This window comes from Siphateles boraxobius, unplaced genomic scaffold (genome assembly GCF_051911475.1).
Source record: "Siphateles boraxobius isolate OS27281-9 unplaced genomic scaffold, OSU_SipBor_1 13, whole genome shotgun sequence".
NCBI classification, from domain to species: Eukaryota; Metazoa; Chordata; class Actinopteri; order Cypriniformes; family Leuciscidae; genus Siphateles; species Siphateles boraxobius.
Window position 1 is genome coordinate 23267535 of NW_027508733.1, and position 71065 is coordinate 23338599.

The window sequence follows — 71065 nt, forward strand, 5'->3', positions numbered from 1 at the left end:
CAGACTCATTAATAATTCACGCAAAAAACACGATTCACACATGCGTAGACAATTTCACATGCGTGAAACCTAATTCCCGTACACACAAAAAAGATTCACGTACGTGAAAAAAAAAAATTCACAAAAAGCAATTCACATGCGCAAAATAAAATTATATATTCATAAAATACATTTCACAAATGCAAAACACAATTCGTAGATATACAACTGTGCACAAAAACCTTTGAATGTTTAAAATGTACGAGTGTGTCCTTGAATTTGAATGTGCAAATCGTCATTCACGTACGAATCGCCTTGCATTTGTGTGTATGTGTGTTTTTGAGACTTTTCCGCGAATTAAGCGGCTGGCGCGTTAAGCGCGTTACGCGCAAATGATTTAGTTAATGCTATTTGTGCATTCACGCGTTTGACGCGAATTCGCTTCTGCCGCCCGAGTTGAAAAATCTGAACTTCTGCGTCAATTCGCGCCGCGTTAACCAATCCGGAGCCTAGCTGCATGCTGCTGTCATGTGGTGAAGTATCTGAGGCTTCAATAAATTATTTCGTAATATGACTGGTTCTAATGCACAACAAAGCAAATAATTTATCACATAAAACTTGATTTCAATATATGAGACATATTCATTTTGTATTGAATGCTATTTTTTCCATATCTAGATATATTAAATATTATTAATGTAAAGACAACCAACATACTGCATAAGTTCGTGTCTGGACAGTGTTGTTCGAGAGAGAGAGAAAAATCACAGGACAGATTAATCACTTTTGGAGGCTGGCTCCATTTATCATCAAAACAAAAATAAATGACAGATTAGGTGGATGAGGGCGAGGGTGCTCCTCGCTCCGATGCGGGACAACAAGTCATCAAGCTGGGCGCGGGACAGGCGGAAGTACCGCTGAAAGCCGCCGCATCCAGGCGCAGCTCCTGGAGCGAGCCAATGGTGAAACTCGCCACACTGGGTTCGCCTTCGAAGGGTCTGATGGACACAAATACGGCGACGATTACCCCTACGCCGCCGTTCTGCTCTCCAGAGCAAATACAGAGGGGTGACTCTCCGATGAATGCTTGATCAACATAAAAAAGATGGCCGCCAAGTTGCGCCAACGGGTTTGGATTCTGACGCGCGTGACGCGCGTAAATTTCACTTCAAACTTTTGTTTTTACGCGCGTCAGTTTCACTCTTGACACGCGAATTAACACAAAGTGGTCAAGCGTCAAACTAGACGCGGTAGACACGAATTTGACGCGCTATTCGCGTCCGGTGTGAACCCACAGTAACACAGTCAGAGCAGTCGTACTCTTTAGCCAATCAGATTTAAGCTCATCAATCGACCAATCAGTATCACGTGAGGGCGGGCCTACCTGCATGTTACGTCATCAGCTTTCGACCAGTTCGTGGCTGAGCAGAGGTAAGTGCAGTAAATCGTTCATTTCGGTGTTAACTGAAGTTAGAGATCAGTTGAAGCAATAGTTTATGAACTATTAACTGACGTAAGCAAGTGTTGTTGTAATCAGATGTCCCATATTGTGTCAAAAATGAAGAAGGATGATGCTTGTTTTGTTGTATTTTAGACAGCTCTCTCAGCTACAATCATCAAGCTAATGATTGCAAAACAATCATCTGTGGTCAATACCCACCCTAGCTCTCTCAGCACTGGCCTCATCGAGATTGTTCTTATAATGGTGAATAGACCTATTTAATGAGCACCCAGTGTTTATTTGCTATTTGTGTATGTTGTTAAATTATTATTAACACGTGTTTCCCTGCATTTTTCAGGATTACTCACCTTTGGTGTGACATCTGGATAGCAGTCACAAACATCTAAATTCATGTTGTTTCTTTATTCTCTTTTATACTTTTTTTTGTTTTTATGTCTTAATTGGTAACACTATACTATAACGTTTCATTAGTTAACATGAACTAATAATGAACTGCACATAAACAGCCTTTATTATTTTTTGTTAATGTTAATTTCAGCATTTACTAATACTTAATTAAAATCTTGTTAACATTAGTTAATGCACTGTAAACTAACAATAAACAGCTGTATTTTTAACTAACGTTAACAAAGATTAACAAACACCGCAACAAATAATACATTAACTAATGTTAACTTAGTTATTGTACCATATTGTAGAGTGTTACCAATATATTCAACATGCATTTCCTTATGTTTTGTGCTGTATTGTCATCTCAAGGTTTTTAAATAAGGTTTTTTATTGTCATCTTAAGGTCTCACAGGACAATATTGTGAAGCATTAATTTTACTTTGCTTAGTAAAATAGGCAAATCTGATTTTGTGCTGATAAGACAAAGGTACTTATCATAGAGAGGCAATTAAGATTATGCGACTAAGATTACTCAGTAAACTCAATTCAAATACCATCACTTAATCTCCGACGTCCTCTGTCTGCACCTCTCGTACTATAGGTTTTTACTATTTTAAATATCAGGAAAAAATCTGAAATGTTCTAACAGAGAGGTCTACTGATGACTGGATTGAACACAATTCATTTGTTCACTTTTCACTTGATGTATTGCACTTATATTTATATACTTTAAAGCAAAGTAGACTCTGACTGGATCTCACAACTCTGGAAGAGACGTATATTTCTCTGTACTGAATGTTCATGATCTTCATATGTAACAGGAACATTAATCATGATCAAGTCATTTTATATATATATTTTATTCCCAAAGGATTTCAGAAACTTTCCAATTAATAAAACGTGTACATCAAATTGAACTATGTCTTTGAATCTTTTCATTCTGAAAAGAACATTTAATAATGCATGCATAGCAGGGCTTTATTCCTAGAGCGTGTACATATAGTCCGCAGGAGACAAATGGATACAGTAACAATGCATCACTTTCAACCTCTTGTTGAAACAACTGTCAAAATGGATGGCTTGCAACAGGACTGTTTTCAAAGATTTATAGTAGGAATGGTAAGATCACAGTACTGGTTGTCTGCAACTTCATACATCATCTGTCTCAGAAATCCGAAACAATAAAACTACATAATATATGCAGTTTAAAACAAAACATGTCTCCTATATATGCATGTCATTACATACATTATCATCAGTTGAATGTGTGGTGGACAGGACATGAATATCCATCAATACTAAAAATAAATGTTTATGTTCACGTCATCACGTGGACTAAACAGCAGATAATAAACTATTGCTTCAACTGATCTCTAACTTTAGTTAACACAGAGGGTGCTTCTCAATATCCCTCCTCGTCTCCTCGCTCCTCTGTCCTCCATCCTATGACCCGGAAACACAGGTGTATCCTATGCGGAAGTGTTTTATTGACTAAACGTGACGCACGTATACAATCTCCCCCCCCTTCACATCGGTGACAATAATTTGAATTTGTACTTTACCCTTGCTGTTTTTATACACCACACATCTCACATATTTCGACAGGGTATCTTGCTTTATTATTATTCATTATGAATTTCTTAAATAAACACACTTCAACAACATAAGGGCAGATCCTTTGAGCGCTGCTGATGACGCTATGAAGTGACGCTCAAGTGATCAAGTATTCCAATGTATAAAAAAGCTTTCATTCGATTCCTCCGTCCTCATTTTCTTTCCTTGCGTCCTTCCCTCACATCCTACAGGGGGAGGAGCTGAGGCGCTAGGAAAGGAAGCGAGGAAAGGAAACGAGGATGCACAAATAAGAAATGAGAAGCACCCAGAAATGAACGATTTACTGCACTTACCTCTGCTCAGCCACGAACTGGTCGAAAGCTGATGACGTAACATGCAGGTAGGCCCGCCCTCACGTGATACTGATTGGTCGATTGATGAGCTTAAATCTGATTGGCTAAAGAGTACGACTGCTCTGTGTTACGAGTAAAGGCTGATTTATACTTCTGCGTCGGACATACGCCGGAGCCTCTACGCACTCAAAAAAATAAATTTTGCCTCTTGTTAAATTTAATTAATTTAAATAAGCAAAAGTAACATGATTTTTTTTATATTTTGTCATAACTTAATTTAATTGTGTTCAATCAACCTAATATATTTAAAACTACTCGGTTACTCACGTAACCTCAGTTCCCTGAGTTAGGGAACGAGTATTGCGTAGCTATACGCAGTGGGGTAACTCCTTTTCCTCGATTTACTGAAGCCTTTATGTAAAGCGCATTTGCAGCTGCACAGCTAGAACATGAGCGTCTGGTTCGCTCATAGGCTGCGCTGCGGCAACTGCACATCCAATGGCGCGGGCGCCTCTGACGTACGACCAATGAGAACACTCTGCGTCATACACGTCAGAGCCCGCCAAGGGGGCGTGACCTCAGTCTATAATAGCCCCCGAATTCGCCATTATAGCAGGTTTAACGACTGAAGCGACAACTTGCCATGTTACCATAGTGCGGCTGGCTACGCAATACTCGTTCCCTAACTCAGGGAACTGAGGTTACGTGAGTAACCGAGTAGTTCCCTTTCGAACGGTCACTTCGTATTGCGTAGCTATACGCAGTGGGGACGCCATGCAAAACGCCGCACTGAGTAACTGGCTGTCACTGCAACTCAGGACCCCTGAGCGTACAGAACAAGCCATAACCGCATAATTTATGTAAAAATAGACCAGACACCGTCAGGTCTCAGTAGTATACATCAGTAGAAATACCCAATATACTACACCAATGAACCCAGACTCTGTCGGGGTTATTAGTATACGAACATATACCCAGTCAAGTGGGTTTATATATGAAATCTTAACCAGCTAAAGCGGGTTGATATCTGTTATGGAATATAACCGGCCGAAGCGGGTTTTATATATGTATGGAATTTATATATGTCATATAACCGGCCAAAGAGGGTTTTATATATGTCATATAACCGGCCAAAAGCGGGTTTATATATATATAAATATAACCAGCCACAGCGGGTTTATGTATGAACTACAACCGGCCAGCAGCGGGTTTCATGTATATATGTGAATGTGATTGTGCACAGTAATATATGACAAGACCGGCCACCAACGGGTCTTAATCATACCGAAAGCACCTTCGCCTGCAGGGAAGGCACTTCCATATTATAAAAACTCATAAATGTGGAAGGCTGTTACGATGTGGTAGAAATGAAGCGGAGAGACAATCCAAATGCAAGCACTTTAATAAAACAAACAGGTAATCCAATGGACTCAGGACAGGAACACGGAACAGCTACCAGCAACATCAAAACAACGACCGACAAAACACAACTGAAGCACAGGGGTTTAAATACACAGGCAAACAAGATAACAAGGGGGCGGGGCTAATTAGAAACACCTGGAGAGACTAATAAACAAGAAAAACTACAAAGGACTACAAAACATGGCACAGGACAGGAAATAACAAAAGTCAACACAAGACAAGGAAAACATAAGACAGGAATCGTGACATAGCCCCCCACTTAAGGAGCGGATTCCAGACGCTCCTCATGAACAGTCCAGGAGGGAGGTGGAGCAGAGGCGGACCCGGGGGCGGAATGGAGGGCCAGGCCCATGGAGCGGAAGAGGACCTTGAGACTGCGGCCAGGGCGGAAGGCCAGGGTGGAGCAGGCAGTTCAGGCGGCCAGGGCGAAGCAGACGACCCATCGGGCGGCCAGGGCGAAGCAGACGACCCATCGGGCGGCCAGGGCGAAGCAGACGACCCATCGGGCGGCCAGGGCGAAGCAGACGACCCATCGGGCGGCCAGGGCGAAGCAGACGACCCATCGGGCGGCCAGGGCGAAGCAGACGACCCATCGGGCGGCCAGGGCGAAGCAGACGACCCATCGGGCGGCCAGGGCGAAGCAGACGACCCATCGGGCGGCCAGGGCGAAGCAGACGACCCATCGGGCGGCCAGGGCGAAGCAGACGACCCATCGGGCGGCCAGGGCGAAGCAGACGACCCATCGGGCGGCCAGGGCGAAGCAGACGACCCATCGGGCGGCCAGGGCGAAGCAGACGACCCATCGGGCGGCCAGGGCGAAGCAGACGACCCATCGGGCGGCCAGGGCGAAGCAGACGACCCATCGGGCGGCCAGGGCGGTGAAGACGACCCATTGGGCGGCCAGGGTGGTGAAGACAACCCCTCGGGCGGCCAGGGCGGTGAAGACGACCCCTCGGGCGGCCAGGGCGGTGAAGACGACCCCTCGGGCGGCCAGGGCGGTGAAGACCCCTCGGGCGGCCAGGGCGGTGACACCGGCTCAGGAACAGCAGACACCGGCTCGGGAACAGCAGACACCGGCTCAGGAACAGCAGACACCGGCTGAGGAACAGCAGACACCGGCTCAGGAACAGCAGACACCGGCTCAGGAACAGCAGACACCGGCTCAGGAACAGCAGACACACACACTGGCTCGGGCTCAGGAACAGACAACACACACACTGGCTCGGGAACAGACAACACACACACTGGCTCGGGAACAGACAACACACACACTGGCTCTGGTTCGGGAACAGACAACACACACACTGGCTCGGGAACAGACCACACACACACTGGCTCGGGAACAGACAACACACACACTGGCTCGGGCTCAGGAACAGACAACACACACACACTGGCTCGGGCAAAAACAACACAAACACTGGCTCGGGAACAGACAACACACACACTGGCTTGGGCTCGGGAACAGACAACACACACTCGGGCTCGGGAACAGACCACACACACACTGGCTCGGGAACAGACAACACACACACTGGCTCGGGCTCAGGAACAGACAACACACACACTGGCTCGGGCACAAACAACACAAACACTGGCTCTGGCTCGGGAACAGACAACACACACACTGGCTTGGGCTCGGGAACAGACAACACACACTCGGGCTCGGGAACAGACCACACACACACTGGCTCGGGAACAGACAACACACACACTGGCTCGGGCTCAGGAACAGACAACACACACACTGGCTCGGGCTCAGGAACAGACAACACACACACTGGCTCGGGCACAAACAACACAAACACTGGCTCTGGCTCGGGAACAGACAACACACACACTGGCTTGGGCTCGGGAACAGACAACACACACTCGGGCTCGGGAACAGACCACACACACACTGGCTCGGGAACAGACAACACACACACTGGCTCGGACTCAGACAACACACGCACTGGCTCGGGAACAGACAACACACAGAATGGCTCGGGAACAGACACTGGCTCCGGTTCTGGAACAGACACCAGAACAGAAACAGCCACAAAGACAGACGTAAACACAGAAACAAACATAGAGCGATCAGGTTCAGGTGTGACTTGAACAGTCTCTGAATCGGCAGACGTGACTTGAACAGCCTCTGGATCGGCAGACGTGACTTGAACAGCCTCTGGATCGGCAGACGTGACTTGAACAGCCTCTGGATCGGCAGACGTGACTTGAACAGCCTCTGGATCGGCAGACGTGACTTGAACAGCCTCTGGATCGGCAGACGTGACTTGAACAGCCTCTGGATCGGCAGACGTGACTTGAACAGCCTCTGGATCGGCAGACGTGACTTGAACAGCCTCTGGATCGGCAGACGTGACTTGAACAGCCTCTGGATCGGCAGACGTGACTTGAACAGCCTCTGGATCGGCAGACGTGACTTGAACAGCCTCTGGATCGGCAGACGTGACTTGAACAGCCTCTGGATCGGCAGACGTGACTTGAACAGCCTCTGGATCGGCAGACGTGACTTGAACAGTCTCTGGATCGGACGGGACCAGCGGCGAGGACTCTGGGCTGACAGGAAGTACAGGGAGGACTTCCAGGCATTGCGGGACGCGGGAAGTCCTCTTCCTCTTCCGTCTCCGAGAGCGAGAGGGCGCTGGGCTGGACGGAACCAGCAATGAGGGCGCTGTGCTGGACGGGACCAGCGGTGAGGGCGCCGTGCTGGACGGGACCAGCGGTGAGGGCGCTGTGCTGGACGGGACCAGCGGTGAGGGCGCTGTGCTGGACGGGACCAGCGGTGAGGGCGCTGTGCTGGACGGGACCAGCGGTGAGGGCGCTGTCCAGGACGGGACCAGCGGTGAGGGCGCTGTGCTGGACGGGACCAGCGGTGAGGGCGCTGTGCTGGACGGGACCAGCGGTGAGGGCGCTGTGCTGGACGGGACCAGCGGTGAAGGATCTGTGCTGGACGGGACCAGCGGTGAAGGCTCTGGCTGGAAGTGGCTGATGTGAAGCTCTGGCTGGACGTGGCTGACGTGAAGCTCTGGCTGGACGTGGCTGACGTGAAGCTCTGGCCGGACGTGGCTGACGTGAAGCTCTGGCCGGACGTGGCTGACGTGAAGCTCTGGCCGGACGTGGCTGACGTGAAGCTCTGGCCGGACGTGGCTGACGTGAAGCTCTGGCCGGACGTGGCTGACGTGAAGCTCTGGCCGGACGTGGCTGACGTGAAGCTCTGGCCGGACGTGGCTGACGTGAAGCTCAGGCATGTCGTGGTGAAGCTCAGGCATGTCGTGGTGAAGCTCAGGCATGTCGTGGTGAAGCTCAGGCATGTCGTGGTGAACGTGAAGAACAGGTGATGACGTGGCGTGCCACGGGAGGAAGCTCTCCAGACATCTGGAGAGTGCCTCTCTCCAGTCCAGACCGGAGAGATCGGGGAGCTCCCTCGGGTCGACCTCCTTAGCCCCCAGCCGGTAACACATCTTAATCGCCTCATCACCCAGAGAGCAGGAGGCAGCGAGGGGAACAAACCCCCAGGTGTACTGGAACAGATCAAGGCTTTCCAGGGCCAAGGCCGCAATCTGTCCAGCGAACTCCCGGTCTAGCCTGTGTAGATCAGGCGAGATCCGTGCTGCTGGATTCATATTTAGGGTCGGTCATTCTGTTACGATGTGGTAGAAATGAAGCGGAGAGAAAATCCAAATGCAAGCACTTTAATAAAACAAACAGGTAATCCAATGGACTCAGGACAGGAACACAGAACAGCTACCAGCAACATCAAAACAACGACCGACAAAACACAACTGAAGCACAGGGGTTTAAATACACAGGCAAACAAGATAACAAGGGGGCGGGGCTAATTAGAAACACCTGGAGAGACTAATAAACAAGAAAAACTACAAAGGACTACAAAACATGGCACAGGACAGGAAATAACAAAAGTCAACACAAGACAAGGAAAACATAAGACAGGAATCGTGACAAAGGCGAGGACCAGCCGGCCGCATCACAAATATCACTAATGGGAATGCCAGATGACCAAGCCCATGACGAGGCCATACCTCTGGTTGAATGGGCCTTGACGCCTATAGGGCAAACTTGACCCGCTGCGGTATAAGCCATAGAAATAGCATCCACTATCCATCTAGACAGTCTTTGCTTAGTGACTGGATCCCCCTTGGATCTACCACCAAAGCAGACAAAAAGCTGTTCTGATTGTCTAAAAGACGCAGAACGCTCCAGATAGATTCTCAGCGCTCTGACAGGGCAGAGAAGATTAACCTCTCCATCCTCTGCAGAAGGAGGGAGGGCTGATAACGTCACCACCTGTGCTCTGAACGGTGTTGAGAGCACTTTAGGAACGTAACCATGTCTGGGCTTGAGGACGACTCTGGAGTCATCTGGACCCCACTCCAAACATGCAGGGCTCACAGAGAGTGCCTGCAGATCTCCCACTCGCTTGATAGATGCCAAAGCCATAAGGAGAGCGGTCTTCAGCGAGAGGGGTTTTAGATCAACCGATTGGAGCGGTTCGAAAGTTGGACCTTTCAGAGCCCCCAGGACCGTGGAGAGGTCCCAAGATGGCACAGATGGAGGTCTGGAGGGGTTCATTCTCCTAGCACCTTTAAGGAATCTGACGACCAGGTCGTTTCTTCCTAGTGACTGGCCAGCCACCAGAACATGATGTGCTGCTATGGCTGCCACATACACTTTGAGCGTGGATGGGGAGCGACCCGCATCCAGCAGCTCCTGTAAGAATGAGAGAACTACAGATATCTCACATGACTCTGGGTCAGCCTGATTTTTCGAGCACCAGCTGGAAAAACCTGACCATTTCGAAGCGTAAAGGCGCTGAGTCGACGGGGCCCTGGCTTCAGATATAGTGCTTAAGACCTTCTCAGGAAGGTCTTTGGGTACCCGTTGAGGGGCCACACATGGAGGGCCCATAAATCGGGTCTCGGATGCCACAATGTCCCGTTCGCCTGTGTGAGGAGGTCTTTCCTCAGTGGGACAGGCCATGGGATTGTGTCCAATAACTGAACCAGTTCCGGGAACCACGGTCTGGTTTTCCAGAGAGGGGCCACCAGAAGGACTGGGCACCCGCTCTCTCTGACCCGTTTGATGACTTGTGGAATCATCGAGACGGGGGGAAAGGCATAAAGGGGACGGTTGGGCCAGACATGGGCCAGCGCGTCCCTGTCCTTCGAGAAGAACAATTTGCAGTGGGTGTTGATTCTCGAGGCGAACAGGTCGACTTCGGCCTCGCCAAACACCTTCCATATCAGACTGACCGTCTGTGGGTTCAGGGACCACTCGCCGAGGGGAGTGTTGCCCTGTGAAAGCATATCCGCGACCACATTCTGGATGCCCGGTATATGCGCTGCTCTCAGAGAGCTCAGGTTGGTTTGTGCCCATAAGAGGAGGTCTCTCGCCATCGGATGCAGGTTTCCTGACCTGATGCCCCCCTGGCGATTTATGTAGGCCACCACTGATATATTGTCTGTGCGGACTAAAACGTGGTGACCCCTGAGGTTCGACAGAAATGCTTTCAGGGCCAATCCAACTGCTTTCATCTCCAGACAGTTGATATGTAAGCTCTGCTCCGTGGTCGACCAGAGGCCGGATGCAGGCATGCCCTCGTGCAGCGCTCCCCAACCCAGGTTGGACGCATCTGTAAGAACCATTTTCCTTCTGGAAATTGTTCCCATTGTCACCCCCTCGTGGTACCAGTTCTGCGCTCGCCAGGGAATCAGGGTTCTTAAACAACCGTGATTTACCATAACGCGCAAGTTGCCTGACTGCCATGCGTGAGTTGGCACACGTCGTTTCAGCCAATGCTGCAGCGGGCGCATGCGCAGTAATCCCAAGCGGAGTACTGGCGATGCTGCTGCCATGAGACCAAGCAGTTTCTGAAATTTCTTCAGTGGCGCGTGCTCGCGCGCTCTGAAAGTGCCTGTAAGCGCTCGCACTGAGAGCGCGCGCTCTGGTGTGAGTCGCGCTGTCATCGCTCTCGAGTCTAAAACTGTACCCAGAAAGATCACACTCTGGCTGGGGGTTAGTTTGCTTTTTGAAACATTGATTGTGAAACCCAGGCATTTTAGATGGCTGAGAATCAAATCCCTGTGAGCTAATAGCTCGGTTCTCGACTGTGCCAGCACCAGCCAGTCGTCGAGATAATTTAACACACGCACTCCCTGATGTCTCAGAGGAGAAAGCGCTGCATCCACACACTTCGTGAATGTACGGGGTGCTAACGATAGACCGAACGGCAGAACGGTGTATTGATAAGCTTGGCCCTCGAAGGCGAATCTCAAGAATGGCCTGTGACGAGGGTTTATCTGAATGTGAAAGTAAGCGTCTTTCAGATCCATTGTGACAAACCAATCCCCCGTGCGCACTTGCGCGAGGATATGTTTGATAGTTAACATTTTGAACGGCCGTCTCATGAGAGCTTTGTTCAAATGTCTCAAATCTAGAATGGGTCTGAGACCGCCGTCTTTTTTCGGAATCAGAAAATAGCGGCTGTAAAAACCCATGTGTTTTAGCGCGGGGGGGACTAATTCTATCGCCCCTTTTGCTAATAGATTCTGTACTTCGGTGCGAAGCACGTGACCCACGTTGCTTCTCACCGAAGTCTCGAGAACCGCCTGAAATTTCGGGGGTCTGCGAGCGAATTGGAGCGAGTAACCTCGCTTTATAGTGTTTATGACCCAACTCGACACACCGGGGATAGCTTGCCAGGCTAGAACACGTGTGGCTAGGGCTTGACACACTGACTGGGGCTGGTCGCCTAATGTAGGGGGACCGGATACCCTTATCATGTGATTTGTGCATACATTGAGTATTGGACTGACTGTACAAGCATTCGCGTGTGGGGAAGTCAGTGTTACAACAGGGGAGGGGCCGCCTAGTGAAGGGGGACCGTGAACCCACGTGTTGTGTTTGTGAAACATACTCTTTTTGTGCTTTATATGGGTCGCCGTGAAAACGGCGTTTGTTTGCAAGAACGCGCTTACTGTTGCGGGCCTGTTTGCAGTAATAAAATCCCCAGCCACCTGAACTGAACAAGGGGCAGTGGGAAGTTTTGTTGACTTCTTCGAGGGTGGTCCGGCGAGTGCGGGACCCGTGCCCTCTCTCTTTCCCCTGCATGCTAGGATGACTTTGGCGGCGCTGTGTGAGGCGCGGCGCTTGGTCTGGGGCCTTGGCGTCGGGGAAGCGGGAAGCGCTTGGTTGCTCTCGGCTGGCGCTGGGCATCAGCCGCAGGGCGGGGCTGAGAGGCCTGCTTCGTGGGCTAGGTTGGCCGAGGCGTCGGCGGGGCTAGCTTGTGAGCACTTGACGCCGAGCTAGAGCGCTTAGGCAGGAAGTGACGCATGGCCTGGGACGCTTTCTGTGCCTCGGTGTATCTTTCTGAGAACCCCTTCACTGCCGGGCCGAAGAGGCCGGTGCTGGATACTGGGGCGTCGAGGAACTTTGTTCTCTCCGCGTCCTTAATGTCAGTGAGGGTAAGCCAGAGGTGGCGCTCGAGCACGACCAAACTCGCCATATTCCTCCCGATAGCCTGCGCTGTGGCCTTAGTAGCTCTCAGGGCTGCTCCTGGCGCTCCGAAGGTCCCGAAAAGCCTCAGGGTCCGGGCCAGCCTCGTCCATAGACCGGAGGAGTTTGGCCTGGTAAACCTGCAGCACGGCCATCGTGTGCAGGGCCGATGCAGCCTGACCGGAGGCGGAATACGCGCGTCCGCGAGGGCTGAAGTGCTACGGCACGGCTTGTTGGGATGCACAGCTCTAGTTCGCCAGCTAGCAGCTGTGTTCGGGCAGAGATGAGCGGCCAACGCCTCTTCGAGGGGCGGCAACGACTCATAGCCTTTTTCCGCTGCTCCGTCCACGGAGGAGAGCGTCGCGAAAACTGCGGGGCCTCGTGTAGAATAAGGAGTGCGCCAGGCCTTGGTAAGCTCCTCGTGTACCTCAGGAAAAAATGGCGCTGGCTTGTGACGAGGGGCCTGTTGGTGCCCTGGCAGAAACCAGCCATCCAGCCGACTTCGAGGGGGTTCAGCGGGCGCGGCCCACTCGAGCTCGAGGTCCGCTACGGCCTGCGTCAGGATCCGAAGCATTTCCGCGTCGGAGTTAGTCCTGGTAGCTGAGGCGTTGGGCGTCGGCTGGGAAGCCATGACGGGGTCGAAAGAGCCCGGCCATTCTTCCTCAGACGCAGCGATAGACAGACTGTCGTCGTGCTCGCTAGGCCCGCCGAAGGAGACAAGGCCCGCCACGTGGGGGGGGGGGCGCTGATCTCCCTCGAACAGGACCGGAGATGAACGGGTTGGAGAGAGTGAGGCACGCGGGGACGAGGCCGGCGTGCGTTCACTAACATCCATGTTCTCCGGATACCGTTGGCTGCGGCGCTTCTTCTTCCTTGGCTGAAGTAGGGCCGGAAAAGGAAGCGCGGGAGAGGCGGCGTCGCCGTCACGGGAGAGGGCTAGCCGAGTTCGCAGCACGGAGATAGGCATGCTCTCGCAGGCCGCACATCCGCCGGCAGACAGTGCATTCTCCGCGTGGTGAAGTCCCAGGCATGGAATGCAGCTAGCGTGTTCGTCCGCCTCGTGCAGCTTGCATCCGCACGTGGCGCAGGTCTTAACACGAGGCATTTGAACAACGCTCGTACAAATAATACAACAATATACAATGAGCAATGAAAAGGATATCGCCGGATAGCCACAGGAGAGACGGCGTCAGGAGAAACACGGTGAAATGTGTCGTCTGCTGAACTGTAGCTGGCTCAGGCTGAAGGCTTGTTCGACGGCGAAGGCTCAATAAATGGTCAGAGACGTGAAGTTTGCCGCTGAAGGAGTAAAATCTGCTATAATGGCGAATTCGGGGGCTATTATAGACTGAGGTCACGCCCCCTTGGCGGGCTCTGACGTGTATGACGCAGAGTGTTCTCATTGGTCGTACGTCAGAGGCGCCCGCGCCATTGGATGTGCAGTTGCCGCAGCGCAGCCTATGAGCGAGCCAGACGCTCATGTTCTAGCTCTGCAGCTGCAAATGCGCTTTACATAAAGGCTTCAGTAAATCGAGGAAAAGGAGTTTCCCCACTGCGTATAGCTACGCAATACGAAGTGACCGTTCGAAAGGGAACTGAAGTTTACTTAATTCATTTGTGTGAAAACTACATGATTTATTTTTGTTGACAACTAACTTGGCAGTGGATCTGTAACTCCCAGCATGCTTTGCAAGGGACTGCATTAGGAGGGTCAATTTAGGGATTAAAATGTTATTTTATGTGTTTTTCAGTAAACGGAAAGATGGTGTTAGTTGATGTTAGTATTTACTGTTCAGTTATGTTAGAAACTTAGAGGACTTTATGTAATGTTTTTGAATTTTGTGGTTACCATTATGCAGAAGAGTGACGACTGTGTTTAGTCTGTGGGAACTCAGTATACACTCTATATGCATTAAACCTCACTTGCAGACCTGCATAAGTCATAACTAATATTATTATGCAAAAAGTTGTTCTAATTCAATCGAATGTTAGTAGCTACTATTATTTGAAGTAACTGTTGAGTCAAACTAGCTAAATTTATAATATTGGTGATTTTAGGCAGGACTTAACTTAACAAAACTTAACAAAACTTTATCTAATAGGAATGACATTATTATTTTAGTAGTCCTGACCAAATTAATTTAAGTTCATACAGCAAGATTACGACAAATCATTTCAAACTAATTCGATTTTGTTGGATAAATATCAGAGGTGGAAAGAGTAATAAAATATTCTACTCAAGTAAAAGTACTACTACTTCAATGAAATTTTACTTAAGTACAAGTAAAAGTACCGGTCTAAAAATCTACTCAAGTAAAAGTAAAAAGTAGCTCATTTAAAATTGACTCAGAGTAAAAGTTACTGAGTTACTTTTTTAACAGCGGGGGTGGGGTGGGGGACCCTCCCGTGTAGGGTTGTAATGGTATAAGATTTTCACAGTATGGTAACGTCTCAGAAAATATCACGGTTTACAGTATTAATCAATTGTTAAATAAATAAACTGTAATATTAAATTATGGGTATTATTATTATTATCATCAGTTAAAATGACAGTTAAATTAATGAAAACAGGATTTTTTTTGGTTGAACAAAAGCTTTTATTATAACAAACTTGAAATAATTTGTTTGTTTATTAAAATTTCAATAAAACATGTCTAATCAATTAAATTCGATAATTAATAATGAATTAGATTAACAACTTATTTTTAACATTAATAATTTATTAAAATGTTTAAGAATAATATTGTCCTATGAAATGTATTTTATTCAGAAAATTAATGTTTCTTTTTATTAGGGGTGTAACGATATTCGAACCAAACCGAAGAACCGCGATACAGAACCCACGATTCGAATGGCGATACTCTCATGGCGTACCGAACACGCCCCGACCTGCAAGCTACCCCGGCCCCGCCCAGCCCGGCTCATTGATTGGACCTGGAATCAGTGTTGCCAAGTCCGCTTATTATAAGCGACTTTGGGCTTGTTTTTCTGTAAAGTCGCTTACAAATATTGGTAGTCGTGGGTTGCGGTTTTTTTGGGCTTGTTTCTAAAGTGTAGTTGCTTATTTGGGCTTGTTCTCAGCTCGTTGTCAAGCAGATATTTTCTATATGTTATTTAAACGTAGGAGTTTGTCTTGCCTGTTCCCTCTGTCTCTCCCCTTTCCCTATACACAGAGTTTTTTCCCACCCACATCCTGCTTCTAATTGGCTCTGACCCAGATGGCAATGAGTACTGGCCAATCAGAGGCAGAGCAGGGCAATCGTTTTTTTTTTTCTGGTTAGGAAAACGTCAGTGAGTGACGTTTAAATGAAAATACGTGCGAGTCGCGACCGTCGCGACTGATGGTGACTGGACTGTAGGAGAGTTTTTATATATAAATTATATTTTAGATTTTATAGATATAGATATTATAGTGTAATATTGTTTAACCCTTTAACTGTCACTCCCCCTTTTTTCACATAGACATGAAAATCACTATTCAAACTTAAATGGTTGTAATTCAAGAATGCTTTGGAATATAGACCTATGGTTGGTGTTGTTTTAAAGAAGAAATTTGCCAGATTATTGTTGAAGTGAAGTTTTATGAAATGATGAAAGTGAAACAGAAAAAAAGTTATACAAGTTTGAGTTTATGAAAATGAACAGTGTAAAAATATAATTATTTATATTTTATGTAAAATATATATATTACAAAATATATTTTACTCTAAAACTGCCAGAAAATGTAAGCCAAAAATCTGAAGAAGTTGTGTTCCAAATTGTAGGTTGATATCTCAAAAAATTAGCTTTCAGTAAGATTTTATTTGGCCGCAGTACCAACATTTTTCACTAGATGGACAGCCAAGCTTCATTACAGAAGAAAAATAAACTACCGTGTGCACAGTTTTACAAAACTAGGCACAGTTTACCAATCTGTCCACATGGATGTAAATTGACAATCTGTACCCACAGTTTAAAACTATCTGTCACCACCGATTGTAAAACCGTGCACAGACACAGTTTATTTATTTTTCTCTTCCTGGAACCTAGGGGGGCTCCATAGAAAAAGCTCTTTTACTGTCTATGAGAAAAAGTCGCTTGTTTTGGGCTTGTTTTCATGGGCCTGGTTGCTTTTTTGTCCCGCGAGATCTGGCAACACTGCCTGGAATGTGTACATAACGAATTCAGTTTTGTAGCCTAACCACCATTAACACCAAATAGCAAGCTCCGTGTTTTGTTACTTTCGATAATAAGCAAGGTGTAATCTTCAAATTCTGACTATTTGATCACAAAAATCAAACAGTAAATGCCGTTTTGGCGCTCTTTAATGTGGCGTGACAGATCGCTGTACTTGCTCCTTATTTCACGCGGAGTAAACGCGGTCATCTCTTCCTCAGTTACAGAATAAACATGAATGGACACCTGAAGGTATGTTGAAAAATACAGTATACTTACTGAAAGGCATCATAACTCGTGTAATCGCTCAATCAGTGTTTCAGCAGCGCAAAGACGTCAATAAAACTGCATAGCTTGTCACTAGCATTATATTTACCTCAGCAGGCAAGTGATTCAGTGTCCACAACTTGTTGGTTCCTAGAGAAATTAACTCTTGCACTAAATAAATGCACAATATTATCCTATATATTATATTTTACTTAACCTGTTAATTATATCTTGATTATTTAATGTACGTTTAAAATATCTTTCATGAAAATGACAGCAACTGTGTAAATTATTATATTTCAATAACAAATTAGAGTAAAGTTAATGCAAAAACTGCCTTTTGTTCAGTTTACATGTTTTCATACAATGTGTTGGGTGTTGATTATTATATCTAAAAAATAAATAGCATCTAAATTTAGGCTCTGTTGTTAACCTTTAATGTTATAGTAATGTGCGGCTCCCTAGTTTACAGCATTAGCAGATTTTTAATCCTTGCAAAACGTCTAATTGTAATTGAATTAATTTAAAGACAAAGACACCATTTTTTCATTAAACCACTGTTTAATTTTTTTTTTTTAGCTTTCTAAACCGAACCGAACCGAGACGTCAAAACCGTGGGAAAACCAAACTGTCAGTTTTGTGTATCGTTACACCCCTACTTTTTATGGTTTAATCCAAATATATTATCAAAAACGGTGGTAATCAAATGTAAATTTAAACTTGTGTCTTTTTATTTTTTGGGGAAGCGCTGCAAAAACAGATTTACTAAATTAAACCATGGACAAAAAAAAATATTCCTTTAAATAATGTTCAAATAAAATGTATTATTATTGCTGTTATTATTATTATTTTGAGAAGTAGGCTACGTTCTATTGTATGCCTACAATAGTAATATATTTCTGTCATGATTTCTCCTAGTAAAACCGAACTTTTATTTTGACGGGTTGTAGTGAAGACCTGTTTCAAAGTGTATTTGACAATGGTTTTTCTCAAATAAAATTATGAAAATGCTCATTAGGCGTTCTCTCAGAGCAGCTCTGGAAATGTTCATGTATTCATATCCTCAAATTGTTTGTGAGACGCTGAAAACACCATGAACGTCACGAGTACTTCAGTATGTAGTAGACTAACGCAGCTCAGCAGAACAAATAGGGTTATATATTTACATGCAGTATTTTTGTGCTTAGCTTAAATATTCACAGACCATGTCGCGATTGGATGTATTCTACTTTCCATGTATTCATCCATCCATTATTTTGCATGTTTTACGTGACATCTGCATTAAGTGAATTCCATTTTCATGACTGGATTCCGGGATTCCCTTTGCATCACGTAAATCGGGACATACCTTTATCTGCAGGAGGGATAGTGTCCTATATCCTCTTTTTGCAGCCACTTTGCGTCCACATTTTTTGCAAATTGGATATCTATCCTCGAGGACAACCACGCTTTTTTTCTACTTTTCATACTGGCCATAATTCGCTTGGCGCTTAGCTTTCAGCTTCAGCTGGGTCTGCATTACCTTTTTTGCGCGTTTGTTCTCCCGCCCTTCAATCAATTAAGTAGTTTCCGGAGTGTGTGATTTTTTCCCCCTTGTATTGTTATTTTTTACTCAGTAACGGATATGATTTCAAATGTAGCGAAGTACAATACTTCAAAGAAAACGTACTTAAGTAAAAGTAAAAGTACAGATTTTAAAAACTACTTTAAAAAGTAGAAGTACACAAAAAAACTACTCAATTACGTAACGCGAGTAAATGTAATTCGTTACTTTCCACCTCTGATAAATATAATTCAATTTCGTGGAAAAGCTTTCCTTAATTTAATTAAGTTGGTTCAACAGATTATCAACAGAGTGCGCCGTAGACTACGCATTGGTTTTAATTTATACTTCTGCGTCGTTGTCCGCGTTGACGCACGCAGAGGGAGCATGTGAAACCCGAGGAAGCGGTTTGAGCAGACCAATCACAGCGCTTGCGTCCGCGTAGAATTGACGCGTTGTTACATTTTTGGAGAGGTGCACGTCAGGGTACGCCGAAGGGTACGCGCGCTACGCACAGCCTACGGCGTAGCTACGGCGTAAGTTCGACGCAGAAGTATAAATTGGGCTTAAAGCGCTGCCAGGAAAGTCTCAAAAACACACACACACACACATGCAAGGCGATTCGTACGTGAATGACGATTTGCACATTCAAATTCAAGGACACACTCTTACATTTTAAACATTCAAAGGTTTTTGTGCACAGTTGTATATCTACGAATTGTGTTTTGCATTTGTGAAATGTATTTTATGAATATATAATTTTATTTTGCGCATGTGAATTGCTTTTTGTGAATACGTGAATTAGGTTTCACGTATGTGAAATTGTCTATGCATGTGTGAATCATGTTTTTCGCTTGAATTATTAATGAGTCTGATCTGGCTCCATAGCAAAACTCCACTGGTGAACATAGTGATTGGATTTTAGATTTGCAGTTGAGTTTTTCCTCTCTCAATATTACACACACACACACACACACACACACACACACACACACACACACACACACACACACACACACACACACACACACTTTTATATACGTATATATATAACACACATACCAACCACACTCTGACATCCATACCAACACACCCACACAAATATCGTGGCATAATTTATTCAATTGGCTCAAAACTAAATTATACAGTGGGGTTCAACAGGATTGTGTGAAAGAACCTCAAGCAGAGTTTCTATGAAAGCATTGATCAACACAGTCTTTGTCTAATTGAGATCTTTCGATCTAAGAGTGCATGTTGGACACAGCTTTGTAGCGACAATGAGTCTTGCATTAATTTAGCTCAAATTATTGTCATCATGTAACAAAAGACGAGAAGCAAATGCAAGTAAACAGTAGATTTATTGAAGATGATGATGATGATGCAGTACAGGCAGATGTAGAACGGGTGACACAGGGACTTCGGTGGTCAGGATCCGGTGGTGAAGAGACGATGGTGCGGTGACGGTGAAACAGCAGACGAAACCCAGAGACGAAGACGGAGAACAGGAACTGGAACACAAGGCAGGAACTGGACACTGGAACACCAACACGAACGACATCAAACAACGATCTGACAAGGATGATAGAACAGCGGTAAGTATAAGTAGAGTGGTGAGATTGACTGCAGCTGGTGAAGTGAATGAGGATCAGCTGAAGTGGATCAGGTGATGTCATACATTCACGCCCACTACACACGTGCATTCAAACCACAACATAAACACGAGACGAGAAAGAACAGAGAATGTGTCTACCGTGACAGTACCCCTCCTCCTAAGAACGCCTCCTGGCGTTCCCAGACTCCTTACCCTGTCGATTGTAATCATCGATGAGGGAGTGATCCAGTATGTCTCTAGCAGGCACCCAACTTCTCTCCTCCGGACCGTAACCCTCCCAGTCCACCAAGTACTGGAATCCGCGTCCTCTCCGCCTGGAGTTCAGTATACGATTAACCGAATACGTGGTCTCCCCATCTACGAGTCGCGGTGGGGGGGGGGAACCGGGACAGGCGGATTAATATGAGAATGAAACACGGGTTTAATTTTAGATACATGGAAGGCGGGATGGATCCTCCTGTACGCGGGAGGCAATTTGAGGCGTACTGCCACCGGGCTAATGATCTTGGTGACAGCAAACGGGCCAATAAATTTGGGAGCAAGTTTGTTAGATACGGAGCGAAGAGGAATGTTCTTGGTTGAAAGCCACACCTTTTGACCAACGACGTATACGGGAGGCTTCGACCTGTGGCGATCGGCCTTAGCCTTAGTGCGCGCCCCCACCTGGAGTAGAGTCTCACGGGCTCTAGTCCAGGTACGGTGACACCTCTGAACAAAGGCGTGAGCGGAGGGGACCGCGACCTCGGATTCCAGACTGGGAAAAATTGGTGGCTGGTAACCTACACTACACTCAAACGGAGATAGGCCCGTAGCCGACACTGGGCGTACTCCACCATGGAGAGTTGTTGACTCCAAGAGGAAGGATTCTTGGAAACCAAACATCGCAACACTCTCTCCAAATCCTGGTTGGCTCTCTCGGTTTGACCATTGCTCTGGGGATGAAACCCTGAGGACAAACTAACCGTCGCCCCCAGTAATCTGCAAAACTCTCGCCAAAATTTGGACACGAACTGGGGTCCCCTGTCGGACACCACGTCAATCGGAAGGCCATGTAAACGAAAAACGTGATCTACGACTGTAACCGCTGTCTCCTTAGCTGAGGGTAATTTGGGTAAGGGGACAAAATGGGCTGCCTTCGAGAATCGGTCCACTACAGTCAAAACGACTGTGTTCCCCTGAGAGGGCGGGAGGGCGGTAATAAAATCTAGTGCGATGTGGGACCAGGGTCTCGAAGGAATCGACAGCGGTTGGAGTAACCCATCTGGAGGTCGATTGGAAGTCTTACCAGTGGCACAAACCGAGCAAGCCAAAACAAAATCGTGAATGTCGCGAGCCATAAGTGGCCACCAGAACCGTTGCTTGACCAAAAAGCTAGTACGATTAACTCCTGGATGGCAAGCCACGTTGGAGTTATGACCCCACTGAATAACGTCGGACCGTAATCCCTCCGGCACAAACAATCGGTTCGGTGGGCAACCGGGCGGAGGCGTTACCCCTTCTAAGGTCTTCTTGACCTTCGATTCGACCTCCCATGTGAGTGTGGAAACGAATAGAGTTTCGGGCAAAATACACTCGGGAGTAGACGGGCGTTCGGAAAAATCAAATATACGGAATAGTGAATCGGGTTTGACGTTCTTGGAACCCGGGCGGTATGAAAGAGTAAAATCGAAGCGACCGAAAAATAATGCCCATCGAGCCTGCCTGGAGTTCAATCTTTTGGCGGTTCTGATGTACTCTAGGTTCTTGTGATCAGTCCAGACAATAAAAGGTACCCCCGACCCTTCTAACCAGTGGCGCCATTCCTCCAACGCTAACTTAACTGCCAACAACTCTCTGTTACCAATGTCGTAATTGCGTTCGGCTGGAGATAAACGATGAGAAAAAACGCGCAGGGATGCATCCTGTCGTCTGTGGAAGAGCGTTGAGACAACACTGCGCCTACTCCCACCTCTGATGCGTCGACCTCCACCACGAACTGACGTGAAGAATCAGGGGCGACAAGGATGGGGGCTGAAACAAAGCGGCCCTTCAGTTTGGAGAACACAGCTTCGGCTGTGTCTGACCACCTGAACGTAGTTCTGGGGGAGGTCAAGGCAGTCAGAGGTGCGACTAGTTGGCTGAAATTGCGAATAAAACGCCGGTAGAAATTGGCGAATCCCAGAAACCTCTGCAGGGCCTTGCGGGAATCTGGGCTTGGCCAATCTACCACAGCCTTGATCTTCTCAGGGTCCATCCGCACTCCCTCAGACGAGACGATGTACCCTAGAAACGGGACCGACTGTGCATGGAAATCGCATTTCTCCGCCTTGACAAAAAGCCCATTCTCTAGCAACCTCTGAAGCACTCGTCTGACGTGTTGCACGTGTTCCTGGAGAGAAGAAGAGAAAATCAATATGTCATCCAGGTAGACATATATGAACTGATCGATCATATCTCGCAACACGTCGTTGACCAGTGCCTGGAAAACTGCTGGGGAGTTGGCCAGCCCGAAAGGCATGACCAAATATTCAAAGTGCCCCCTGGGGGTGTTAAACGCAGTTTTCCATTCATCCCCCTCCCTGATGCGAACCAAATGATAAGCGTTACGTAAATCCAGTTTTGTGAAGATGGACGCTCCCTGCAACCTCTCGAAGGCTGAAGACATCAACGGCAAAGGATAAGTATACTTTACCGTGATGTTATTCAGCCCTCGGTAATCAATACAAGGTCGCAGAGAACCGTCCTTCTTCCCCACAAAAAAGAACCCCGCCCCCGCTGGAGAAGTGGAAGGGCGAATGAACTTGGTTGCTAGAGAATCAGAAATATATTTCTCCATAGCCTCCCTTTCTGGAATAGAAAGTGAATATAACTTGCCTTTAGGCGGAGACTTACCTGGCAGTAAATCTATAGCACAGTCATAGGGACGATGCGGAGGGAGAGAAGCAGCACGAGACTTACTGAACACCTCCTTCAGGTCCAGGTACTCCGCGGGCACGTTAGACAGATCCCCTGCTTCCTCCTGAAACACAGAAACAGGCACAGACGAACAGGCAGACACGAGACAAGACTTATGACATTCCTTGCTCCACTCCAGTACTGATCTATGGTGCCAGTCCACTCGGGGGTTGTGACGGATGAGCCAGGGGTGTCCGAGGACGACGGGTGCAAGGGGTGAGTCCATGATGAAGAATGAAATAGTCTCAGAATGGTTGCCGGAAGTGGTGAGGGTGATGTCTTCAGTGCAAAGGGAAATAGTGGGGAGTTCTTGTCCATTGAGTGCGTGAACGGCAATTCTGTGAGTGAGGGGTCTGAGGGGAATTTGAATTTTCTGTGCAAAAGTGTGGTCCATAAAATTACCTTCAGCCCCAGAGTCCAGAAGTGCATGGCAGTCGTGCTGTTGGACTGACCACCTTAGTCTTACCGGAAGGAGTGTGGAGGTAGATGTAATCGATGATGAGGTCTTCCTAGCGGAGATCCCACCCGATAGTAGCCTCAGTTTTACTATCGGGCTTGGCCTTTTACCGGACAGTTGTATGCGTAATGTCCCGCTCCTCCACAATACAGGCAAAGGCCCTGGGATCTCCGCCTCTCCCTCTCCTCCCGGGAAAGCCGAGCTCGACCCACCTGCATGGGCTCGGGATCGTAGACGGGGCTGACCACGTCCCTGCCGCTGGATCGTGGAGGGTCGGTCCCTGCGAAGGTACGGGTGGACGGGACTCGGCGCTCGACCCTAGACAGCCGAGCGTCCACCCGCAGAGCCTAGTCGACCAACCCGTTGAGAGTGGTGGGTAGATCCAGGGCGTAGATCTCCCTCTGGACGTGGTCAGCCAACCCATGCAGGAACATATCCCACTGCGCCTCCTCGTTCCAGCCGCACTCCGCCGCCAGGGTCCGAAATTCAATAGAATAGTCAGAAACCGACCTTTCTCCCTGCTGTAGTTCCGCCAGTCTTCGGGCTGCCTCTCTCCCAGAGACAGCCCTGTCGAAAACTTTCCTCATTTCGGCGGCGAGGGTCTGGAACGAGGCGCAGCATGGGTGTTGGTTCTCCCACACCGCCGTTCCCCAAAGCGCAGCCTTCCCCGTCAGCAGGGTGAGGACGAACGCCACCTTCGCTTGTTCCGTGTTGAACGTGCGGGGCTGTAAAGCGAAATGCATAGTACAGCGGGTCAAAAATGCTCTGCAAAAAGTAGTCTCACCGGCATAATGCTCTGGCACTGGAAGACGGGGCTCTGGCTGGGAGGGTCCTTCTGGTGGTATGGGAGGAACGGTCGGTGTGGGCGGCGCAGTGGGACCCTGTAGGCGTTGGATCTGCTGGGTGAGCTCGGACACCTGTGTCACCAAGGCCTGTACTGCGCGTCCCGTGTCGCCGATCTCTCGCTGCTGCGAATCCATCCTCCTGATGCTATGGTGAATGAATTCCTCCATCGATCTCTGCGACGCACTCGCTGCTTCTCTTTCCTGGTCAGATCGTTCTGTCATCATGTAACAAAAGACGAGAAGCAAATGCAAGTAAACAGTAGATTTATTGAAGATGATGATGATGATGCAGTACAGGCAGATGTAGAACGGGTGACACAGGGACTTCGGTGGTCAGGATCCGGTGGTGAAGAGACGATGGTGCGGTGACGGTGAAACAGCAGACGAAACCCAGAGACGAAGACGGAGAACAGGAACTGGAACACAAGGCAGGAACTGGACACTGGAACACCAACACGAACGACATCAAACAACGATCTGACAAGGATGATAGAACAGCGGTAAGTATAAGTAGAGTGGTGAGATTGACTGCAGCTGGTGAAGTGAATGAGGATCAGCTGAAGTGGATCAGGTGATGTCATACATTCACGCCCACTACACACGTGCATTCAAACCACAACATAAACACGAGACGAGAAGGAACAGAGAATGTGTCTACCGTGACAATTATATATAGGGAATTTAATAATCAATCATGAATGATTAATATATTGCATATTACAGTTAAATTATCGAAGCTGAAAATAGATCGATTGTATATATGAATGATCACCATAATGGGTTATGGTTCGTCATTAATATATCAATAGTCTTATTACAGATCGATTATATGAGATAACCTTAAATGGAATTAATTTAGTTATCGAACAATCTGTTCGTCCAGCAAACGGCCGTAAGATTAACTTATCAATTTTCAACAAAAATTATCTCTTTCTTATAATTCCAAAAAAAGCTATTTTCTGGCCATGAAAAATCACCTTCTTGTAATTATAAAATTTAGGTTACTGAAATAGTAACGAATTGTAAAGCTTTGTAGCAAAAGGGTCGAACACTTCATTGACTTTGTAAAAATGAGAACTTTAGACAATTAGCAATCAAGAATATAATGGTTTTAATAAAATGAAACTACGGATACAGAATTCTACATTTAAACCCGGGATACATGTATGTACAATAAACAGTAAAACTAACGAGACAAACGAATAAACACGGGAGTGAGAGAGAGATTGAGTGAGAGAGAGAGAGAGTGAAATATATATATATATATATATATATATATATATATAGAGAGAGAGAGAGAGAGAGAGAGAGAGAGAGAGAGAGGATGAGAAAGTGAAACTAACGGTCAGGATGAGAGAGATCACCGGGGTGATCGCAGCATGGCAAAAATCACAGACAATAACCCTTAGAGAGGCAACAAGAAATCACATCAATCAAATCAAATCAAATCAATAACCTATACTTGCGTATATGGTTCTCTTTGTGTGAGCTGAAGAACGCAGAGTCGTGTGCGTGTTTGTCCTTCGGCGCTATAGGCTTGTTCTCTCGTGTCTTCCGGGGCGAGCAGACTCGCGGGAAGTTTTAAAGGTTCACCGAACGTGAAGTTACCAAGGAAATAGTTCAGAGTTCATCTCCCTCGGGAGGGAGAGGCGAAGAATGAAAATAAAACTTAGTAAAGAAAGGAAAAGAAAAGAAACGCTGTGTAATGCTCCCTAAGGAGCCATGGGACCGGACACCTCTCACAGGGAAAGTGCTCTGTTTTTTTGAGAAACTCCTGTGTCAGTTTCTTATAGAGAGGAGGGGTTCACGCCTGCTTCGCGTATGTGAACCAATCATCTTAGAGCATCTCGAGCGGGAAAAGTTCTTCTTTGTCTTTTCAGGATAATTGATGATGCTATAAAATTTTGTCATTTCTAGCCAGAAAGATTGTACACACAGAACAATACATTTTACTGTAATATCCTATGTATGACTGGTTTAGTCAAAACAAGACGGTCAAACAGGTACCAAGAATGGCCGGAAAGAGTAGAAGAAACAAAGTTACATTCATATGCAGAATTACACACATTTAATGTTCACTCACACGACTATAAAGCCATAATACCGGCTACCATGACCTAGGAAAGATCAAATTCATGTTTATACATTTCTTAAGTGGTTATACTTATAGAAAATATATAATTGCAGAGTCTATTCCTCTTTCTTTATCAGAATTCAAGTGGGAGCTGTGATTCCCTTGGAATTCCTTTTGGGGGTCATAAAGTTTTATGACCTAGCAAGAGGGAGAGTTTACAGAAGATGATACTGTTAGGTAATCTTTCTTTAGAAATACACTTAAGATTTGAAGTTACAGACCAGTCTCCAATTACATCTATAGAATAAGACAAAACTAATTAGATATGCATGTATACAGGAAGGTTAGATACAATTCTGTGTTATATACATTAAGGACATTCCTATCCTAAGTTGCACACAAAGGACGTTTGTGTGCGGGTATGTGTGGTGTGTGTGTGTGTATCCTTAGGGCATATTGTCCATCCGTGGTGTGCACCACGTGAGGGTTTCGAGAACAACGGGGACCTGTTTATTGATTGCGCAATGCGTCATAAATGGAGTTAATCAATGACCTGCTGGCAGACATTGGGGCACCATTTCACATGATTCAAGGTTTTGTGAATTAAACATATATGTGTTCATATTTGTTCAGTAGTGAAAGGAAAACAGGATTCGGTCAGTCGCTACATATTCCCCCTTTTCGTCGGATGAAGTCCCTGTGTGAACATCATCGGACGACAATCATCACAATGGCCGACTGGCAGGTGAATCCTGATGGTCATGTAGCAGGTGGACCATGGTAGTAGGGTAGCAGGTGGAACCTGATGGTAGGATTGCAGGTGGATCTTAAAGCTGAGGATTCAGCTCGATGAGGTTTGGCGTGGTCTCTGACTTGGCACCCCCTTTCCGGGGATTCCGTCTGAGACCTTCAGGCACGGCTTTCGTGAGATCGGCTGTGTCGCATCTGGTGGAGTCTTCTGTACAGAATGAATGCCACGCATAGTGTCAGAGTGTGGCTGATTACCTGTAGAGATGCACAGCACAATGTCGGCTGAGGTCCAGCCTAGGACCGCAGATGAAGTGTTCAGAACGGGCAGTCGAGACAGTGCTTGGATGGCTGTGTTGACCGGAGAAATGTCAATGAATTGGGACCCCCTTTCCTCGATACAGAGTTCGTGTTCTGGATCTAAGGTGAAGTTGTAGTTCTTGAAGGATGGGAGTTCCAGTGCTGTCTGGTACTCTTTGCTCGGAAGATGGTACAATGCCAGATCATTCAGGTGGAATATGGCACCTTTCGGGGCTTGAATCCACGTACTGTGGTTGAGCATGTTGACACGGCTGGTTGTGTCATGCTGGTCGTAAGTGAGAGTAGCTGTACGCACAGGTGTGTTAACGAGCCACCTGTCACCTACAATCTCTGCTTGCGTCTCTGTGACTTTTGCTCGAGGCTTAGCTTTGGCTGGGCAGCGTGTGTCGCTGACCAGGGGTTGCAACCCGCAGGTTCCTTAAGTGTTGTCTCTGAGGAAGGGTTTGCTAGGGCAGAGATAGTGAATGAATTTGGTGAGGTACACATGTGCAGGTTTGGGGCCAGGTGCAGCTGTCGTGGTAGGCCACCACATCTGGAATGTGTGCCTTTTTGTGGGTGTTGCTTTTCAAAAACCTGACATTGGCAATGTCTTTAAGTCTGTAGACTTGGTTTGACTCGCTGATGGATTGGTTCAAGAGCACATCCACTTCCCTCTGCTCGTGATCGACGTAGAGTAGGATGGCGCTACCCAGAGAGTAGGCCAGGTGTATTTGTAGAGGATCAGTTGGCTTGGTGATGGCGGAAACCAGCATAGTTAACACAAGGCTTAAGGGTTTCAAGTACGGTGGGATTCTACCCGTGGTTGGGCTGTCATTTGAGGAGTTAACCTCCCAAGCATGTCTGTTATCAGGGCTGTAACCAGCTGAGTTTGGGCAAAGTCATTCTGGAAGACAGTAAACAGCGGTTTCATGCAGTTCATGGTCTGATTCAGCAGGACGCTGTGAATGTTGAGAATGACCATGTTCTTCTCAATGTCTTGCCGATGGTTTGGAAAGATGCACTCTGCGTGGTGAGTTGCTCTTTTAGCTGTGAAAGTTCAGTCTGGATTTCAACCACATGCTGTTTCACAGTGGCTATGTTTGCTGTCTGGACACTTGGCATACCAGTGTCGAACAGAGTTCTGGCGGCAGCTACGGCTCCGAGCAACGCTCCCAGGAACCGTTTTGAGTGTTAGTTGGTGCTTTAGAGTCCTGATTGTGTAACAGTCACTTTCCCAAGTTGGTTGGACATGTGTTCGACCTTGGCCTTGGCGTGAGAGAGGGAGTCCTCTGTCCATCGGGCACTTGCCCAGCTGTATTTGGCTACAGTGCTGGGGTAGTGTGCTCTGTAGGCCTTGTGGGGCTGGATGAGTCGAACATGCGCTTGATGGGTGTAGGTCCTGCAGTCGGTGATCAGGAGTCTCAGTCGTTATCTCGGTGGCAGCTGTCCTCTGGATGGCTGACAGCACGGCATGGCGAACCACAGCAGCAACCTGGTACAGACAACAGGGAGAGAGAGAAAGAAAGGGGAGGAAAAAGAAACCAGCGAGGGTTGTCTTTGGTTGGACTGGGCAGTCTTTTTATTTCATGGGTGGCAACTAGGTTTAGCTTGCCTTGGCCCATGTTTTGCCACATCTTGCTGCTGGCATGTCGCTTGCTTCAGTGTATTGTCAGTGGCTCTGGTGCTGTGGTTTGCAGCGCATGATGCGTCATGGACGTACATTGGCCTTATCCCCCCTTTGCGCCGTTGCATTACACGTCTTTGCGTTGTGGTGTCAGACGGTGCACACATAGAATGTAGCTCTGTGCACGCAGCATGTGCTTGGTGTCATGTCGTGTTCTGAGTAACTGGTTGTCAGTGAGTGTAGACGGCAGTCAAGGGTTGGTTGGAGGGGTCTGAGAGGTGGTGAAGCAAAGTCTTTATTGTGTCGGAAGCCCGCATGTTCGTTATGTTTGTGTTTGTAAACAGCGGAGCTAGCGCAAACTGCTGTGAGGTAGACAGTTTAGGTTGTAAAGTTCTTATGCTGTGTGTAATCACTTCAAACTTCAGGGTGGGTGGGCGGGTTTGAAGTGACCACAGCTAGTCGTTAAGTGCGCCAGGCTTGGTGAGGGTATGGGTTTGGTCATTCAAGTCTTTGTCAAGGCCCGGTTGCCTTGAGTGTCCTTTCACCTTTTTCCAGTAGACAATCATGTTGTTTGTTCTTGTGATGTCATCGCATGCCTGGAACCGGTGTTGGTGTGTGACAGGCATGTGGTTTGAAGTCTTACAGCCATTTTGTTTCCAGCCTGGAAGTTGGTATGGGAAACTGAGTCTGGCATAGTTAAAGTCTGTGCCCATAAGGAGTTCTTTGATGTTATGCGTCAACGCGATGTGCAGCGTTATGAGGATGGCTGCTACCTCAGCATATTGTGATGACTGCGGGCCCAACTTGAAGTATTGTGGTGGGCACGGTATGTCATTTACCAACAGCATGCCCGCACCTGATTGACGGGTGCCCTCATGGTGGTAGGAATATCCATCGATGTAGGGTGTGGGCATACCTTGACACGCATTCTCTTTAAAGTACCTGTGACAGGTCAGTTGTTGTTGTTGGGGTTCTTCTACATTCACCGTCGCAGCTGGTGTGTTATCAGAGCAGTTTTGGCAGGCTGCCAGGCCGTGGCCTAGCGCACACTTGTGATTTTGAGCATAAGTGCCTCAACATTGCGCCCCTGGAGGGCCATTAACCATGTGGCTATGCGTGAATTGGTGACCACGCCATCTCGGATGCACTGGCTCCAATGTAGTTGGAGAATCTCTGGATGGCCCATACAGTGCAGAGCAGGGCTTTTTCACAGTCTGAGAATTTAGTCTCTGGTGGGAGAAGTGTCCTGCTGACATATGTAACGACTCCTTTGTCTTGATCATGCCTTTGGTACAGGCCAGCACTGAGACAGTGGTTGGAGAACCCAGCTTCTAGATAGAACTCTTTTTGTTGGTCAGAGTAAGCCAGACATGGAGCTGTGCATAAGTGTTGTTTTAGCTCATTCAAGGCATTGTCTTTAACTTCTGTCCATACAAATGGGCAGTCTGTTTTCAGAAGGGCAGTTAGAGGTTTCGCAATGTCTGAGTAGCTTTCGCTGAACTGCCGTGAGTAATTGCGCACCCATAGAAAGCTTGTAGCTTGAGATGTTGGTGGGTGGCTTGATGTTTTGAACAGCTTGAATACGGCTGGACTGCGGTTCGATGCCTTGTGATCCGATGAGTGGGGCCACATAGTTGACTTTGGTTCGACACCACTGTCCTTTGTGGAGGGCGTTCTTGGCACCGGCAGTGGATAATTGGTTGAAAACATAGTCTAGCTCTTTCAGGTGGTCAGCCACTGTTGTGCTTTTTATGAGAACATCATCAACGCACATAAGGTTACCTCTCATTCTGGCATCTGGGCATGCCTTGTTCAGGAAGATGTTGAACTCAGCAGGTGAGTTGGCATAGCCCAATGGGTACCTGGTGAAAGTGAATTGTCTGTTGCCGAACGTGAATGCTAGCTTGTGCTGGTCTTCTGGATGCACAGGTATGGTCCAGAATCCAGAGGCCACATCAAGTGTTGAGAAGATTGTGGCTTTTCTGATTCTGGGTATTTCTTGCCCCAGCTGGGTCATGGGCCATCGGGACAGTGGCACCTGTTGATTCAGTTTCCTGCAGTCAATGGTGGGTCGCCACTTGCCGTTTGGTTTGAGGACGGGCCAGATGGGGGCAGAATGGGTGCTGTTGCATGGACGGATGACACCTTTTTCAAGCCTGGATTCGATGATCTCTCGCACCGGTTCGTGTGAAGCGATGGGGATCTTGCCTGACTGCCTGACAAAAGTGGGAGGAGCATTAGGGTGCGTTGGGATGCGCACAGTGTGGGGTTCAGTGAGACCACAATCTAAAGAGTCTTTGGCAAAGGATGCTTTGAACTTGTAAAGGACTTGTCTGAGTAGATCTGCATCATTTTTAATTGCGTCAGCGTCTTTTAGAATCTGCTGAATCTGAGACTCAAATCCTGGGTACGGCTCCTCTGTTGGTGTGTCGTCTGTCGTGTTGGCAGGCAGAGGTGCAGCAGTGTCGTCAGTCTCGCAAGCAAGCTGTCTGGAGACTTTGTATACTGCAAGGTATTGGTCCTCTGTCAGTGCTGTTCTGCATACCTGGTCTTTGTCCATTGGCATGACCGAAGTGATGGAGATGAGTTTGAAGGGTGCTGTGAACACTGTGTGGTTTGTGCTCCCTTCGGGTATCATTGAAGATGGGATGGGCCCAATGATTGGTAGTGTGAGTTCAAAGTCATGGAAGTCGTGGCTCACTAGCCATCCCACCCGATAGACTTTTGGAATGGTGGTGTCCATCGCCACACAGTTGTTGAAAAGGATGTAGACTACACGCGATGACACTTCAGTAAGGGGTGTGGCTTCCAGCGTGAGTCCAAGTTCAACACATTCGGGTGAAGGTTGAAAGAAGCCCAGCGTGTGGTTTTAGGGTTTGACCACAACGCATGTTGAGCCGGACGGCGACCCCTTTGGTGTAAGCTGGTATTCAGTGTCCTATTCGTTGATTAGGGTGCCAACCTCAGGAATGGTTTGACCTGACAGGAGGTTCTCAGTGTTGGTTGGAACAACAGGGGGCTGTAAAGTCAATGGGGCCCACACTACCTCATTAATGATGTCCACATGAGCCTTGAGGTGAGTCAGGATGTCTACCTCAATGTAGAAATCATGGGGCGGGTCCGGAAGGACCAGGAAGTAATGGGTCAGACACCGGTGGTTCCAGTTCAGGTTCAAAGCGAAGACACCTTTGGCCGTCATCATGGTTGATGGGTACGTGTTTAAAGGAAAACGGGTGCGCTTGCTGGCAGAAGGAAGGTCTGGTGTGTCTTAATGAGAGCATTGAATAGTGAGACACTGATGGCTGAGTTGTCTGCCCATAGTGCAAGTACAAAGTCAGTAGTGGTTACATCATTCAACTGCAGGTCAGTTGTGACCTTGGGGCAGAAGGAATCAGAGTCTTTGGTGAGCTGTAAGGTGCATGGTAGCGGATTCGAACCTACAGTTGGTGTTGAGTCTGTGTCTTCATGGCTGGCTGTGGGAGTTTCCGTGTACTCTGTGACTTGAAAGTCTGGTTTTGCTGGAGTTCCCGTGACCTTTGTGATCGACCGTCTGGCTGTGTCTGGAGGGGGTCAAGTTCTCGTACTTGAGCCCAGACTTTGAGCTGTTTCAAGTCCAGTAACGGTTCAAAGCGATCTAGCACGTCTTTGCCAATTAGAAGTGGGTAAGTGTTCATTTTTTAGGTGTGCACTGGGTGGATCAGACTCATAGAATCAATTGTCAGGTGGATGGGAGCTACCTGTTTGAGCCCGATGTCGTTCTGGCTGTGGGATTGCACGTTCAGTTCACAAGTTTGAGGTGTAAGAGTTCGATCTTGTCTCTTAGCTTGAAATTTGAGTCTTTTTGAAAAGGTGAGATGAGATCACCGTAAGATGTGATGCTGTGTGTTCCCTGCTCACTTCCTTTTCCAACGTGATGTTCAGGAGGAGTTACCGGCCCACCCCCTTTTCGACCAGGTTGCCCAGGAATGTTGTCATTGGGGCAGGTCTGACGATCAATGGGTGGTTAGGACCGGTTTTGTGTGGCTGTCTGCGGTGCAGATAGCCAAAACAGCCTTTTCTGGTACCTTGGGATAGTGGTACCTGATATGAGGAAGTGTGCTGTCTCATTCAGGGTGTGCAGCTGTCAGCTGTGGAGCTTGGGTGATGCTGTCACCTTGTGATGTGACAGTTAGCTCTGTGGTCTTTGGCTGACGAGCAGTGTTCGGGGTACTTGGCTCAGTCAGTTGGTAGTCAGACCGGGCGTTGGTTTCGGTTCTTATGCTTAGACATAGATGTGTGGTTTTTTTACAGTCTGGTTGGACACAGTCTTTTGCTTGACATAAGCTTTGTGGGCCAAGTCTCGTAGCTGTTGGGCAGACATGGTCCGTGAACAGGCCAGGTGATTACTCACTGTGGGATGCAGATTTCGGAGAAACAGAGTTCTGAAGTTGAAATCCTCTTCCATACCTGGCTTGTTCCGTGCTCCGAAGTAGGCTTGTCGGAATCGGCCGTAGTAGGTCTGTGATGTTTCAAGTCTTGTCTGCTTGAGGTCCATGGCGATGGCTTGGTCTGATTCTGGATCAGAGAATGCTCGGATCAAAGCTTGTCGCAGCTGCTGGTAGTCAGTTTTGACAGTCTTTGTTTGACGGTCTAGGAAGCTGCGCACATCACCGCTGGATGTGATTCTTAACAGATACAAATTGTCCCAAGCTGTCAAGTTGGCGACAGTTTGCAAGTGAAAGTCAATGTCCTGTAGATAAGAGTGAATGCCATCACCTCCTGCAGGGTCTGGATTGAACGTAGGGATGTTTCTGGCCAGCTTGTCGAGTTCTTTGGGGGCCATGCCGTGGTTAGCGGCAGGGGTTGTCTGGAAGCTGGCTGGTGACATCTTGAGCAATGGGCTTTTAACCCCCCCTTTCAGCTTTGAGTTTGTGGCTGAAAGGTACGGACCGGCTGGTTAGGGGAAACTTTGTGGTGTGCGTTTCCCCTTCCCGGTCATTCTGCAGTCTATAAGAGTGTTTAAGCTCTCTGTGAACAATGTCAAGTTCGTTTTTTTTAGATCGTGTCTCTGCTGAGTAAGCTCGTGGATTTCAGCTCGGGCTGCGTGCAAGTGGTTTTTGCAGGCCTTGGCTTTAGCGTCTCTTTCTTTTAGTTCAGTCTCTGCTCTTACAAGGAGAACTTCACCTTGTCGGAGTTTCTCGTTGAGTTCCTCTCTGGCGTTTCTCTCCGCTTGCTTTCTTTGGTCTGTGTCGAGACGAAGATCACACAGGGCCTTTTGAAGTCTTTCCGCTTCTTTCTGTAGTGCTGGATCTGTGTCGTCCTCTTTCTCGCCCTGGTTCTGGGTCTCGAGGAGGAGCTGATCAAGGCGACTCTGGGTTCGGGCCTGGTGCTTCCGGGCCTCCTCCGCTTGAAGCAGAAGCGCTGCTGCTTGTTGCTCCAGGTCGATGTTACTCCGTTCACTGAGCCTTGCCTGGGGGACGAGGTTGTGTGCGATGCCTCCGACGATTCTGGCCCAGTCTTTGTAGTTGTAGCTCAGGGTTGGATCCAGGGCTATCAGCTTGTCCAGCTCGGTGTCCAGCTGCGTTTGGCTCAGATGCTGCAGGTCACTGGCGTCCTTGGGCAGGAAGGGGGTCGTCATGGCTCTCGACCATGACTGTAGGACAGGAACGTACTGGCTCACTGTGGGCGAGAGGAACACAACATACACAAACAAAGAGACCAATGCAAGTCCGTTCTAAGCTTAACAAGCTATACTCATACGGGCTATGCCGTTCATGAGAATTTTGGGGCTAACTGATGTAAACAGTTAGCGAAGCCAATTGATTTGGGTCGACGAAGGACCCGAACTAGGGATTTGACAGGCAGTAGCCTAGCGGGTCACGTGATGACACCGGCTGCGTAATTGTCACTCTATTCTATTATTTAGCTTCCTTGGTGGCTCTCACAGGTTACTGTCTCTAAGTGAAATGAAAGAAACAAATCACAACAGAACACAGAGATAGAAGAGATCAGAGTGAAAGGAAACAATGACAATGAATAGGTCTGAAATGAACTGGAATAAATACTAACACCGGAAGTGTTAGGGAGAATAAGGAGGCCTAAGCCGACTACCGCTGATAGGGTTTAAGATATGGCCTACGGGTGAGTGGGGTTGTCGAGATAGCAACCTAAGAAAGTGTGGCTTGGAGAAGAGATGGGCCAAACACTTAAAATATCCGGGAGATATCTAGTATTTTGTGGCTCATAGTAGGTGGAATGGGTTTTTATTAAATTTAGTTTACCTGCGGTGAATTGAATCCACTCCGGTGAGAACCAGTGGCATGGTCAACCTCCCTGGCGCTTCCCAAACACTCAACCGCGGTGTCCTCGGCCCTCCGTTACTCTGTGTCGCGTTGCGCCCTCCCAAACAGCCTTTGTGACTTTAAAAACAACTCGGCAAAGCCAAGATGTCAACCGCCAGACAACACTACAAAATTGGGCTGTTCCCCAGAACCCTCCCGGAGGAGTGGCCTCTTTTTAGGCCCCGGTTTAGGTACTGGTCCCAGAAATTGCCTTTTTGTGTCGGCTGGACTGGTTGACTACCTTTGGAGTGCCAAATTGCTGATGTCAGCACTGCGGGCCGCAACGACGGACAGAGATAAAAGAAACCGAGATTCACGCACAGTAGGGTGTTGGTAACGCTGGTCGGACAACCCTGCTGGCCGGCACACCACCAGAGATGACTTCAAATCACCAAGGGAGTACTACAATAGATACACAAAAGGATGAACAAGGGAAGCTTAAAGTGAATTAAGGCTTGTTTGTTTAAACCAAATTGAGTAATTATTTATGTAGCAATAAGAGTCAAAGGTTTTACTAAATAATAATAAAAAGAGGGAATTATGATAATGTTGGTAATTATCAAAATAACCTAACCCAAAAGAGAGGAAAAATAATTAAAATCAAAATATAAAGAGACAGGATTGAAACACTGTAGATAGAAGAAGCAGGCCGCAGTAGTGGGTTTTCACCACGAGGGGGCGTATTCCTTCTCTGTGCTTTGCCTGGGTAAACAGAACACTTGATTCAAATTCAAAATTCAAAACTTGTTTAAATTTAAAACTTAAAACAAGCAGGAAAGAATTAAAAGGGAAATCAGAATGATATCCTATAATAGCTAATAACACCGTAAAGTATCATTAATAACTATAAAATAATCAAAAAGGGGAAGATGAGATAGATGCACAATTCAAAACAGAGTGAAAGGAGGAAAAACGTGATACCGACTTAGGGGGAAAGGCCACAGGGTGGCGCTGTTCCCTCCACATGGATATCAGTGACTGACAGGCAAACACGAATGTAAATTTAAACTGGTTTAAAACCAAATTAAAATAAGCGTGAAAGGAGATTGAGAAATCAGGATAAAATTTTATAATAATTAACAACAACAGTAAAGTATCGTCAATAACTAAAAAAAGAGAAAAGTAGAAATAGGCAATTCAAACAGAATTGGACAGAGAGACAAGGAGAGTTGAGTGAGCCGACTTGGGCTCTCTCTGGCTGTGCTGGGATTTAGTTTAAGTTTTAATTCAAATCTTGTCTTGAACCAAACTCAAAGTAAATGTACCAGTCAAAAGCAGAAAAATTTGTCTAACACAAAATAATATTCGCACGAGCAAAGGTCTAAATGCAAATAATTCTTGAGAATTTAGACAGGGGAATGAATTCCCTTAATTCACAGGGAAATGAATTCAGCAGTAAAGAGAGCATTATCTGAAACGGCCACAAGATGGCGTAATTGCGCTCATGCAGGCTGAAGTCAGAAGGCGGGGCGTAATTCGAGACTCCTAAACACTTAAAGGCCGCCCTCTGGTGTTTAGCAAGCGGAATTACAACCGACTTTAATGTGATTCAAACTAAGAGCTTTCAGCGCGCGTCGTGCGCTGAATTCCTGCAATAAATCACAAATAAACAAGCAGATCTCTGTGGATCTTTCGGTGCTGTACTGCACAAGAGCGTGAAACAGGATTTTTTCGCTGTGAAAACACGCAGATGTGAAACAACAGGAATTTCCGTCTGTTGTTACTCACATAAACATTTTTATGTATTAGATTTATATTTAAATGTATCAGATCTTTAATTGGGTAGCTAAACCAATTTTGACCAGGAGTTTACCGTTTTTGTTGAATATCACTGGGTTAACCACGAATTCAATAACGACATTATGGAAGGCCTTTTACCACTGAAGAGAGGAAACTCGCTCTCGATCAGATTTACGTCTTGCTCTGAGAAAGAGATTCTCGTCTTAATCAGGCGTTTAAATAATATTAACATGTACCAGCTGCAAAGAGTTTGCTTCGTCTTTACAGGGACAGGTATAATATGAACTGCGTTGCGCGACTTTCACTGGAGCGCGCATAAAAAAAAAATATATATAGGCTATTAATACACAATATACTCCTAGATTGAAACTGAATTTGCTCATAAAACAAAGTTTGAAATCCCTGCATTCTCCACCAAACTGTAGCGACAATGAGTCTTACATTAAATTAGCTCAAATTATATATAGGGAATTTAATAATTAATCATGAATGATTAATATATTGCATATTACAGTTAAATTATCGAAGCTGAAAATAGATCGATTGTATATATGAATGATCACCATAATGGGTTATGGTTCGTCATTAATATATCAATAGTCTTATTACAGATCGATTATATGAGATAACCTTAAATGGAATTAATTTAGTTATCGAACAATCTGTTCGTCCAGCAAACGGCCGTAAGATTAACTTATCAATTTTCAACAAAAATGATCTCTTTCTTATAATTCCAAAAAAAAGCTATTTTCTGGCCATGAAAAATCACCTTCTTGTTATTATAAAATGTAGGTTACTGAAATAGTAACGAATTGTAAAGCTTTGTAGCAAAAGGGTCGAACACTTCATTGACTTTGTAAAAATAAGAACTTTAGACAATTAGCAATCAAGAATATAATGGTTTTAATAAAATGAAACTACGGATACAGAATTCTACATTTAAACCCGGGATACATGTATGTACAATAAACAGTAAAACTAACGAGACAAACGAATAAACACGGGAGAGAGAGAGAGATTGAGTGAGAGAGAGAGAGAGTGAAATATATATATATATATATATATATATATATATATATATATATAGAGAGAGAGAGAGATAGAGAGAGAGAGATAGAGGATGAGAAAGTGAAACTAACGGTCAGGATGAGAGAGATCACCGGGGTGATCGCAGCATGGCAAAAATCACAGACAATAACCCTTAGAGAGGCAACAAGAAATCACATCAATCAAATCAAATCAAATCAATAACCTATACTTGCGTATATGGTTCTCTTTGTGTGAGCTGAAGAACGCAGAGTCGTGTGCGTGTTTGTCCTTCGGCGCTATAGGCTTGTTCTCTCGTGTCTTCCGGGGCGAGCAGACTCGCGGGAAGTTTTAAAGGTTCACCGAACGTGAAGTTACCAAGGAAATAGTTCAGAGTTCATCTCCCTCGGGAGGGAGAGGCGAAGAATGAAAATAAAACTTGGTAAAGAAAGGAAAAGAAAAGAAACGCGGTGTAATGCTCCCTAAGGAGCCATGGGACCGGAAACCTCTCACAGGGAAAGTGCTCTCTTTTTTTGAGAAACTCCTGTGTCAGTTTCTTATAGAGAGGAGGGGTTCACGCCTGCTTCGCGTATGTGAACCAATCATCTTAGAGCATCTCGAGCGGGAAAAGTTCTTCTTTGTCTTGTCAGGATAATTGATGATGCTATAAAATTTTGTCATTTCTAGCCAGAAAGATTGTACACACAGAACAATACATTTTACTGTAATATCCTATGTATAACTGGTTTAGTCAAAACAAGACGGTCAAACAGGTACCAAGAATGGCCGGAGAGAGTAGAAGAAACAAAGTTACATTCATATGCAGAATTACACACATTTAATGTTTACTCACACGACTATAAAGCCATAATACCGGCTACCATGACCTAGGAAAGATCAAATTCATGTTTATACATTTCTTAAGTGGTTATACTTATAGAAAATATATAATTGCAGAGTCTATTCCTCTTTCTTTATCAGAATTCAAGTGGGAGCTGTGATTCCCTTGGAATTCCTTTTGGGGGTCATACAGTTTTATGACCTAGCAAGAGGGAGAGTTTACAGAAGATGATACTGTTAGGTAATCTTTCTTTAGAAATACACTTAAGATTTGAAGTTACAGACCAGTCTCCAATTACATCTATAGAATAAGACAAAACTAATTAGATATGCATGCATACAGGAAGGTTAGATACAATTCTGTGTTATATACATTAAGGACATTCCTATCCTAAGTTGCACACAAAGGACGTTTGTGTGCGGGTATGTGTGGTATGTGTGTGTGTATCCTTAGGGCATATTGTCCATCCGTGGTGTGCACCACGTGAGGGTTTCGAGAACAACGGGGACCTGTTTCTTGATTGCGCAATGCGTCATAAATGGAGTTAATCAATGACCTGCTGGCAGACATTGGGGCACCATTTCACATGATTCAAGGTTTTGTGAATTAAACATATATGTGTTCATATTTGTTCAGTAGTGAAAGGAAAACAGGATTCGGTCAGTCGCTACAGCTTTCACAACAAACCACGGTTGGTCCATATCCATTATACACTTGCATTGTTAAGTAATAAAAGCACGTCACAAATCTATATTACTATTAATACTATATTGGTTGTCCAATACAATCAAAATTGTGCTTTGTTGGTTCTGAATTCTTGTAGATGGTTGTTAGTATAGCTGTCACAGTCATTGTCTGCACCAGTCTGTTTTCGTCTGCACTACATTTCCCAGAATCCTCCTTGTCTCCACACCTGAACTCACTCCCTCAATTACTCACCTGTTCCCCGTCTTCATCATCCGTGTCACCTGTGATCACCTTGTTATGTTTGATTTGTATCTGTATTTAGTTTGCTTCTGTTCAGTCTGTCCTTGTTGGTTCTTGTTAATGTTACTGTGTTTATTGTGCGAGTTAAACTTCTGAGTCTGCACCTGTTTGGCAGTGCATATATATATATATATATATATATATATATATATATATATATATATATATATATATATTAGTAAACGTTTGAATTGGTAGTGGTGGGCAGGTCGAGGTAGTGATGGCAAAATGAGGCATCCTGAACCACTGAGACCTCGCAGCCCATTGCTTCACTCAAAGGTTCATTACTCGAAGCTTCATTCAGCATTGCTTACTAGTGACCTAGCTACTGTGCAAAGATGAAGCAGACAAATTAATTAATTCTGGACCAATGACCAAAGCAGACTTATGATGTCCATATAAAGCCACTACCCACCCCGTTCTGTTTCATTTATTTATTTATTTTCTTCTCACTGTTAATGTCTGTAACCTTTCATTTGCAATAATAAAAAGACCTGAGCAGACATTTGTCCATTGCCTGGGTATAAAATAAAATATGTAGCCTATCTTTCTCTGTCTGAATTTACTTGTGCAGAGACAACTGTCACACACACAGTTAATGAATTATTCATAAGTTGTTTGGATAGTGAACAACATAAGTGACACTGTTGAGTGCAGGGCTTATGGTGGAGGGAGTGTAATAAAACAAACTGAAACAGAATAGTCTGGGGTGGAAAAAAGTTAAGAATTGTTTCTGGGGTGTTTTGTGCAGTTGTAACGGATATATATTATCTAATAATTATTTTTGGCGGACTTTTATTTTGATGGGTGGACTGGTTTTCGGTGTTCAGTGTGTGCTGAGAGAGGAGGAGAAGAAGAGCGCGGGGGTATGAGAGTGTCGCACAGACAAAAAGTGAGTGTTGTGTCGTGTTCGAGAAGCTCGTTCGATAAAGTGATTTGAACAGAAGTTGATCGGGGCTTTGGTCGAATAAAGGACGACATCAGGTGATTTTTGCGAGCTGTGTCCCGCGTTTCGTAGTTTTTTTTGTTGTAAATTTGTATCCGTGAATCATATCGCCTTGCATTGGACTGCTGGAGTGACGCAGTAATGTTTTGTGAAGGCAAGAGAACTGTGAGTGCATTAAAAGTACAAGTGTAGCTTGATTGGCGACGATTGAAGAGATTTTTCACATTTTTGTTAAGTTTTTGACTTTCATTTTGATTGAGAAGCACTCTTACAAACGAACGTTCAACCGCACTGGTCACGCGCATTTGAGTGTTCTGCACGTGTCATCGCACGTGAGATGGGAATTGCGGTCTGCAGTTTGTGCTGAACATAGTTATTTTCGGAGGAGATTTGAGTTTAAGACTATTTGTGTTACCCTGCCATCCAACGAAATCTCAGGTTGACACATCCCTGTGGGGTATCTCAGTTTGTTACATTCCTGTGATACATTTCATCTTTGATTCATTCGCTTTCCGACTCATTTTTGATTCATTAATTTTTTTGTGGGACATTTCATTGAGCTTGAGTGATATTGCTATGAAATCTCAAGATAATTTCAACGCACGCTATGTCGAGACAACTCCTCTCAATTTTTCAATATATTATTTTTTATTATATTTTTGATCCGAGGAACTGTGAGAGTTCTGTTGAATCACAGAACCTAAGGTGAACTAAGTGAGCGCATAAAAGGACATTTCACGTAAGTGCTCTTCCAGATGTGAAATTACATTGTGTATATTGGTGTTTTTTTCCCCAATGTGATTGGTTGATCATTTGAAAACTGGGGACTCATCCTAAGTGGTGTTTACAAAAGGTTTTTTTTGTATTTTGTTTTGGAGTGAGGTTTATCTTGGTACAAGTGAAAAGTTTAGAGCTTTTAGATTGAAAGTGATTGAGAGTGAGGGTAAAGGAAAACACAAAAACCATACATTTTTTTAAATTTTTATTTTTATTTTGTGATCATTAACCCTGAATTTAACATTTGATTACAAGGAAGAAGAAAAGACACAAAGAATCAATATTGTTTGATTTCGTACTTACTTCATTGTATCTTTTTGTTTTAGAGCTGTCAAGGAGTAGGGGCGTCTCAGCTACTTTATTAGACCAGAGGAGGGAGGGGTATATAAGACTGTCTAACCCATTTCACTTTTACTCCAGGAAGCCAGTGACATTACTTAAGCTGAAGCCTACTCTCGTCGGTCTGTCCATCCCAATAAAGTAGAACATAACATACACACATTTAGTCTGTAGCGAGATTAAAAGCACTGAAAGCGGGGACTAAGATCTTTTCGTTATTCAGTCTTCCGTGGCAGCACTAATACATTTTCCCCTACAAGACGGGTTAAATTCCCGTTACATAAGTGGCGTCACGAACAGGATCATACTTAGCCCAATTTTTGTTGTTTCAGTATTCTGTCCCAGGCCTGTGAGCAAGAAGAAAAATGGCAGAACTGGAAGAACTGAAGAAGGAGTTCGCTGAGATGCAGAAGAGGTTAGCAGAGCAAGCTGAGGCATTGGATCATGCCAGAACAGAACAGCGAGAAGCCCTGTCACTGGCCAGAGTAGTAATGGAGCAGCAAGCATCCACTCGTGCAACCCCAGCAACAATCTATATCCCAAGAGATCATAAACTTACCGATTTCACTGGAATCGCAAAACCTGGAGAAGGAAGTGTGGAAGAGTGGATTGCATCTATGAAGTCAGCCTTTCGAGTCATGAAGGTGCCAGAGGAAGATCAGGTGGAGCTGATAAAGCAGCACTTAAAAGGAGAGGCTAAAGATACTGTGAGGTTCATGATGGAAGAAGTGGATAACAGGGTGGAGTCCATTTTTCAGCTGCTCCAGGAAACCTATGGGGACAAGGTACCTATTGGCACAAGGTTGAAAGACTTTTATGATCGAAAACAAGCACCTGGTGAGACCATACGCGCCTATGCTTACGATTTACGAGAAAAGCTCCACAAGGTGAAACACAGAGAGCCTAAGCGAGTTCCAGATGAAGAGAGTGTTTTGAAAGAGCAGTTAGTCCTTGGACTGAGGGATGATTTCTTAAGAAGAGAGATGAAACGGAGGGTCAAGGAAGAGCAACGCTTGACTTTTGCACAGCTGATGCAGGACGCCATCTCATGGTCTGAGGAAGAGGAAGCACAACCTGAAGGTAACTTGAAGTCCCCTATGCGTGCGAGAGTAGCAGTTCACACTACAGTTGCGACTGGTGACAATACATCCTCACTGACATTAGAAAAGTTGCACGAGGCAATAGAGAAGATAGCTGCACGGCAGGAAGAATTGTACAGAATTGTCCATAGTCAAGGGAGAGTTGATCCCCAGCCTGATGTTACGAGAAGACAGCCTCTGAGAAACAGTGAAGGGCAATATATCTGTTACACATGTGGTCAACCAGGTCACACCAGTCGACGTTGTAGACAGTATAAGGAGCTGGGTAACCGGGGCACAGCGTCATCACCAATGGCCGAAGTTTCTGAGGTGTTAAAAGGAGCTTCGTCGGGTGACAATGCAAGCACCAGTGGGCCGTCCGTAATCCGGAGCCATGCAGCTGACTGGAATGCAGATATAGCACCAGAAACACTAAGGGATAGTGCTTTTGGAGACTGTTTGACAGTGGATGTGAAAATAGCAGGGGTGCCTACCAAATGCTTGTTGGACACAGGTTCAGGGGTTACCACCATCTCAGAGTCTCACTTTAAACATCATTTCGGAGGACAAGAAATACATCTGTCATCTGCTAACTGGGTGCGCCTCACTGCTGCAAACGGACTACACATTCCTGTCCTTGGATGTCTACAGGCAGACATAGAGTGCATGGGAAAGCTGCTTCCAGGGAAGTGTGTTTTCGTGCTAACAGACTCGAACCCCGATGTGAAGGAGATGAAGGGATTGGCTGGAATTGTGGGGATTGTAGCGACTGACCGAATCCTGTTTTCCTTTCAATACTGAACAAATATGAACACATATATGTTTAATTCACAAAACCTTGAATCATGTGAAATGGTGCCCCAATGTCTGCCAGCAGGTCATTGATTAACTCCATTTATGACGCATTGCGCAATCAAGAAACAGGTCCCCGTTGTTCTCGAAACCCTCACGTGGTGCACACCACGGATGGACAGTATGCCCTAAGGATACACACACACACCACACATACCCGCACACAAACGTCCTTTGTGTGCAACTTAGGATAGGAATGTCCTTAATGTATATAACACAGAATTGTATCTAACCTTCCTGTATGCATGCATATGTAATTTGTTTTGTCTTATTCTATAGATGTAACTGGAGACTGGTCTGTAACTTCAAATCTTAAGTGTATTTCTAAAGAAAGATTACCTAACAGTATCATCTTCTGTAACTCTCCCTCTTGCTAGGTCATAAAACTTTATGACCCCCAAAAGGAATTCCAAGGGAATCACAGCTCCCACTTGAATTCTGATAAAGAAAGAGGAATAGACTCTGCAATCTTATATTTTCTATAAGTATAACCACTTAAGAAATGTATAAACATGAATTTGATCTTTCCTAGGTCATGGTAGCCGTTATTATGGCTTTATAGTCATGCGAGTGAACATTAAATGTGTGTAATTCTGCATATGAATGTAACTTTATGTTTCTTCTACTCTTTCCGGCCATTCTTGGTACCTGTTTGACAGTCTTGTTTTGACTAAACAAGTCATACATAGGATATTAAAGTAAAATGTATTGTTCTGTGTGTACAATCTTTCTGGCTAGAAATGACAAAATGTTATACCATCTTAAATTATCCTGACAAGACAAAGAAGAACTTTTCCCGCTCGAGATGCTCTAAGATGATTGGTTCACATACGCGAAGCAGGCGTGAACCCCTCCTCTCTATAAGAGACTGACACAGAAGTTTCTCAGAGAGCACTTTCCTTGTGAGAGGTTTCCGGTCCCATGGCTCCTTAGGGAGCTTTACACCGCGTTTCTTTTCTTTTCCTTTCTTTACTAAGTTTTATTTTCATTTTTCGCCTCTCCCTCCCGAGGGAGATGAACTCTGAACTATTTCCTTGGTAACTTCACGTTCGGTGAACCTTTAAAACTTCCCGCAAGTCTGCTCGCCCTGGAAGACACGAGAGAACAAGCCTATAGCGCCGAAGGACAAACACGCATACGACTCTGCGTTCCTCAGCAACACAAAGAGAACCATACGCAGGTATAGGTTATTGATTTGATTTGATTGATGTGATTTCTTGTTGCCTCTCTAAGGGTTATTGTCTGTGATTTTTGCCATGCTGCGATCACCCCGGTAATCACCCACGGTGATCTCTCAAATCCTGACCGTTAGTTTCACTTTCTCATCCTCTATCTCTCTCTCTCTCTCTCTCTATATATATATATATATATATATATTTCACTCTCTCTCTCTCTCACTCAATCTCTCTCTCTCTCACTCCCGTTGTTATTCGTTTGTCTCGTTAGTTTTACTGTTTATTGTACATGCATGTATCCCGGGTTTAAATGTAGAATTCTGTATCCGTAGTTTCATTTTATTAAAACCATTATATTCTTGATTGCTAATTGTCTAAAGTGCTCATTTTTACAAAGTCAATGAAGTGTTCGACCCTTTAGCTACAAAGCTTTACAATTCGTTACTATTTCAGTAACCTAAATTTTATAATAACAAGAAGGTGATTTTTCATGGCCAGAAAATAGCTTTTTTGGAATTATAAGAAAGAGATAATTTTTGTTGAAAATTGATAAGTTAATCTTACGCCGTTTGCTGGACAAACAGATTGTTCGATAACTAAATTAATTCCATTTAAGGTTATCTCATATAATCGATCTGTAATAAGACTATTGATATATTAATGACGAACCATAACCCATTATGCTGATCATTCATATATACAATCGATCTATTTTCAGCTTCGATAATTTAACTGTAATATGCAATATATTAATCATTCATGATTAATTATTAAATTCCCTATATATAATTTGAGCTAATTTAATGTAAGACTCATTGTCGCTACAGGATGAATGTGCTTAGTGAATTGAAAAACCTTGTGCTGTCTGGAAAGGATTTGGATAAGGAAAGCAAAATGAGTCAACGTGCAGATGCTAATGTCAGACGAGTGATAGCAAAAGTGAAAAAGATGAAAGGCTCTTGGGCTCAGAGGGCAGGATAGGATTTGTTAAGGTGTCTGGGAAGCAAGTTGTGATAATCCCACCCTTAAGTGAGAAGATTGTGGAAGGCCACTGCAGTATCCCTCATCAAGTGAAGCATCAAGTGTTGGTGGAGTGCACAGGTTCTGTTACCCTTCCAAAAGGATTGTCAGTAGCCAATGTGCTTGCAAGCCCAGAAAAAGGGAAAGTTCCGGTGCGAGTGTTAAATCTCTGTCAAGAAACCATCAGGTTGATGCCGAGATCCAGGATTGCAGTTGTGTCCAAGCCTCAAAAAGTAGTCCCAAAGCAAATGGTGGAATTCGAAGAGAATGATGATGAGTTGCGTGTTAAACGACACGTACAGTGCAGCATTAAGAGTGAGAGCCAGCCCAAACAACTGTCAGTTCCAGTTCAGATGAATCAGGATGGACTGTCTGAGATGCAACGGGAGGAGCTAAATGCTCTGCTGACACGTTACAGTGATGTTTTCTCCAAGAGTGACACAGACTATGGATACACAACAACAGTGACGCATAGCATACCTACTGGAGATGCTCAGCCAATAAAACAACGCCATCGACGAGTCCCACCTCATGTTTTTCAGGAGTTTAAGAGACATGTGCAGCATCTTGTCAGTCAAGGTGTACTAAAGGGAAGTCGCAGTCCGTGGGCCTCGCCTGCAGTCATCGTGATAAAGAAAGACGGAGGTGTTCGTTTCTGCTGCGACTACAGGAGACTCAACCAAGTCACATTTAAGGATGCCTACCCCCTTCCGCGTGTGGAGGAATCCTTGGATGCTTTGCGGAATGCACAGTTGTTTTCCACACTGGATCTCACGGCAGGTTATTTTCAAGTGGCGTTTGTCAGAAGCGTTTGTCGTTTGTCAGAAGCGACACTGGTTTGTCTGCTATGGGTGTCCCGCCCGATTGCATTCGGATCAAGGCAGATGTTTCGAGGCAAACGTAATCAAGGAGCTCTGTGAATTGTATGGAATCAGCAAGAGTCGTACCAGTCCTTATCATCCGCAAGGGAACGCGCAGTGCGAAAGGTTCAATCGCACGATATGCTGCGAACATTACCTGCGGAAAAGAAGAAGGATTGGAAAACTTGTCTGAACTTGTTATGGCCTACAATAGCCATGTTCATTCATCGACCGGTTACTCCCCATTTTATTTAATGTTTGGACGGGACGCAAGACTGCCCATGAATGTCCTAGGAGGAAAAGACCTATCTGATGATGAGGCGGATGATCTTGATGAGTGGGTAAAGAATCATCATGAACGCCTGAGAACTGCAGTGGAGGCGGCGAAGGCAACTGCTCAAGAAGCTTCCAGGAGAAGGAAGAGGGTCTATGACCGCAAAGCTTCAGGAGCGCTCATTAGACCTGGTGACAGAGTTTTGTTGCGTAACCACAAGTTAAGAGGACGAAACAAAATCCAAGTTAAGTGGGAGTCAGTACCGTATTTGGTAGTGCAACAAAATCATGCAAGTTTACCAGTCTTTACTGTATGTCCTGAGCGGGGTGGTCCCACAAAGGTGGTTCACAGGGATCAATTGAGACACTGTACTTTCCCCTCACCCACAAGGCAGGTTACACATGCGGGAAGAGAAAAAGAATTGTCAGACTCAGACTCGCAAGACATTGTCTACATACTACACACTTACCAAACACAGGCTTACCGGGAGAAGTAGAGGGTGAAGTGGTATGTGAGGAGGGTTAATGTAGCTGGGAATGAGAGAGTAGACACAGGTCAAGATGGGGAATCTGAAGATTCTGACATTTCAGAATTTGACACTAGTGGGGTACCTGATCTTAGACGTTCGAAGAGGGAAACCCAGGGTAGAATGCCTGTGAAATACAGGAATGATTACATTCTAAAATAAGGGTCCAGAAAGTTTTGTAACTTGTAAGGTATTAGGAGAAAGAATTATACATGTACAATGTGATGTCTTCCTAATATGTTTTTTTGTGTTTCAGAGATGAGTCTGCTGGAGATGTCGATGGAGTGGCAGGGTTTAGCAGGGGGGAATGTAACGGATATATATTATCTAATAATTATTTTTGGCGGACTTTTATTTTGACGGGTGGACTGGTTTGCGGTGTTCAGTGTGTGCTGAGAGAGGAGGAGAAGAAGAGCGCGGGGGTATGAGAGTGTCGCACAGACAAAAAGTGAGTGTTGTGTCGTTTGCGAGAAGCTCGTTCGATAAAGTGACTTGAACAGAAGTTGATAGGGGCTTTGGTCGAATAAAGGACGACATCAGGTGATTTTTGCGAGCTGTGTCCCGCGTTTCGTAGTTTTTTTTTTGTAAATATTGATCCGTGAATCATATCGCATTGCATTGGACTGCTGGAGTGACGCAGTAATGTTTTGTGAAGGCAAGAGAACTGTGAGTGCATTAAAAGTACAAGTTTAGCTTGATTGGCGACGATTGAAGAGATTTTTCACATTTTGTTAAGTTTTTGACTTTCATTTTGATTGAGAAGCACTCTTACGAACGAACGTTCAACCGCCACGCGCATTTGAGTGTTCTGCACGTGTCATCGCACGTGAGATGGGAATTGCGGTCTGCAGTTGGTGCTGAACATAGTTATTTTCGGAGGAGATTTGAGTTTAAGACTATTTGTGTTGCCCTGCCATCCAACGACATCTCAGGTTGACACATATCTGTGGGGTATCTCAGTTTGTTACATACCTGTGATACATTTCATCTTTGATTCATTCGCTTTCCGACTCATTTTTGATTCATTCATTTTTTTTGTGGGACATTTCATTGAGCTTGAGTGTTATTGCTACGAAAACTCAAGATAATTTCAACGCACGCTACGTCGAGACAACTCCTCTCAATTTTTCAATCTATTATTTTTTATTATATTTTTGATCCGAGGAACTGTGAGAGTTCTGTTGAATCACAGAACCTAAGGTGAACTTAGTGAGCGCATAAAAGGACATTTCACGTAAGTGCTCTTCCAGATGTGAAATTACATTGTGTATATTGGTGTGTTTTTTTCCCAATGTGATTGGTTGTTCATTTGAAAACTGAGGACTCATCCTAAGTTGTGTTTACAAAAGGGTTTTTTTGTATTTTATTTTGGAGTGAGGTTTATCTTGGTACAAGTGAAAAGTTTAGAGCTTTTAGATTGAAAGTGATTGAGAGTGAGGGTAAAGGAAAACACAAAGACCATACATTTTTTTATTTATTTTTTTTATTTTGTGATCATTAACCCTGAATTTAACATTTGATTACAAGGTAGAAGAAAAGACACAAATAATAAATATTGTTTGCTTTCGTACTTACTTCATTGTGTCTTTTTGTTTTAGAGCTGTCAAGGAGTAGGGGCGTCTCAGCTACTTTATTAGACCAGAGGAGGGAGGGGTATATTAGACTGTCTAACCCATTTCACTTTTACTCCAGGAAGCCAGTGACATTACTTAAGCTGAAGCCTACTCTCGTCGGTCTGTACATCCCAATAAAGTAGAACATAACATACACACATTTAGTGTGTAGCGAGATTAAAAGCACTGAAAGCGGGGACTAAGATATTTTCGTTATTCAGTCTTCCGTGGCAGCACTAATACATTTTCCCCTACAAGACGGGTTAAATTCCCGTTACACAGTGAACTGTTACTAGTTTTAGTGCAGTGTTGGCTTATGGGACTGGGGATATAGAGGAGCAAACTGCAACACTGCAGAATGGGGTGGGTGAAGGAAGGATTACAATAGATTTTTATTGAGAAACAGAATTTTTTTAAGTGTGTTGGGGTTTAGACGATTCCTCTTCTTGGACAAAACCTCTCCAGCCTTGGAAAATATCCTTTCACAAGGAACAGAGGATGCAGAGGAACATAAAAATGCCAGTGCTAGCTGGTACAAATGAGGATACTGATGCTTCTTTTGAGCCCAGACAGGGGAGGATTTCCTCTTTCTAGCGGCTCCATTACCAGGAAAAAGGAAGAGTCGCAAAAAGCAAACAAATCCAAAAGGGCGATCCAAAACAAAAAGCAGTCCAGATCCAAAAATCCAAATAATCTGATCTCATTAATATAACAAGACTTTAATATAGCTACTATAATTAATAATAATAATATACGTATTCTAACCTGATATAATGTAATAATATACAGCCCTAACACATATATGACTCAATAACGACAATAACAATGAGAGTTCTTTGACTCTCTGACACTACTACTGCTTCTACTACTCCTGACAACACCCACAAGGTGGCGCGAGTTTCGAATCCCCTTTATCCGTACTAGCGACACTCAGACCGAACCGATGACGTATCCACACAAACCCGAGGCCTCGTTTGTCATTGGTCACGTGATTTTCACGTTAACAACACAAGCCTCGAATTGCGGCTTCATCTGACACGCCCATTTTTTCTCGACACAAGCTCCGAGCTTCAGTTCAAATGTCACATCACTAGATCGAGGCACTGGGATCAGGTTTAATCAGGTTTAACTTATTAATCCGACACCCTTCTCAACGGTGACACCTAGTGGTCACTTGCAGGTGTTGATCTGAAACAACCTTGACAACGAGCCATTTAAAAAAAATGTTTTTTTATTATAGTTTTTTCTAATATGTGAAGCGTGTAACCTGTAGGCCCCTCACTGTTCTTAATGTTATTTTGGTCATGAAAAATGAATATTAATAAAAGAAATCAAGCCACAATGTCTCACTTTTTATAGATTTTTATTCAAAAATATTAATTTCTCTGCTGTCGAAGGATTTAGCCTACTACTTTTTTTACAGATAATTTCTCCAGCCTTTGAAAAAATCCTCTCGCAAGGGACACTTGCTCCTGGCATGCAAAGATATTTTTTGAACATACATGAGGAAAGATTACTGCTCTCTATTTCCAGTAAGTTAGGGGATCATGAGCAAAAACACATCGTTAAGGTATTTTTTCACTTCCACTGTGGCATCAGCTGTAGCATTGTGTATCATCTAGGTTTCAAAACGGTTATCAAAAAGTTCCTATAAACTGTCCTGTGTTTCTATTGATGTTGATGATGGGCCTGGGAACAATCTACATTGTTAAAAGCGCTATATAAATGAAGATGACTTGACATTTATCTGTCTGTATATATTTCTATCTATGCATCAGTGTGTCACTATATGAATCATAATCATAATCAGAAAGAGCTTTATTGCCAAGTGTTCTTGCACACACAAGGATTTTATTTTGGTACTGAGGCTTCCAGTGGACATATACAAATACAACAAGAAACATAATACTACAAATTAAGATTATGTTTCTTGTTCTATTTGTATTTGTATATGTCCAGTGGACATATATGTGTACTCTGTCTGTCTTTAGCCTATCAATCAATGTGTAAAATTAAATGTAAGCCTAAATATAACTAAACAAATCACACTATAAATGTCACTATATCACCAAAAATCCACTATCTCAAAATCAAACTCCTCTCACAAAAACCCACGAGGTCAAGATGCGAATTCAACAGGTTGAAATTAACAGGTGAAACTAATATATTATATAGACTCATTACATGCAAAGTGAGATATTCCAAGCCTTTATTTGTTATAATTTTGATGATTATGGCTTACAGCTTTTGAAACCCACAAAATCAAATTCCCAGAAAATTAGAATATTACATGACATCACACAGTAATTACACAGTAATCCCATGGTCATTGAACCAGGTTTTGGTTCTTTTGGCAGTGTGGGCAGGTGCAAATCGTGCTGGAAAATGAAGGAAGCATGAAGTGTTCTGAAAATGACCCTGTCAATCAAACGCTGATTCGGCGGACCATGCCACCTGTCGAAACTTGTGAAACACTCCGAAGCTTCATTTAGAAAATCTTTTTTGAACAATCCTACATCTTTTTGGAATATTATCCCAAATTATATTTTCAGTTTTTTTTATTTTATTTTTATTTTTATATGGGACAATGCATACTCATGAACGTACAATAAAAGTTGAACGTAAATACGCCGGATTTAGCACAATGCTAATTTCCATCCGTAGTCCCAAACATAGACAAATACAAACCAAAAAACAAACAAACAATATACATATCAACAAAACACATATGGGGCTAAAAAAAAAAGAAAAAAAAAAGAATAAAAAAAAAAAGTTCCTATACCTTATAGAGAATTTATTGTAATATCCATTTAAAGTACATAAATGCCTGTGCGTAGACATCCCAAAGTGCTTATCATAAATATATAAATAAAATTCCCTAACAAATTCTACCTTCATACCAAATGATTACATTTTTGATTGTTATTCAGCCATCTTTTAAGATGTTTCTTAAATGAAACAAAAGTAGGGCTATCTCTAATTTCCTTTGGCATACTTTTCCAATTTGTGCCACCTTTATTAGAGAGGACATTTTGTGCAAACAAAGATTTTCTAAATGGTACTTCACAATACCCCCGGGTAAATGATCTAGTCCTAGTCTCACTATTTCTCTTTTTGATAAAATCCCCCAGGGGTGGTGGGGCGATTCCATTCATAGATTTATAAATTAGACAACTACTTTTAAAATTTTTTAGATTTTCAAAATTTAGGAGTTGATACTTCTCAAGAATTGGACAAAGGTGAAACGACTGTGGTTTCCTGTCAAATACCTTAACTGCTTTTTTATATAGTTGATTAATGGGTTTTAATGCAGTAACTCCAGCAAAAGACCAAACTGTGAAGCAATATTCAATGTGGGAAAAAATCACACAATGGAGATAAGATTTAGCAGCGTCGGTTGTAATGTAAGACCTAATTTGTTTGTAATTTTGTAAATTACATTTTATAGCATTGGTTACTTTTTGTATGTGCTTTTTGAAAGTGAGGTTTGAATCTAGTATAACCCCAAGGTACTTGAACTGGGCTACCAACTCCAATTCCTCCCCTCCCAAAAAACACAGAAGATCTACTTCCTGTTGGCAATTGTTCAGTGAGTGTCTTACATTCAGTTTTTAAAGTATTTGGCTTCACAGAGGTTTTTTTTGTAAACATCATCACAACAGTCTTTTTAGTATTAAGAGTGAGAAAAATTTGATTTAGCCAGTTTTGAACTTTAGTTAGCGAATTTGTAAGATTTGTAGCTATTATCTTTTTATCTTTACCATGAGTGAAAATCACAGCGTCATCCGCATACATCTGCACATTACGGTCCAAACAAGCAGCTGGAAGATCATTAATGTACATTGAGAACAATAGAGGACCAAGAATTGAGCCCTGTGGAACTCCAACATGATTGCTAAGGGAAGGAGATTTAACACCATCTATATTAACACATTGTGTTCTGTTTGATAAATATGATTGAAACCATGATATAGCATCTGTAGAAAAGTTAAAATGTGTCAGTTTGGTCAACAGTACTTGATGGTTGACTGTATCAAAAGCTTTTTTAAGGTCTAAAAATACAGCTCCTACACAAGGACCCCTATCCAATAAATAGTTAATCTGTTCAATCAGAAAGCAATTTGCTGTCTCAGTGGAGTGGTTGGGCCGGAAACCGAACTGCATACGATGCAGTGGGGTAAAACCTTTATCCAGATGTTCAACAAGTTGTTTTGCTATCAGTTGGAGGTTTACAATTTTTGTTGAGCTGCAACTATGACATCTCTAAAATACCTTTACCTCTTTCTAGTTTTCATAAACAAGCTTTAATATGCTGGTCGGTAGTATATAATTATAAGTTTTCACCATATAGCTAGCTATTTTATCTGGAACAACCAAAATATTAAATATAAAAATAAATCTCTTTTTTTAAATAATTGGTTTGATAAAAACATACTTTTAGTGAGTCAACTTTTAGATGAAAGGGGTGTCTTGCTCTCTTATGAACAGTTTATGCAAAAATTCTCTTTTCCAGTCCCTCCAAGAGAATATGGCATTGTTTTTGGGGCAATACCTGATTGTGTGAAACCGTTAGTCAAACCTGGCCTTAAAGGTCCCTTATGCTCTCCAACTATTTTTGACAACACTAATCTATTTGTTGATCAACATCCTCTCAGCAGAATGTTCAACAAGAAAATTCGCTCAATTCTTAACAGAGATCAAATTTCTTTATCTGCTTGTGTAAGCTTTTGGAATAACAAATTTGATGATATAGTATGGGAAGATTTATGGCTCCTTAAGAAACAATTCTTTCTTTCAAATAAAGTAGTTGAAGTCTCTATTAAAATTATTCACAATTGCTACCCAGTTAATTATAAATTTGCTAAATTTAATAATAGTATTTCCCCCTTGTGCTCCTTTTGTCATCAGGTTGATGAGACAATTATTCATTTATTCTGGGAATGTATTTATTGCAAATTTTTTTGGGTTGACTTTTCATATTTTGTTAAAAGGTATCTATCTTTAAACTTTTGTATAAGCCAAAAAAAAATGTTTTTTTGTGAGTCTCTGAAACTAGACCCTTGTCATGTTAAATTTATTCTCAACTTGCTACTTTTTCTTGCCAAATTGTATATTCACAAATGTAAATTTATAAAGAAAATTCCTTCTTTTTTCATTTTTAAGAAAGATTTTGATATATATTTAAATTCTTTGAGGCACTCTAAAAACTCTGCTGCATGTAAGACTCTGCAATAGGCTACTGTCAATCACTTAAGCTAGTTTAATATATTTTATGTTGTTGGAATGTAACCCTGTGTATTATGTATTGTTTATTATTGTCTTGTTCTATATTTGTTATTGTATAAATAAAAAATAAGCTTCATTTAGCCATAGTCACGTGACATGGGTGTTTTGAATCACGCTTCGGATCAGTGTTTCGAAACATCTGCGCTTCGGGATCACGAAAAGCTTTGGAACTTCAGTTTTGCGTCAGCCATCCCTATGAATTGGAGCCTTTTGACTCTGCCTCTTCTTCAACCCGCACCACAACCGTGACAATAGCTATGTAACTTGTTTTTTTTATTTTACTACCCAACAGACTCGAGAGCCAACTGATAGGTCACTGGTGAATATACACTGACCCTGATTGTCCTTGGTGACAACCCTACAGCCTTCTTCAAAGAATGCTTTGTAAGTAACATTTTTTTCTTAAAGGCCATCTCAAAGGACCATGAAAACATTATTATTTTATTATTTGATATTCCTTGTGTATGATTAAACCTGTGTGCATAGAGCTTAAACCATTGAAACTTAATAGCAAAAGGTCTTTCCAACATGGTCATCATTTACTCCCCCTCATGCCATTCCAAACCCATAAGACTTTTGTTCATTTTCAGAACACAATTAGATCAATTATTTTTAATATAACCTTAGACATTTCTGTCCCTCAATTAAAACTTGAAGATCAAAAAAGGCAACATAAAACAAATCCATATGAATCAAGCAGTGTTTTAATAAGATAATATGGCTTTGTGTGACTTTGAATGGAGGTACAGAAACCTCAGGGGTTTTCATTTATTATTGTATATATAAAATAATATATTAGTCTTTTTCTCTGTTTTGAAGATGAACATAAGTCTTATGGGTTTGGAGTGACATGGGGGTAAAGAAGTAAGTGACAATGTACATTTTTGGATGAACTAACCCTTTAATGTACTCCAGCAGTCATAACCAATTTACACATTCACTATATTGGTTAACATTCATTTGTGGTTATTTAATGTCATGAATGTGCGCTGTTTTTAGGACTCTGATTACTCATTCCACCAGCTTGACTTTGGGATCCTTCTTGAGCATGAAGTTCCTGTGCCCATCTTCCCTTCATCTCAATCCAGCCTCAATTAAGATCATCATTAAAGGAGAAGTTGTGATGGAAAGCATTGTGGCAGTGAACTAAAACCCAGATTACAAACATTAAAAAAGTCAACTTACAATTTCAAAGGAATTGTGAGAAGCTTTAATGTATGTCTGTAGTCTTTCAAAAGTGTATAGCATGTTGTTGAATACTGTGTGTTCATGTTCCTCAGACCCGTCGCCAGACCTCAGTCTTAAGGGGGGCATGTGAAATGTATGGGGGGGCACAATTATTATTAGCCTACAGCCTACGTATATTTATAATAATCAACTCTAGTCGCGCAGCACGTAATCATCACTTTTAAACATATAATGTTTATATAACCAACCGCAATATGACCAGGTCGCCTATAGCCTACACCACATTACATAGAAGCAATGTTATGAATATCCATAAAACACTTGACTATACAACATATTAGAAACCAGAAGCATCTCTCAAACATTGCATTTTAAAGTAGTCAACAGAGAGATATGCATTGCCATGAGACATACACACGCACGCACATACACTCGCACAGAGACTTTGAATCTACCGGTACTTTGAGTGGAGGCAGCGCTGTCCTCTCTCCAGTCCCTCCTGTCAGTACAGCGGGAGGCGGCGTTTCTCCGAGCAGAACCTCCTCATCGAAGTATTCTTCCACTCGGAAGGAACTGAAGCGAGTATGCCGGGGAAACCTCGTTTTGAAACAGCTTTCCAAAATGCGCGGTAACTGTTGAGCGGCTTAGTTGTACGTCACGTACGTAGCCTAACGTTATTTTTAGTAAGGCCGCGATAGGCTGTTGCAGTGTAGATTCCCATCAATCAAATAAAATCACACCATTGTTTCTTTATATTTTTAACGTTTTAATGATAAAGAATGCAACACAAAATTAGCAACTATGATAATATTAAAATTAAATTATCTGTGTCTAAAGTGGGGGGGGCACAAGCATTTTTTGGGGCGGGCCCGGCCCCCTATGGCCCGCCCATAGCGACGGGTCTGATGTTCCTCTAAACAATTTAAAGTTGTTAACAAGCAAAAAGGTTTGCTTATGTATAGGGATGCTCCGATTGATCGGACGCCGATCATGATCGGCCGATATTGGCTAAAAATAGATTGATCGGCGAACCCCAAAAGCGCCGATCAAAAAAGCCGATCACGTGACGTAAATTACTCGCGCGACTTTTTCCCACCTGCATGCGTGGCGCACGGGCACACAACAGCAGAGTGGAGCTTGGCCGTGGCAACATGAGTTCTCCTTCACCGGAACGAATAGGGAGTCTCCCAACGGATTGAAGCGCGCGTCCGAGTGAAGGCCGTGCACCGCGCGAGCCACAACAGAACGCGGAATCTGCGCCACTGAGCACTGAGGCAACGAGCACTTTGATCACTTGATAAAAAAAACACATTTCAGCGCTAGATCGCCTCTTATTTAACAAATGAACAAGATGAATGCTCTGAGTTAACTGGACATGTTTTATTTATTCGTATTGGTACATTCGTGCCGCGAGATGTTTCAAAAGTGGTGGTGGTATTTTATTTTTTTTGATCTGACGTAGTTAGTTCCTCAACTACATCAGATTCAGGTTCAGATTATTTTATTTAATGCCATGTCAGCATTCAAAGCTATTTTCATGGCAAAAATTCAATTATAAAAATACAAATATCATATAAATACAATAAAACAAAACAAAACAAGAAGTCATTTTATACAATATATATTTTTAAATGAACATATGATAATAAATCCAAAACCTTTTCAGGCATAATCTCATTAAATATGTCCTTTAATGAAGTAACTTCATAAAAGAGCATTCTGCTCAACTGCTACATCAGACGTTCATAATAATAACAGAAAAAAACTTTCCATAGTTTTGTCCTTTTATCAGTAGCCAGTTTTGGTGTAACAAGTTGTATATTTTGTTGCCAATTAGTAAATGTAGTGGGTGTATTAAGAGGCTACAATTTCCAAATATGCCTAAGTGTAACTTGATCCCCTGCCATTAGGCTGATCTGATGTGTGTTGGTCTGCCTGACCCCTCTTTGTTTGAAATATTTTAATGTTACTCTGCCTTATTTGGGAAAGCTGGCCTACAGTAGCCTTAAGACATCTCATTTTCTAAATACAATTAAATAAACACATTTCTACAAATGGTGCAAACTCTGCTAGATTGTAGATAAAAGATTCAAATTCCCCTGCCATTCTGTGATCGGCAGTGATCGGCAATCGGCAGATCATGATTTTAGTGATCGGTAATCGGTGATCGGCCCCAAAAATGCTGATCGGAGCATCTCTACTTATGAAGTGACATTGAAGTGTTACCTGTTTTGGTAAAAAAAAAAAACGGAAATGTTGTTTAAGTTCTTCAAATTATAAGACATTACATAAATATAACATTTATCACTACTTAAAATAATTTGGCATGTTTTATGTCTAACTAATTCTGAGTAGGTTAATAGTGTAAACTAAAATGGATTAGTGGAATGGGTTTCCACGCAAATTTCTAGTAAAGTCTACTAATTCGGGCTAAGAGTGGAGCAGTAGTCATGGATTCTGTGTTTTTCCACACCGTCACATGCATCTTGTAATGTCAATTGTAGATATTAACCAAGCATTTGTAAATGAGATAATTTAGATGTGAAATCCATATTATATGATTTTGTAGTCTACTATCCATGTTCAAATATTGGTTTAAATTATTATGTGAACTTACCTGGATATTATCCTAAAGCATCTGCTAAGAAAATACAAGTCACATTGAAATTACAATGTACAAAACAACCAACCTTGCAACATGACGAACACTGCAAAAGCATTTTAGTAATTATGGGTCCAAGTACTGAAGGTGCCAGAACCCTAGTGTACTATTTTTCTTCTTCTGCCCTAAAAGTGTTTGGCCAGCAAAAACCGTATGTCCTAAAAAACAAAATTTTGCAAGATGGTCCCAAATGCCCCCACTACTCCGGTGCTCACACCTAATAAAGGATTATTAGGAACACCAAACTAATACTGTGTTTGACCCCCTTTCGCCTTCAGAACTGCCTTAATTCTACGTGGCATTGATTCAACAAGGTGCTGAAACTATTCTTTAGAAATGTTGGCCCATATTGAAAGGATAGCATCTTGCAGTTAATGGAGATTTGTGGGATGCACATCCAGGGCACGAAGCTCCCGTTCCACCACATCCCAAAGATGCTCTATTGAGTTGAGATCTGGTGACTGTGGGGGCCATTTTAGTACAGTGAACTCATTGTCATGTTCAAGAAACCAATTTGAAATGATTCGAGCTTTGTGACATGGTGCATTATCCTGCTGGAAGTAGCCATCAGAGGATGGGTACATGGTGGCCATAAAGGGATGGACATGGTCAGAAACAATGCTCAGGTAGGCCGGGGCATTTAAACAATGCCCAATTAGCACTAAGGGGCCTAAAGTGTGCCAAGAAAACACCCCCCACACCATTACACCACTACCACCAGCCTGCACAGTGTTAACAAGGCATGATGGATCCATGTTCTCATTCTGTTTACGCTAAATTCTGACTCTACCATCTGAATGTCTCAACAGAAATCGAGACTCATCAGACCAGGCAACATTTTTCCAGTCTTCAACTGTCCAATTTTGTTGAGCTCTTGCAAATTGTAGCCTCTTTTTCCTATTTATAGTGGAGATGAGTGGTACCCGGTGGGGTCTTCTGATGTTGTAGCCCATCCGCCTCAAAGTTGTGCGTGTTGTGGCTTCACAAATGCTTTGCTGCATACCTCGGTTGTAACGAGTGGTTATTTCAGTCAAAGTTGCTCTTCTATCAGCTTGAATCAGTCGGCCCATTCTCCTCTGACCTCTAGCATCAACAAGGTATTTTCGCCCACAGGACTGCCGCATACTGGATGTTTTTCCCTTTTCACACCATTCTTTGTAAACCCTAGAAATGGTTGTGCGTGAAAATCCCAGTAACTGAGCAGATTGTGAAATACTCAGACTGGCCCGTCTGGCACCAACAACCATGCCACGCTCAAAATTGCTTAAATCACCTTTCTGTCCCATTCTGACATTCAGTTTGGAGTTCAGGATATTGTCTTGACCAGGACCACACCCCTGTGGTCATTGAAGCAACTGCCATGTGATTGGTTGATTAGATAATTGCATTAATGAGAAATTGAACAGGTGTTCCTAATAATCATTTAGGTGAGTGTACGTCGTCAAGCTCAGTTTGAGCCTGCGCAGAACGCTCAGCCATCAGGAAGTGAGTGCTTCTAATGGGCTTCACTTTTCTCCGTTGAAATCAAGGGGGTCGCTGAGTCCATTTCTTCTACTGTCTACGGGTGTACTACATTTGAATGGAGAAGCACGCACGCCTTCACAGAGCGAAGGTGGATTAACATTTTCATGGATTAATAATTTAAATTCTGCTCTGTACCTCATACAAAACTAGTATATAATGCCAGAGAGGACTGCGACTGCAACACATTGTCATGTGAACGACTTTTGGTACCGGTTTTGACATTTTCACAATAATGAAATTATTGTGATTACACCTGTCTGTCTGTTATGTTTTTCTTCATAAACATTTTTCTTCTGTAACTTAGCCTACATAGTTTTAAGAAATGGTTATGGGTAGGTTTAGGGGTAGACGTAGGATCAGTTGCTCAAAATATATTTTAATGCTATATTGTTAATAAAACTGCCATTTCCCTACACATCTCTGTCCATTACGTTTTATCCTTTTTATATTCTGTATAAAATTGGTATGTTTAGGTTTGGGATTGGGGTTAAGGGATCTTACATTTATCTATAAAATGGTAAAAGGGAAATTATACAGATAGTTTAATGATATGAAAGATTCTAAATAGATAACATTTTGTAGCTGTAAAATCGTAATAATGTTACGTTTAAATGTTGCAGATACGTCCATAAAATACGTTTCAACTATGGGGTGAGAATTGTTGCATTATTCCAAATAAATAGATTGTGATCCACAAATAAATGTAAAGAGATTCACAAAAAATATATCAAATTCACAAATAAATAGATTAAGGTCCACAAATACCGTATTTTCCGCACTATAAGGCGCACTTAAAAGCCTTTAATTTTCTCAAAAAACGACAGTGCGCCTTATAATCCGGAGCGCCTTATATATGGATCAATTGGTTAATTGGATCAATTTTTTAATAACGCTCCGCGTTATTAAATTCGCCCGCGAACTCGCGCTCGTGTCCATCTTATGGCCGCTCTGTCACACGGCCAGTTCAACCTCGTATAAATCAGGTTATGTGTGTAATTCACGTGCCCGCTCACGAGCGCTCACTCTTGCTAACAGACATACGAACAGACACACTGTCCCCGGCGCTACTTGCGCGTCACAGAATGTTCATAAAGCGTTCCCCGTTCACAGTTACCGGGTCGTCTCATTCAAAACAGCCAGCTGTTGCTGTCATCGAGCCGCCCCACATGAATACTCGTATGAGCAGGCTGCGAATGTAAGTTACGTGCCCGCCCCAGCGCGCTCACGCTTACTAATAAACGCCTCGCTTCCGTCGCCGCGCAATCGCTACATTCCCTTTGGCACATCTAGTGGATGCATAACGCAAACCCAGTCAAACGTTTGACTGCAGTATCTTATGCGCCTTTTAATCCGGTGCGCCCTATATACAGTTAATGTTCTTAAATAGGTCATTCATTGAAGGTGCGCCTTATAATCCGGTGCGCCTTAAGCCCAATTTATACTTCTGCGTCGAACTTACGCCGTAGCTACGCCGTAGGCTGTGCGTAGCGCGCGTACCCTTCGGCGTACCCTGACGTGCACCTCTCCAAAAATATAACAACGCGTCAATTCTACGCGGACGCAAGCGCTGTGATTGGTCTGCTCAAACCGCTCCCTCGGGTTTCACATGCTCCCTCTGCGTGCGTCAACGCGGACAACGACGCAGAAGTATAAATTAAAACCAATGCGTAGTCTACGGCGTAGAGGCTCCGGCGTATGTCCGACGCAGAAGTATAAATCAGCCTTTATAGTGCGGAAAATACGGTAAATGTAAAGAGTTTCACAAAAAATTCACAAATAAATAAAATGAGATTTGCAAATAAAAAATATATATTTACAAATGTGTTTTATGACACAAACACAACTCTGCCTGGCATGTGAACCGCTTTCTGTGCATTTGTAAATCCCCTCACGCATCTGTGGATTTTGAAACCCTTCTAGTCTACATGCAGAATGTGGCGAACAGGACGGCCGAGGGACGTGAGAGAATGGCGCGAGGCCGGTGGTGCGATTGCTAATGAGCAGCACCTGTGAAGCACAACGGTCTCGCATCTCTCACGGAGGAGCGACGACGTTGATGATCGAGAGAGGAACAGGCCTGTGTTTTAGTTGTGTTTGGTTTTTGTATTTTATTTTAGCCAGCAGTCGTCCGCGAGGGGCTGCTGGCAGTCATGTTTATTTTCGGTAGCCAGCAGTCGTCCACGAGGGGCTGCTGGCGGTATTTTGGTTTGTTTATTTTATTTTAAATAAAGATTATTTTGATTGTTCGCCGGTTCCCGCCTCCTTCTTCCCTGAACATTGCTACACAGACAAATCCACAAATAAGTGGACTCCACCCACCGTTTACTCAAGCCAATCAGATAACGGCCACACTGAGCTGACCAATCGTAGCACGTTCTCGCTACAACCAATCACGTTAGGCTTTACAATCAGGGTGGTTTTGCCCTGAAATAACTTTGCTCAGTCATTGAGTAGTATGAAGCTTGTAACGGTCACTTTGTGTTTTATGGCAATCTGAGTTAAAATGAGAACTGCGCATGTGCGTAAAGTGTCAGTTAGATTTTGGCAAGTGAGGAGAGGAGATAACCGCTCTGCCGACTCTCTTTGTATTCTTTCTTTTATTTCCTTTTTCTATTGTGACCAGAGTTGTATGTTTTTTTGTGTAGCCTACTTTTTCTCCCTCGATCCCCATGTATGCGTACGAGTGTGACGTTTGAGGGGTTTTATTAAACGTGGGGAAAATACGACTAGTCTCGTCTCTCGTGCATCTTTTCATCCGACATCTAATGTTTTTCTCTCTGGGCAACATCTCAACTTTGCGCAACAAGCTGCAGACTCGGAGCCGCTCGGAGCCTGCAGTTACAGTCCCCCACCCAGAGTCCCGCATTCTCAGACCCCTCGTTTTTCGAGACAGCGCCTCCTATTAAATTGGATCGGATAAACATGTGAAGAACTTAAGCCAAAACGTGAGTATCGTCAATTTTATTTAGCGAATCACACTCATTCGATTTCTTTTTTAATCAAACTACTTTATAGCTCATCGATATACCAACATATGAATAGTCCATTTAATATTTGTAAAGATAGTTTGTAACAAAATTTGAGCCTTTAATGTATGTTTTTTCGCCTTTTTTCCCCGAAAATATTTTGATAGCTAATGTTAGCCTTTAACCTTGGACTTTTTGTATAGAAGCCATTGTAAAAATTTGATTAAAATTAGTTGACATTAAAATAGACCAATTAAATACATTAAGTGTGTTAATATCAAAGAATGTCATTAATTATTTAATCAGATATACCGTTTGACCTTTTTTAATTACCGGACTTTTTCTCCTTAAACTATAAATTGAATTAATTAATGCCGGAGTAATTATTTTACTTTATATAATTTATGTAGACTACTTAAATTAGTTCTTACAAAATGTAAGTATTAAAATGAATCAATATTAATTTAACTGTGATATGAAGTTGTTGCCAGCCATTTACAACTCATGCAGTTGTTCCTCCGTGGCCCTACTTGTATCCTTGTAATTTGGATTTGCAAAAAAAAATTTTTTTATTTATTATAAGGTTACACAATATTTTTGACAATTTCAATTCAATTCAAATGTACTTGTATAGCGATAATGGCATTCATCTTTTATTTTAGTGAAGTCGAGGAATTTGACGGAGCGATTGCAAAAAGAATGAATAAAAGAAGGAACATTCGCCTACCAGAAAGTAATTATTTTACCTTATGCAGTTACATTAAATTTTACATTTATTCATTTAACAGACGCTTTTTTCCAAAGCGACTTATAAATGAGGATTTTTTTTATGCAATTGAAGACGAAAAGTAAAGTCACTAACACAATTCTTTCTTCCTTTTTTTCTTTGCTTTGTCCTCTTTACAGCAAGATGATATTTAGGTGATTGTTAAATAAAGTACAGAATTGTTTATTATAGGTGTTTTGTCTATTCTTATTTGAGTTTTGCTTCGCATTCAAAATATAAAAAAACAGGTTCTGTAATGTTTGCATGGTATAATGTTAATTAGACTATTATAGGTTGAACTGAAAGAAAAATTGGGATTTGAATTAAAAAAACATTGTAGCAATATAATATCACATAATATTTTTCAGAAGATATTTCAATCTTTGAAGATAGTTCAAACTTCAATCTTGTATCCCTTCCATCAGTAATTTTCTTTCAATTAGCCTACACCCACGCTCAAAAATAACTACTGGGCAATCTGTTAGTCAGAGAACACAATGAGTTTTTTGGCACATGCATTAAGCAGGGAACGCAAATATTTATTTGGATAACTTTAAATAAAACGAGACCGTAATATTGCATCCTATTGTTTTCAATGGCATTTGGATAAGGGTGTTATACAATCTTCCGAACAGCAGGAGGCGCTGTCTCGAAAAACGAGGGGTCTGAGAATGAGAAACTCTGGGTGGGGGAGTGTAGCTGCAGGCTCCGAGTCTGCAGCTTCATAATATTGCATTCATCTGCATTGGCTCAAATAGGAAGTGTAAGGCCACGGCCAATAATATTGCTTCAGTAAAATGTTTAAAATTTGGATTTCGTTAGAGGTTGGACTATTAGACTGTGTACCAAGCCAAGACACATTTTTATGAGCCTTTGAAAATGCCAGAGAAACAGCGCTTACATCATGGGAACAACACGTTATGGAAGCGTCACGTTATATGGCAGTCATGGCCTAATGGTAACAGAGTTGGACTGGTGACCCAAAGGTTGCTGGTTCGATTCCAGTACCGGCAGGAATATGACTGAGGTGTCCTTGAGCAAGGCACCTAACCCCCAATCGCTCCCCGGGCGCCACTCAAGGCTGCCCGCTGCTCCGGGTGTGTGTATCCACGTTTGCAGTGTGTGTGTTCACTACTCACTACTCTGCTCCTAATGTGTGTGCACTTACTTGGATGGGTTAAATGCAGAGGTCAAATTCCAAGTATGGGTTACCATACTTGGCCATCACGTGTCACTTTCACTTTCACTTTCACTTATTCATGATAAAACAGAAAAGCATCAATACGTTGCTGACTAATGAATAACTGGATTCAACCTCGTGATAAATACGCGAGTTTGTGTAATATAGGGGAAATTACTGCCACAACAGCTTTTCCCACTTCTTCAGTCAAGTTTTAAATGGCAGGTCCGTGGATATAATGATTAAATATGTATCATGCATTTAAAAGTGAAATGCCCACCAGACAAGTGATTTGAATTTATCCGTTAAAACACTTGATCACACAAATAATATTTCATATGAATCAGATTTAATAATATTGTATTATAAAAGTTACTTACAGCATCCAAAATAAATGCAAATATGTAAAATGCAGCAGGAGCGGAGGGGCAGGGGGAAGCCCTCGGCGACGAGCAGGCACCGGAGGCGAGGTGGAGGCAGTAGCGGGCCGCAGGGGCAAGATGTGCCGGAACTGTTGGGCGCAGTTCTCCACCGCGTCGCCAAACAGCCCAACCTGGGAAATTGGGGAGTCCAGGAACCGAACCTTGTCCACATCCACCATATCAACCAGGCTGAACCAACGATGGCGCTCCTGGACCACTAAAATGGACATCGCCAGATCGATCGCGCATGCCACAACGCTTGTGCCCCAGAGGGCGAGGTCGGCTGCAGTGCGGAGCTCACCTACGAGAACATAAGTAAGAAGGCAGTTTACAAAGTATGGCCTTAAAAAGAAAAATATACCAGTGCAAAGATGGTCAACCAACACTCTCATGCAAGCTATGAGTACAAATCTTAGTGCTGCATGATATACTGAATCCAGCATTTTCAAAGAAGATTGATTTGCATGTATGTATAAAATATCACCATAATCCAGCATTGACATAAATGTTGTTTGTATGTTTTTCTTGTAGGCTACTAAAAGAGAAACAGCCTTTGTTTCTATAATAGAAACCCAACTTTACTCTTTTTTGTTTAAGTTTTTTTGTTAAACACTGTATATGCTGTTTGAAGGACAAATTTTGCTTTAAAAGGAAACCAAGATATTTATAGACTGATACTCCTTCAATTACTTTCTCATCTAGTTTAACAATTTGACAAGCATCTTTGTCAAGCAATCCGAAATTTAGAGGAATTAGATTATTCAACGATCATGAATTAATCAGACAATTTCTCTGAAAACCTCTCGGTTACGTATGTAACCCTCGTTCCCTGAGTACAGGGAACGGAGACGTGTCGTCGGGGGAGTTCCCTGACGAATTGGGATCCCTTTCGTCCTGGGAACTCCGACGTGTCATCGGGGGAGTTCCCTGACGAATTGGGATCACGCTAGGGAGCCAATTGTCTTCGAGAGAATTAAAAACGAGCCAATAGACATTGGCATGCAAGATTTGCATTCGACGACCCGCCTACTAGCGCGGGTATTAAAGGCGGAAGTAAACATTGCGCAATGCTTTTCGCTGAGGAGCCGAACAGTGTCCAGTCCTCCACGAAGGTACAGCAACATGGCGAAGGGACGACAGGTCTCCGTTCCCTGTACTCAGGGAACGAGGGTTACATACGTAACCGAGACGTTCCCTTTCGTCCTGGGAACTCCGACGTGTCGTCAGGGGAGTTCCCTGACGAATTGGGATCCCTAATAAAACGGCATGGTGCTGGCCCCTTCCAGCGCCCGGCTAAGCTACCCTGCAGCAGTTTCTTGAAATAAGTTGCGGGAGCTAGCACGGGAATCACACTGCTGTTCCGCAAGACCCGCACAGTGGATATTGGATAATACTGGGAAAGCGTTCCCTCAAGAGAGGAGGGAATGCTGCGGAAGCCCCAGCCTGACTGAGGAAGGCCAGGAATACACATATGTACTAGCCCGAAGGAACAGTGAAACATATGGCAGTCCCTGAGGTAGTCCCAATCCAAGGGAAGTGGGAGCGTACTCAACAGGGATGACGAACGAGTCCGTCAAGGGGAAGATACGGCTGAACTGCATGTGGCATCATGGGTCACAATAGAGACCACTGGAGCACCCAGTCTACAAGCAACTCCTTACTAGAGGTAGCAGACCTGGTGCCGGGCAGTCCGCCGCACCCAGCACCGAGGGGTGAAGGAGGAACTCACAAGGCTCACAGACGTAGGGCGCCAACGGACCAAAGAACGCACGTATCCGCTGCCTACCTGGGAGGACAAGGCTCAACCAGAGACTCATATGCTCAGCTGATAGCATCCCCTGACCAGTGGGCTAATCTCTGCTTGGAGACGGCCTTCCCCTTCTGCTGGCCTCCGTAACAGACAAAGAGCTGATCTGATGTTCTGAAGCTTTGCGTTCTGTCAATATAAACCCGCAGGGCGCGGACGGGACAGAGAAAAGCCAGGGCTTGGTCTGCCTCCTCCTGGGGCAGCGCTTGCAGGTTCACTACCTGGTCCACGAAGGGAGTGGTAGGAGCCTTGGGCACATATCTGAGACAGGGTCTCAATACAACATGAGAAAGGCCCGGCCCGAACTCTAGGCACGATTCGTCGACCGAAAAAGCCTGCAGATCCCTGACCCTCTTGAAGGAGGCCGATGCTAAGAGGAGCACTGTCTTAATCGACAGAATATTAAGCTCTACTGTCAGCAAAGGCTCAAAGGGAGGACTTTGAAGAGCTCTAAGTACCAGAGCAAGGTCCCAAGAGGGTACAGAGTGCAAAACACGAGGTGGATCTCCTGGCACCCTTAAGGAATCTGATGACCAGGTCGTGCTTCCCGAAGGACTTACCTTCTACTGCATAGTGATGGTGTCTACCAGTGCCTGTGGTAGACCACCTAGAATCTCCGCGTCCCGTCCAGGGACCAGACATGGAGTTTCCAGAGGTCTGGATGCGGGTGCCATAGAGCAGTGGTTCTCAAAGTGGGGTCCGTGAACGATAGCCAGGGGGTCCGCGAAATAATTTATAACAGCCTACCGTTTTTCCATGACTATAAGTCATGTTTTCTTTATCATCTGAAAACTTGCTATTTATTCCAAAGTGACTTATCGGCCTAATGCATTTAATGTCAAATAATAAAAAAGTATGCTTTTAAAGGTTTCTATAGATAGATAATCTATCTATATTTCTTATGCCTGTGCGTCAAGTATTCGCTGTGTTTTGGTCGTTTTTTGGGCACGCGCGCCAGAAGGAGACAGAGACGGCAGAACCGGCATCCTGTTGTTTTTTTTGTTTTTAAAAGGCATGGCATTTTGTAGTCATTTTTAATGTACACACAAATAAAAAATTGACATTTTGCCGTTTTGAATGATGTACTCTTATCTGTATGACCATAAATAAGAGTATTCCTTTGTTTCCACTGCATAGGAAACAATCCAAGTGTTCGCGCCGGCGTCTCGCGTGCGCGCACAATAGGCTATGTCAATTCTAGCACTGCTAATTTTACATCAAAACCTATTAATTATCAAAATAAAATACTCACCGAACTTATAAAAAGTTCTGCCTAATTTAATTTGTCTGTTGTGCACTATGAAGGCAGTGACGGTCAATCATTATACCGTCGACTTGCTGTTGTTCCAATCTCATTTCTCCACATGTGAAGATGCTGATACGTGCAGGTCTGGACCTCTGTAATTTTTTTAATGTGTAGCCTATTATATAATGAAAGTTTTGAAATAATTGCCTAATATAAACTCTAATTTGGCGCTGCAAGGATATTAAACATCGCGATGATAAACTGACCTTCTCATCTGAGCGGTTTCAGCAGACTACCAGCGCTCGTCAATGTCAAAATGCGCATTTCCGCATGACGCTTCAGTTATTCGGCCATAAAGTGTGAGTTAAGATGTAGGCTAAACAAGATCTAGACACGTGGGAAATTAATGTGGGAAAAAATAAATACTCTGAACCCCAAGTGAATTTACACAAACTGAGAAAGTCAAAAAGCATTACTTTGTTCCCCGCTCTCCCAGCTACAGGTCAAGAGAAGCTTACTGTGTCCAGGATGAAATTAACATTATTTTTTTTAGCTAATTACAGTGGATATAAGCTCAATTTAACAACACAAGCACCTATTAAACATAATTTGCCATTATTACTGTACTATAGGCCTACTATTTGTGTACCTCGAATGTGTTCAAATATTGGAATTTAACATCTTTGCAAAATAATCCTTGAAACATTTCTCATTTAAGGCCATTCCTGTTTGGAATATGTGATTGTGTTTTGATGTGATGTGAACAATAATCTTATACATTCTGCATTTCCATTTTGTATGTGGATCATTCATTGTAAAATTTAAACTGTCATCTACTTGACAAAAAATGTATTCCACTGACATGCTTTTAAAGCTATAGTTATCCCATTTTTTGGCCTTAAAAACACCTTAAAATGCATGTGTAGATCAAGAAAATCTAAAATTCCTCGGGGGGGCGGGGGCGGGATCTGGACCCCCTAGCAAGATCACTTTTGGCACCTCAGTACACTATTTAGAAAACCCTGCATACGACCCTGGGTGAAGACTATTTGTGTCAAAACATTTCATTAAGCCTTCCCACATTAACTTTGGGCTCAGTCACTGTTATAAATATGAGGGGGTCCTTGGAAATATCTTTCCCCCGTAAGGGGTCCCTGGCTCCAAAATGTTTGAGAACCCCTGCCATAGAGTGCCCCGTCTCTGAGAAAGAAGGTCCTTCCTCAGAGGAATCGGACAAGGAGGGGCTGTCGCGAGGAGCATGAGTTCCGTGAACCAAGTCCTGGTGGGCCAGTATGGCGCCACTAGAAGGACCTGCTCCTCGTCCTCCCTGACCTTGCACAGAGTCTGTGCAAGAAGGCTCACTGGGGGAAACGCATACTTGCGCAGGTCCCGGGGCCAGCTGTGAGCCAGGGCGTCCGCGCCGAGGGTCCCTTCGGACAGGGAGTAAAACCACCGGCAATGGGTCGTGTCCGGAGAAGCAAACAGGTCTACCTGAGCGACTCCGAAGACACTCCAAATCAGCTGGACCGACTGGGGATGGAGTCGCCATTCTCCTGGCAGGGGAGGCAGCCGTGAGAGCTCGTCTGCCACACGGTTGAGCTCCCCTGGAACGTGAACGGCACAAAGCGACCTCAGGTGCTTCTGACTCCAAAGGAGGAGGTGGGAGGCGAGTCGCGACATACGGCTGGAGCGTAGACCACCTTGATGGTTGATGTACGCAACGGTCGCAGTGCTGTCCGTACGGACCAGTACGTGCTTGTGTCTGAGAACCCCTTTGAGGCGACGCAAGGCTAAGCGTACTGCTTGCAACTCTAGGCAGTTGATGTGCCAATGCAGTTGAGGCCCCGTCCACAGACCTGAAACTGCATGCCCGTTGTACGTGGCCCCCCACCCGGTGGCAGAGGCATCTGTGAAAAGCACAGCATGCCTGGAAACCTGGACTAAGGGCACTCCGACCCGTAGAAACGCAGGATCCGACCACAGGGAGAAGGTTTGGCGACAGTACCGGGTTACTTCGACCCGGAACGTGGCGCTGTGCCACGCCCACCTCGGGACTCAATCGTGTAGCCAGCGCTGAAGCGGTCTCATATGTAACAGGCCGAGCAGCATGACTGCGGCTGCGGCTGCCATATGCACCAGGAGCCTCTGAAATTGGAACCTGAGGCAGGTGAGCACTGACTGGACGCGTTCCTCCGTGAGGCGCGCAGTCTGGGCGACCGAGTCCATCTCCATACCGAGATAAGAGATCCTCTGCACGGGGCAAAGTTTGCTCTTGTCCCAGTTGACCTGAAGCCCCAACCGGCTGAGGTGCCGAAGCACCAAGTCCCTGTGATCGCACAACACATCTCGCGAGTGAGCTAAAATGAGCCAGTCGTCGAGATAGTTGAGAATGCGAATGCCTTGTTCT

The 71065-nt window shown here is 44.0% G+C and overlaps 1 long non-coding RNA gene across 1 annotated transcript; it reads left to right on the plus strand.

Annotated features, from left to right (window-relative positions):
- The first annotated feature begins 47407 nt into the window (after positions 1–47407).
- Positions 47408–60684, plus strand: LOC143736111 (uncharacterized). Its single transcript, XR_013203357.1, has 3 exons — positions 47408–49232; positions 55190–55281; positions 55897–60684. It is a non-coding gene; the product is annotated as an uncharacterized LOC143736111 (long non-coding RNA).
- The last annotated feature ends 10381 nt before the right edge of the window (positions 60685–71065 follow it).